This window comes from Perna viridis, chromosome 3, assembly GCF_037379345.1.
Source record: "Perna viridis isolate PV_CMFRI_1.1 ecotype Kerala chromosome 3, ASM3737934v1, whole genome shotgun sequence".
Classification (NCBI taxonomy): domain Eukaryota; kingdom Metazoa; phylum Mollusca; class Bivalvia; order Mytilida; family Mytilidae; genus Perna; species Perna viridis.
The window spans coordinates 43036682-43104415 of NC_142447.1; the positions used below are offsets into that span (position 1 = coordinate 43036682).

The following is a 67734-nucleotide window of genomic DNA, read 5'->3' on the forward strand; positions in this document are numbered from 1 at the left end:
ACTTCAACTTACCAAATATAGATTGGGCGAATCAATCAAAGACCAAGTAAAAGCCAGGACTTTATTGATTTCATAATGGACAGAGGTATGTATCGAACAAGTAAATCAACCAACCAAAGGAGAAAACATACTCTATCAATTAAAAAACAAAATACTGAACAGAATTATACCCTAGTTTCTCTGACCATGACTAGAAGCAACTACAACAACTGTCAAACTTATACAAGAGCCTTGAAAAGGGCTACTCTACAAAAAAGCTGACATCGAATAAAATGAAAGAAACAATACATAAAAGAACACAAAAAATACACCGACATAAACATTACGTGGAAAGACTTCAAAATATTTTATTTATAATCTCGTAGACCGATATGTACCACAGATATCTCTGTTTACGCCATCAAGGGTACCCGTTGATTACAACAAAATGAAGACAAGACACCTGATGAGGAAAAGAGATAGACTTTATAATAAGACCAAGATGAAGGGGTGAATAGTATGCGACAAAATTACAAGGAGCTCAAACACAAAGTGCAGAAAGCGGTATGAAATGCTTACTGGAAGTTCATGTCAGAAATAATTGCGCCTGGTGATAAACCAAATCCCAAGACGATTTTTTACATTTTTACACTAGAAAAGAAACCACCGCAATACCACCTCACAAACATCAAGGAAAACATCAATGCACTCGATAAAGAATTTATATCAGTTTTCACATCAGACTGATATTTCGGAAATGGGTAACAGTCCATACAATCAGATGTACGACATCAACATAACCCAAAATGGCGAGAAGAAACTGCTCAAGGATCTAAACCCAGATATAATCAGCGACCCAGATGACCTAACACCGAAAATACTAAAGGAATTATATGTTAAATTTCACCGAAGGTGCACTATGTATTCTGCAAGTCAACGGAATTAGGATAAATTCAGATGACTGGAAACATTCATTTGTATGCCTCATATGCAAGAAAGGCATACCCGACAAACTGTTGACCAGTGTCACTCAATTGTATACGATAATGAAACATATAGTCGTTTACCACCCAATGAAACATCTAGGAGAATAACATCCTATCTGAATTCCAACACAGATTCAGATTAGACTGATTCCCGATCGCAATATTCAGTACGTTACACATATACAAATATATCACTCGTGAGAGTGTATTGCTAGTAGCTAATACCTGAAAGATAGTCCCGTGAACCAGGATAGATTCAGATGCAATCGATCATGTGAAACACGACTACTGCTGGAACTAATACAAGATCTTGCATCTAATATTGACATAAAATAACGGACGGATATAATAGATTTAGGTTTTGCGAAAGCGTTGAAACATAAACTGAAACACTATGGAATAACTGGAAAAACAACAGATGGATTACAGCCTACCTATAAAGCATAACACAGCGATTAGACATACAATTCAAGTACTCAGAAAAAGTACATGTACAGTCATGGGTACCACAGGGAAATCGACTTTCCGGCTGGTGACTCTACTTTCTACCGTTCAATCAACGACATCAGACACCAACAATTACTCCAAGACGACTGCTTCTGTCAAGACTTACTGACTGGGGAAAGAAATGGAAAATGAATTTCAACGTGAGTAAATGCAATGATATGCACTTAACAAGAGCACGGAAACCAAAGATGCAGCCATATTACATGCTTTAAATAGTCCATCACGTTAAGTACTTAGGAATTACATTAACAGATGATCTAAAATGGAACCACCGCAATATAGTAGCTTTTTCCAACTCTATGCAAGGAAAGTGTAACAGAAAATCAAGAAAGCACCTCGCCAAGCAAAGATCATAGGAATTAACACGATTATAAGACCAAAGGTTTAAAATGCTTCTGTAATATGGGACCTTCTACACAAAGGAAAGCCTAATGAGGTTAGAGGGGGTGCAGAAAAGAGCAGTTACAGCTACGAGGCCAGCGAAACAACCATGATTGAAAATCTTATTTGGACAACATTAGAAGAATGAGGACAGAACAACTGACTGCTGGTTTTACTGAATATTTAACGGACTTGCAGCCACCCCAGTAAATCAAAACATAACATCACTTTCAAAACCATCAAGACATTACAACACCATTGTGTATACCATCTTCAGCCCAAGACATGAATTCTATAAATATTCCCTGTTTCCGAGAAAGACCATCATCTGGAACCATCTACCAGAACAGGCAGAGAAAGGTCATACGCGAGAAGCTTTCAAGACGTCGACCTCTGCTTAAACCACGCACAACTTGTAAAGGAGCACATCAAATTTTGGCAATTTTGTCTTTAGACATTTTATTTGTACATAGACTCTCCAGCGTATCTATGCATGAGCAAGGCAATGAGAACTCAGCATTTAGTTTAATTGCTGTACCAAAGAAGAAAAATGGCAAGATTGAAATTTTCATGAAATAAAAAAAATAGTACTGGTCGAAAGAAACAAGATAAAAAAACAGGATCTTTTGTTGTCCTAGATTTTTTTTTATATTTTTAAAAATAGCATGAAAGAAAATTTTAACCTAGCCCATCCCCCTAATAAAAATCAAATAATTGTTCCCTTAACAGTGTTCAGTACGCGATATGTTTCCCAAGTTTACTCGCAAGTTGAGATATACAATATAATTAAATAGAGGCGATTAAGGGGTCACTTTATGGGGTATGTTATTAAAAAACTCGTAAATAGATCTACATAAATATAGATTCTGTAATAAAATTCCAAGCTAGATATGTAAATGCATATATATTTCTTAGGTCCGATTGAAAAAAAAAGATTCGGAAAATTCAATTTATTTAAGAAAATCAACAGATAATTAAAGATGTAATCCAATATAATTAGTTCAAGAAATATTAACAGATATATTACAATTTTATATAAAATTTTCGGGATTATTCAAAGAAAAAAAACATACATTTAATACTGAATTTAGATTTGAGCAGTCCGATTAAAATTTTGTCAATATAATATAAACTGATTACAGAAGTTTAAAAGCACGCTAATAAATAAATTTAGAAATTTGAAATTAATCAACACTCATTAACATTAGCTTTCTGGTGAAAATTAACCCTTACAATGCAGGAACAGTATATATATATATATATATATATATATATATATATATATATGGACATGGATGTTTTCCGATTTCTGGGTTCTGGCAGTTTTATTTTTAGCTTTGGAAACCCCAATTTGATTTCATATACAAGCAGAGTGAACGTGTTTTAAAATTAGGGTATCCGATACAGAGTTTTATCAAAAATAGGGACCTGACAGCTGAACAAGAGGCCATGAGTTAAAAAGGCCACAAAAAATTGTGATTTTCTAGTGATAGGGCTCAATTCTCGGCCTCTGACAATAACAAAATTTATCCTTAGTACTTCATTTCACCTGGTTGTATTGAATGAAGATTTCACTCGCCACTTCAACGATGTCAATCCCATATACTAACCACTTCTGGTTTAAGGGTAATCTGAAACCAAAAATTACAAAAAATTCTATTTTTTCTCATAAGTGGCCCCTCTGAGGACCCTTAACCTTCCACCTACGACTTTAATGAGCAATTTTTGGCTTAAATGACCATCAGAGGGAACAAGATTAGAAAAATACTAATCAGTAGAATGTTTGCACTTTGGACCTTGTGTGATCCCTGAAAAGCACCATTTCCGGTGAAAAATGACAACAAATCGCCAAAAATGACTATTTTCAGGCAACAGACCCATTTTCCATGCATTAGTAATCGCAAAGTAGATAATGATCAAAGAATCAAATGTGGCTCAGCTTAGAAGAAGTCCTACCTATAACCACTATTTATAGAAAGAAACTCAACGAACTCAGAAATGATGAATGAGACGACGAAGCAGAGAAGTGGTCGACCGTCTACTGACATTTGATACAGCAAAATCTCCACTTTACCTGCTCTACCCAAACTTCATGCAGACATCATATTAGATGGTTAATGGACCAAGGTATTAACCGGAGACATTTTTCTACTATTAGACGTTTTTGCTTCAAGCATTTGCTTCAAGAACGATGTGCGAGAACTTGCTTCTGCTGAATCATTCTTCTGTGATGGAACCTTTTACACTTGTCCATAACTCTCTTCTATCAGATCTACAGCATACATAAAAAAATTCAACGAAATCGTGATACAATTATGGAAAAAAGCCAAAGATCTACAGATTTTTTACAGAAACAATGACTACAGACAGTTCAAGACCGAGTTGACTAACTATGCCCATCCAATTACTGATTACGTTACAGAACAATGGGTAGAAGTTGACTCTTCAGGTTGGAAGCACTACCACACAGACGGACCCAATATAGCGTCGAGAAATGGAACAGTAAAATAAAGAAAATGACCCGGCATGCTAGCTCGGACATTTTCACTGCAGTTCAACTCATCGTACAAACAGAACTCTAATAAACTACACAGGATACAACACAACGTAGGCGGAACCATAATGCAAAAGAAAAAAAGAAACAAGAAGTACTTGAACATCGAGAGACGCATAACTATTATAAAAACTGATTTCAAACCAGTGTCATCGACTCGATTTAACTCAATTATTTGGGTTTAAAAAATCTTCTGTTTAATTTTTAATTTAAGTGTTACAATAATTAAAGCATATTCTTTACCATTCATAATTTATACTCTTTAAGGCCCCTTAATCCTTCTTTCGTAATTACATGATTATTTCTAATCAGATGATGCGTATAATCATCGAAACTTGTACAGAAGGCATGTACGCTCAAATCTGATCTAGATATATACAGAAAGCTTGAATTACCTCTGAAGGTAATATAGCTTAATTAACTTTTATAACTTTTGATAATTAAACTACATTCTACGTATATTATTTTTTTTCTATATCGATCCTACTTTTAAAAAAATCACTTTTACCAACCAAGTGTATTTCTCTCTTTTTTATATTACTATACATTGTGGGGTTAGATACGCATTTTGAAGTATAATATTGACTCAACATTCAAGCTTATCTACTGTCAAAATAGAATGATTAAAGAATTTTCAAAAGTGCCTTTCTTAATCTTGACTCATGCATGGAGTCCATTATTAAAACATTAAAAACAGAAATTTGTTTACCCAGGTTGGTAAAAGACATTTTGACAGCAAAGTAAAGTTAATGTATAGTTCATAGTGATTGTTGATATTGGTTTAAATGATACTTTCTAATCAGTAGAATGTTTACACGTTTTGTCTGCACAAATCTGAATTACCCGAAAAACCTGTCTAAAAAGACGCTTTCGGAAATTCACATAAGTTAAGATGTATTTTATACCTTTAAAGGCAGAAAAACTTTTTAGCCGACCTAATTTTAAAGACAAAAAGGGAATCCATATATACGAGTTTCACTGTTTTATGCTGTTTTATTTGTTCGATAGCTTTAGGGGTTATTTCAGAATTGTAAGTCTGTGTTGAAATTTCATCGCTTTTTGTAATAAGGGAATCCATTATTAATTGATTTCGGGGCAAAAATTGACTAAAATTGGGGTTTAACGTCAACTTCCGCGATACACTGAAATATTTTAATTTGTGAGATAAATAAACATAACAAATAAGGACCACTTTTTGTTTTCGGAAATGAATAACTCAAGTACTCGATCTATAATCGCGATATTGTAGTTTTTTTCTACATTAAAACTACGAACATACATTTCTGTACTCTTTCAGGAAAAAATAGGGATTTATAAAATGCGTTCTAAACTTTTATATTTAGTCAAAAACAATTTCTAGGGAAAATATAACCTGTCAGTTTGGGAAATTGTACTAACGGTGGGCTACTGACTAATGACGAAGAGTAATCAAGGGAACCAAGGTTATAGCGGTAATCAAAAGAATACAATCCAGGGACAAAGACCAGACATGGAAAACAGACATTCACAACAAAGAACATAAAGCAACCAAAATCATACATACAACGTAACAAAAGCAAATGAGAATTTCGAACTCCACTAAAAACTAGGAGCAAGGACCAGGTGCACCGGTAGCGTAAGCGTCCTCTGCTTTTCTAGACACACCCGCCGAGTTGCTCATAAAAAGTCGTCCGGGGTAGACAAATGAGGAAAGGAAAACTATGACCCGTTGAATAAATCAGTTTTCATGGTGCAGATGGATACACCATAACGATTCAAAGAAAAACAATTAATCATTTAAAATATTTTTCTGCTTTAGTTGTTATTTACAGTGGAGTCCGTGATGCTCATTTACTTTTGTTTCTTTGCACGAGCAATTTTAGTTACATTATGTTCTTTGTTGGATGCGGCTTTTTTTCTCTGTTTTTTCTTTATCCTTGGATTGTATTATTTTGAATTCTGCTCGAATCTTGGTTCTCTTGATTACTGGCCCTCTATCTGAAAAGTTTTAGTGGCAGAAGGAACACCAATGTGCCAAATTAGGTGCTTGTAACAAAAAAAAAATGCACAAGGCAACTGTATTTATTAACAGGTGCTATTTCAAAATCCAAAAAGGTAGTTAGAAATATAAATTGTGATCATATATATTTTATTATTACGAATATTGGATAATGATAAATGCATCTATGCTCTGATTGAGATATAGACAAAAATGTTTAAATTCATCATTAATTACACGAGACTGTTTCAAACTTAACTGTGTACCACTTTACAATCATCGTTCTCGTCCTGATCACATTTAACGTCATCTCCTCCTCTAAAATAATTATACCCACACTGGTTCATCTACAATGATATTAGTGACAGACAACACAATAGACCTTTTTGTGGTAATTAAGTGGATGAGCATGCTCAATATACACTTCCGCGAGGTAGGGCTTGGGTACATGTAGAACAAGAGAAGTGTATTTGAGCATGCTCTAAGCATGCTAATCAACTATCCAAATATTTTAGCACAAATGGTTTTAAACATGAAAAACCTGAAAATTTATTATTTTTATCACAATAAATAGTTTGATTGAGTCAATCACATTAAAGGTAGCATCATTTTCATTTACTTCAGAAAAAAGTCACCTAGTATTTTTTTTCAATATAATTCGTAGCATCTTAAGAAGCACGTAACATTTTTTGAAAACTTTTTTCAAAAGAAACGTTAATTTTTTGTGAGGTATGCTAGTAAAATTCTTCGGTTGCAAATTCGTGGATTAATTTCTCTATTATATAAAGAGGAAAGCTATCGGATAAACTTACCGTACAACGACAGTCATAGCCTGTCCGTAATGATTCAACTTGAAATTGGGTCATCATTTCTTTTAGGGTCTCGCCAAATAAAACATCACACATTTGGAACATCTCAGGAGTTGATCCACGTAATCCACGTACTACAAAGTGTTAAATTATTTCGTAAAAATAGTATGTTGTTTTTGATATGTAATTGATATCCCACTTCATAATAAGTTCATGTATACTAGAGTACTTAATCTCCTCGTCGTATTAACTCTTAACTTCAAACTGATACTGCGCAACGTTGTTTTCGAGAACGAGAGTTGATTTTCAGAATTGGTTCATTGGTTATTTAGAAAAAAATGTTATCTCGTTATTACTTTTTTCCTACACATATCATACAAAAAGGAAATTCATACAAGTAAAACAGTAATAACGATACTTTTTTTAACAATCTGAATTTATTAAGTAAATTTTACACAATGAGAAAAAATATTTGATTAATACAAAATCACCATTCCTTTTCAATTACAAAATTGTTAAGTATACTGCCTCTCCATTAATGTAAAGATACAGTGCACAAGTCAGTATGGTTTGTTATTTGATTTTCATTGCATAAAATATCTACAAACCAAATAATTGGAAAATGGACAATTTATTTTAAGACTAGTTGCAGTGTAGAGGATCTCTAATGTGTTACTTGTTGAATGAGAAAGCCTTTTACTGTAATTGAAGAAACAGGCAACATTTCGTGCTTCCATTTGAATATATATTAGTGTAGTTCTGCTTAAGAGACCACGACATACCAAGTATATTTGTGACATTAAAATTAAAACGATATGGTATCATTTAGCCTTAACACAAAGTGTGTGACATACCATGCAATGACATTAGCTCCGTTGGAAGTGAAAACAACACAAAAAAAGAAAAAAAATAATAGATTTAATCAGTCATATCTGTACTATCCTGTTACAGAAGATAATTATTGAAGTGGAAGGGAGAGGTTAGAAATTTTGTAGATTACGACAAGCGTATTTGATTCCTTGCCGACAATTAACAAAATTATAAAAAAAGTAGACAGAATAAATGACTAAAGGGAAATAACACGGCGGCCACAAAAAAAATGTTTGCTTGAGAGAAATTAAAACACAAAACAGATATAACCATTTGTGATATTTATAACCCTCTTCTAGCATTGCAAAAATGGCAATTGTTACATCAAGCAAGAAAGATCAATTCTATACAACCCAGTGAATTAAAAACACTAATCTGTATGTGAAAATTGCGGTAGAGTTATTATTTGTTTCCAATTTGATTGAATGTGTCGACTATTGAAATTTAAAGCATTTTCAATCATCTTCATACTTAAAACATGATAAGAAATCTTTAATTATGAAATTGAAGTATCATAACATAAAGAAACTGTTTTCCTCTTATTCTCGTTTGTAACTCGACCATAAAAATACCAATTATCATGATTTTGCCATGAGTAGTTCATGGGGCGGTTGATGTGTGTCTAATGTTATTAAGAATATGGTGAATAGAACAAAATAACTTTATAATGTTTATAATGTTTAAAATATAGCAAATACAAGTTTGATATATACAGTTGCAGATTCCCCGTATGATATCGATTTAAAAATCAAAATATAAACCGTCTCACATTCAATACTCATACTAAACATCAAGCTTTTGTTGAAAACTTCTTAACGTCAACAAATCGAATAAAACCATCAATTATCTGACCAACAAAACCACAATGAATTAAATACAATTAAACAATCATCGTCGAATTTCGAAATTTTACAAAATTTATCTGATCTCTCTTTTAAATCTTTTCTTTGAGTTCAGTTCAGTTAGGTTTGCCATACCTGCAAGAAAAATCACATCTTCTTTTTCGAGTACATCAGCTCGACATGGACCTGTTGAATATGCTTTAAAAGTTTTCCCTTTCTCTGTTGAATTTTTATCAGGAGACTGAAATGATATAAGAACAATAACTGTTGGTATTTTAACATTGAATGAAACAAACTATATGTAATTGAAAGGTAGCTTTTACAAGTAAACTAGCATTTCATCCAAAGATTTAAAAAAAACCATTTGATTGCTTGATCACTTTGTAGATAGTACGTGGGCTGAGTTAACCCCAGTGCACCCTATTTCATCAACCAAAGTATGATTTTCAGGTAGCCTTATATCTCCAATTCACGAATGTTTTTGTCGCTAAAAAATAAACTGAAGCATTTTTGTATTTTTTGTTACTATTTATACCTCGTTTAGGCAAAAATCGATTTTTAAAGTTTTTTTTATTCTACGAACCTCTTCTTTCTACAGAACGAAGTCAACTGACATATGTATGTATCATCATATAGCCCAATGTCTCAGCTTTACAATGGTACCAAGAAATTTGCGGCAACACTTTGCAGTAAAATGAACAAAGTGTACCCCTATCCCGCCGAAAAATCGCTTAAATTGACATATTTTTCAATGTAAAAACCCCTAGAGTATTTATGCTTCAGTAAAAAATGGCTTATTTGATATTTTCTGTTTATTATTATCACAATATATACTTCTGGGGTTCTTTTGATGAACTTGGGCGATTTTTTGTAGTCAGAATGTATCAAAAAAGCAAAAATGGGATTTTCGATTTTTCGGTCAAAACTCACATAAATTCAAATCTAGTTTATTAAGTCGCCAAAACGAAGAACTTATTGTTTTTGTTCCGTTTCTTCTTATTATTATTATTATGCTTCTTCTGCACGTAAAGATGTTCTGGCGATTTCTCGGAGACCATTTATTCGATTAATACCAAACTTGGCTCAAAAATCAAGCATGCTCAGGGGGTGTGCATGCCACTTCCGGAATTTCAAAATGGCCAAAAAAACAAAACCCGGAAAAACGAAAAAAATTCTATAAAATTAGTGGAACTCATTAGATGTATGGAAATAACTCAGAACGCTGTTCTAGACTTGCTGATATCATAGGCGTAAAAAAAATTCTAGAATGCCGACATTTTTTTTCAAAATGGCCGCCAAAATCGGCAAAATTTCAACATTGTTCGATTTCAATGAAAATTGATATCTAGGGTAAATATGACATTCTAAATTCAATAAATTCAATGGTGGCTTCAGATTTAATCTTAAAGGTGCCATTTTTTTCAAAATGACCGCCGAAATCGGCAAAATGTCAACATTGTTGGATTTCAATGAAAATTCATACGTGTATCTAAGGCAAAGATTGCATTCTAAAGTCAATGGCGGCTACAGAATTTGACTAAATCAGACCATTTGCCGGTTTTGGCGACTTTTGTGTTTTGCTTACTCCCGTAGTGCTATTAATTCAATGTGGATCCTGAAAAATTCGAAAGATCTTTTGGAGACAATCAGTTCAAGACTATTATCTGAATATAATAGCATTAAAACCTATGATTTTTCAACACTGTATACTTCTATTCCCCGTACTCAATTAAAATCCCGACTTAAAAACATTATACATCGTTGTTTTCCCAAAAAAGATGGTACACCTAGATACAAATATATAGTTCTTGGTAGAGATTCCTCATACTTTGTAAGAAATTATTCCAAATCATCTTCGAAATATACAGAGGAAGATGTTTACAAAATGCTGGAATTTTTAATCGACAACATATTTGTCCAGTATGGTGGACGTGTCTTTCAACAAACGGTCGGCATTCCAATGGGAACAAATTGTGCTCCTTTACTTGCTGACCTATTCCTTCACTCTTATGAGGCTGACTTTATAGCTGATCTGATCAGAAAGAAAGAATATCGTTTGGCTAGATCCTTCAATCTCGGTTTTCGCTATATAGATGATGTATTATCTTTAAACAATCTTAATTTCGGGTATTTGATACATCGCATCTTCCCAAAAGAACTTGAGATAAAGGATGTTACAGACACTGTGAAGTCAGCCTCATATCTTGACCTCCACTGAGAAATCGATGGTAAAGGAAAACTATTGACCAAACTTTACGATAAACGCGATGACTTTTCATTCAGAATTGTCAACTTTCCTTTCATCTGTGGCAACATCCCTTCGGCTCCTGCGTATGGAGTGTTCATATCACAACTCATACGTTATGCCAGAGCTTGCCGAAACTACGCAGACTTTTTGTATCGCGCTAGAACTCTACCAAATAGGCTTCTGGAGCAGGGTTATGTTGCTACAAGATTGAAGTCATCACTACAGAAGTTTTATGCTCGTTATCATGAACTCGTGGATCGTTATGGTGTATCCATCAGCACCATGAGAACTGATTTATTCAACGGGTCATAGTTTTCCTTCTCTCGTTTGTCTATCCCGGACTTGACTTTTTATGAGCAACTCGGCGGGTGTTTCTAGAAAAGCAGAGGTCGCTTACCCTACCGGTGCACCTGGTCCATGCTCCCAGTTTTTAGTGGAGTCCGAGTTGCTCATTTACTTTTGTTACTTTGTATGTATGATTTTAGTTACTTTATGTTCTTTGTTGTGTATGTCTGTTTTCCATGTCCTGGATTACATTCTTTTGATTACCGCTATAACCTTGGTTCCCTTGATTACTCTTGCAAACACAGTATCACTTGTTATTATTTATTTAGTATTAAAATTATTACTCGAATAAAACGTCTCAAATTTGGTATCATTTGATAGATAATTTACTTTCTTATTCAATTAAATCACGAAAAACTAATTTTCATGAAAGAAATTTTTTAAAACAAATGTTAAAAATACTACCCTACCCCTAAAAAACTGGTCTCAGTATCAAACAGAATTCTCTTTCACAGCATACCGACACCGTAGAACTAATATTTTAGGCATTCATAACTAAGTTAATGATGTACCCAACATATCTGGTCAATTCAGATGCTTAGAGTTTCTTTTTGTTGTGACAATTACTATGAATTTGGAAAAAGGGGAATTTTCAGAATTTCAATATTTCTTCTATATCAACCATTATTTCCCTTTTCAGAATACCGTAGTTCAGTCAAGCTTTTGTGTGATACAGGACATTAATATATTGTCTTAGCTTCAAAATGAGCCCAAGTAATAAATATTTGAACCTTTATAAGTCAAGTTAGGTGAAAAATTGCCACCCCTACCCATGAAAAAAATACTGAAATAATTCGGCTGAACCTAACGATTTTGGATATAAATGCGAAAAACCATTGTCCGACGCCTATGTTCTATTTTTAGTAACGGTGGCCATGTTTTTCGACGAATCAAAAATCCAACAAATCAGTTCTATGCAGGATACCCCCAGGAACATTCATACCAAGTTTGGTTGTAATTGGTCAAGTAGTGTCAAAGGAGAAGAGTTTTGTATAATTGTTAACGGCGACGACGACGGACGCCCAGTGATAGCAACAGCTCACGTGGCCTTGGCCAGGTGATCTAAAATTGACGATACGGGTGATACAATAGAAATTCTGAATATTCCCATTTTTGTGGATTTTTTAGAAATGGCCACCCAAAAAGTAAAATCTAAGCCCCTGAATTGATCAGATATGTTGGGTACATCATTATCTCAATTACGAGTGCCTAAAATACAGTGTCAGTATGCTGTGAATGAGAATTCTGTTTGATACTGAGACCAATTTTCTAGGAGTAGGGGTGATATTTTTGACATTTTTTGATAATTCTTTCTAGAAAATTAGTTTTTCGTGGTTTATTTATATAGAAAATTAAATTATCTATCGAATGACACCAAATATGAGAACGTTTAATTGAGCAATAATTTGAAGAGTCGAATTAATGCGACTTTTTACGACAAAATTTAAAATATCATGTTCGCTTTTTGGGATAGTTCTGACCACGAAAATCGTCAAAATTCACCAAAAGAACCCCAGAAGTATTAAATGTGATAATACTAAACAGAAAATACCAAATAGATCATATTTTACCGAAGCATAAATACTCTGGAGTTTTTTAACATGAAAAAATATGTCAATTTAAGCGATTTCTTTAGGGTAGGGATACAGTTTTTTTCATTTTACCCAAAAACCCATAGTGTTACCATAACTTCATTGGTACCATTCTAAAGCTGAGATATTGGGCTACAAGATGATGCATAAATGTGTTTAGTTTGTTCACACATGCTATCCCAGGAAGACTTAGACACTCAAACAATTGAGTCACAAAAATCTCGACTTTTTGACCCAGTGCGGTACTAATATAGGCTTATACTGAAAAGGAATCCGAGAATATTATTTGGCGACAAATTGATTCGGTAATGGGAGGTATACAGGTACCTAAAATCACCGTGAAGTTGATGAGTGGAAAGGGGTGTACGGTGGATCCTCTCGGCCCATGGACTAAGATAATTTTTTATTGAGAAGTCGGCATGTATATCGAATTAACAACATTTTCTCTGTTCATCAATACCTTAAATACTTCTAAAACTTGGATTTCAAATTCGTCCTTCATTCTTGTGATACTGGTGATACTGTTTACTTGTCCAAGGATGACTAGAAACAGAAGAAAATAATTTGCTAGAATCCATACACAGTAAAAGAACCAAAGTATGTTTTAATTTTTTAAAACATATGCAAATGTTTATGATATTTGTTTGTGTGCAGATAACGCAGCACGTGAAAACGTATGTATTTTCCAAAATTAAACAACAAAATTAATATGTTTTCTTCATATATGAAGGCATATGCGAAACATATCGATTCCATATGATCTCTTTGCATATTTTCATAAATTAGTTCATTAATTTAAAACATATGATTTTGCTGTTGGTCCTATACATGTACATATACGAAACATGTTTTCCGGAAAATATCTATTATCTTAGTTCTCTAAGGGTGGAAAAAAAATAAGTAATCGCTATTGTTTATGAAATTCTACTTGACTGAAACACATGAAGGACATTTTCATTGTGTCGTTAAATGCAGAATTCTCTGATAGCATTCTTGGTCAAAAAGTTATCAAGAGAACCAAGAATCTTCGAAAGCTGCCGATAAACATACACGAGTGCTTGAATATTTAATCCGCACTTCGAATATTGAATCTTTCCTTTCGATTTTGTCTTAGTATATGTTTTAATTGCGGCTAGGAAAAAGAGGCAATCAGAATGAGATGTAATTTTTTTTGTGGCACATCTACTCACCGAAATCGCTTTTACAATATACATCTTGCAAATATGCCAATCCACATGAGCAACCATAACTGTTGCCAACCAAAATAAACAACACTAAAAACGCCAACATTTCTTAAAAAAAAGTCTTATACCTAAAAAGAACATAAATGTGTGTGTCATTGTTCGTCTGTTTTAGATAAAATGTATGCAAAGGCTGTAATTAACAAAGCAGACTTTTTGTCCCGCGCGAGACTTGTTACAATTAGAGTTCTTGAACAGGATTATGTTGCTTCAAAATGTAAGTCATCACTACAGATGTTTTATGGTCGTCATCATGAACTCTTGTATTGTAACGGTGTATCCAACTGCATCGTGAGAATTGATTAGTTCAACGTGTCATAAATTTCCCTTCCAATTTCGTCTACCCTGGACTTGACTTTTTATGAGCAACTCGGTGGGTGCTTCTAGAAAAGCAGAGGACGCTTACCCTACCAGAACACCTGTTCTATGCTTCCAGTTTTTAGTGGAGTCTGAATTGCTCACTTAGTTTTGTTTTTTGTTTTTTTGTTTTTTTGTTTTGTTCGTGTTAATTTGGTTATTCTTTGTTGTCTGTGGCTATTTTTTTCTGTCTAGTCTTTGTCCCTGGATTACATTCTTTTGATTTCGCTAGAATATTGGTTCCCTTGATTACTCATTCATTAACTATCCAAGGACGTTTTAGCACCTGACAAAAGGGATATTAAATGCATCACTAAAAAGTTTAAAAAAAAAAGAAAAGACATGCAAGCGATGAGTATTCGCATCTTAGATACCTACTTTGGGTTAAGCGACACTTTTAAATGTGTTTCATTGTACTAGGCTACATCATATGAATAAAATATCATACGCTTACAGAAAAAGATAAATGAATTAAGCTACTTAAAAATATACCGTGTAAATATTTTACATTTAAAACTAAAACGTACGAGTACTTACTGTGTATAATCTTTTTCGGAACTGCCTGTGCTCACCGCCAGTGCTCATTATATATATATCTAAAAATTGGCCGATATTGTCATCATTAAGGAAATTGCAAATACCGATGTTTATCATTCAACTCCAACAATTCGAGTGTACGTCGCATGTGTCATTTCACCTTCATGCCGCAATAATATTTATTTTTTTATAATGCTTTATAATGCTCTGATAATATACACTGTAATGGTAGCATAATGATGTATAACTGTGTTTATTCAAAGTCAAGTATTTATTATTTAAGTATAAACGCACAACGAAATAAAAAATTGAGTCAGGAGCGTGAAATGTTACGTGGTGAAATTAACCACTATGAGGAAAACAGAAGCACAGTGAAAAAGTCTTGGACTTTATAACTTCATATCGTTAGAAAGTTACTCGAATCATAGATATGAAATTTTTAAATTCTAATTGAACAGTGTACCTCTTGCTAAATATAACAGTTTATTCATAGAAAAAAAAATTGCTTGTACGATTTTTAAAATTCATTCGGGCAGTATTTTACGTCTGTAGACATTAGGTGGTCACGAAGGACATACAGGGTACAAAATGGGTGAAAACAGGGCATACACTTGGTACATATAGGGTATACATGTACATACAGGATATACACTGGGTACACACAGATTATACACTAGGTACACACAGATTATACACTAGGTACATATAGATTGATTGAATGTTGGGGTTTAATGCCCGAGCAGCCATATTTCAGCTATATTCAGGCAATGAACATGAAATGACTGATAAAATGAGCATGCAATTATGATGAAATGAAAAATGGGATGGAACACAAGGATAATGGGGTCGACAAATTTTGATTGCCACTGGAAATAGGAAGAGTAGGGTAGTGTCGGACAATTTAGCCCCCGCGGCGGAGCCCTATGGTTCCTACGTCAGTGGAATACCACAGAAGTGTTCTTTAACGTGCGAGGAACGTGACATCTTTCCCAATACATTGCACCACTATGGTTTGCAGTCAAGTTTTCCGTATTATGGCCTGACGGCCCGAGCATGTAAAATGCCAGGGGTACCCCATTCCACCACCTGGGGCACACTACCCATTTGCTCTGTGGGCAAAGTGCCCTAGCCCCCGGTCACGGTTCTTAGCACTATTTAGTCGCCTTTTACGACAATCTTAGGGCTGCTGCGGGATTATTCTTTTGATACCCGGTACTAAATACAAGTAATATATGAATAAAACGTAAAAATACTGAAAAATATGAGCCAAAATTTTCGGCTGTACGGCCTTCGTCAGGGGCAAAAAGTATTGAGGAGAAAACTGTCAATCCCAACCACAGAGACAGGGTGCCCTTCAAAATTGACCTTGATCATTATGATATATGCGTCAAGTTCAAGCTGAATTTTTTTAAAACGAAAAGCAGTTGAAAACCGGGTTATGGTGACTAAATAATACGAGTTTTGACATTCATTCAAAAGAGATAGGTAGTCCCAAGAAAGCAAATGATACGCTGTTCTAGGAATTTCCGTTGTTTTTCGCCTGAACATGTTTTCAAAAGGACAGTTACTTATATATAATTAACTTTGAAATAAGGTTTGCGATATAGGTCTAGGGATGTGATATAGGGTAAACGTTATAGGATTTCAAGTCACTTATAAATAAATGCACGTACAAAAGAAGTAAATTTTAATCTAAATATATGTCGTATATGATATAATTGTAGTGATACATTGCATAAACCTGATAATTACTTTTATCAGACATCGCTTGACAAAATTGTTTTCTATTAATTTGTTAATTTGGTAGAACTTACAAAATTTACAGTAGTTTGCGTTTTAGGAACATATACAAGTGCCTATTATGTACGTGTAATGTCATAGTATCTGTGTTCACTTGTGTTCCATGGACATTACGAGAATGATGTTATCAATGCATGCATGGACTGACTAAAACGTATTGCATAATATAAAGTTATATAAAGTGTTTGCACCAATCAATGACTAAATTTTATTCAAATTACAGGTCAGCCACAATGATAATGATTACAAATTTGAGAATGAGGCAATTTCTTATACAACCAGAATGTTAGCCAACCATTTTTTACATGATATTAGGAAAATATTGAGCAGGAATTTCGTAAGCAAGGACTCTTTATGCTCAAAAACTTTGTTTTGCTGTATACACTGGATACCCCCTAATTGATAATTCAAGGTGATGAATATACCACATGGCACCCTTTCATCCTTACCTCTGAAACAGATGAATAGTGCTCACAAATGAACGTCAATTGGCTTTTTTACATTCCCGAGTCATTATAAAAGTTGAGTTCCCACTAACGGTGTGCTAATGAGTCATCTATAATATAACCCTTTGTAAGTAAGTTCTGATTTCAATATAAAACTACATCATTTATTTAACAATTAACAGCAGCGTTTTACTACTTTTCTTTCAAACTTTACATTTTTCGTGTTTAAGGAATAACTGGTGTTATTATAAACAGTTTCCATCACACAACATAGTGCCTTAAGTTCTTTCCTCCTAATTTGTGTTTTTTGTTTTGTTTCTTGATTATTTTTTTTTGGGGGGGAAAGGGGGTCTTTGTCATATTCCGAGAAATGCTTTGTAAGCTAGTCGTGTGCACGGACCATGTGTAATAATTAGTGGTTTGGTGACAAACTACCTGTACTCGATCATCTAATCTAAGAAAATGTGACTGTAAGAGCAGTAATTTTAAGGAGGTCGACTTATGAGGCCAACATATCATTCTGCCTAAAACACTGAGATGTTCTCAAGGGGACACACACTAAGGAACAAGAAATACAAATTTATTTAATTTAGTAAGATTTTTAAACATAACGAGAATAGCTATTGCGCATATGTGAAAGAGACAACAACTGAAAATGTCAGCACAAGGCCACCCATTGGTCTTCAATGAACGACGAGGAAATCCTCATACCAAAGGACAGGCTGCAGCTGGCCCAAAACATCATCATACAAAGGTACAGCAAAAGAGTTGCCCCTATATACTCAAGTAACATAAAAAATAAACTAAAAGTGGAAACGAAAGAAGCCATATATAGGCCTGAAATTCCTGACTTGGGACAGGCACAAAAATTACGGCTATCTACTATAGAAATCCCCGGTAAAAGGGGGTATTTTGTTCATTGTTGGGTTGTTCTTTGCAAGAAAAAGTACCTACACCATATTAAGCAGGAATCGGCAGTGGTTGTTAAGAAAGAATGATAAAGTGACATTTTGAACAGATTTTTACTATTGCTAAATTAAAAAAATGTGACTTTTTTCAGCTTAAATACTAACACGACATCCTGCTTGCTTGCATCCTGCCAACTTGCTTTTGGGGGCGTCATGTTTTTTTGCCAATTTTTGAAATTTTCACTTTTTCATTTGCGCCACAAGGTTGTGTTTTATTTGCACCAAAGACTAATTATTTCATTTGCGCTTTTTTTATGGTAACCGTTAAGTAAAGGTATATAAACACAGTTTTATGTAGATAGTTTTAGCATCGGATGTAGAAACAAGGACTGTATTAATATACTAGTAATGTAATAAAATTCCTTTTTGGAATAAAATACATAAATACTTATATATATTGCCAATTTCGATATGCTCTACAAGTGGTTCTCTCATCAGCACCAAATAGTCAAATATGTATGAAGACCTTAAATCCACAAACTTGAATCAATTGTATACAAGAAGTACTCATAACCAAAAATATCGAAGTAGGAAGACAAATCCTGTACCGAGAGTGTCTACCATATGCCATACAAGGAATGAGCAGACTTGTTAAGTGATAGCTGGTTTACACTAAACAAATATGTACAGAGTTTTATAATGAAATGGACTTTTTTATGCTGTAAATAAAATTTTAATGATTAACCATTTTAAGATTTAATGACTTACCCTGCTCAAAATCCAATCTTTGCTCCCCAATGTGAGCAGGAGTAACAGATACTGCTGTCGAAAAGAAGATGTACACGTAAAATAATGATATAAAAAGTATTACCATATTATACTAAATTCAACTGTATTTGGTGCCAATGAAGATTTATTTTTGGCGTACATGAATTTCAAAGAATTTATTTGCGCAAATGAAATACTGATTTTCACAAAAGCAATGCATTGGATTTTGAAACTTGACGACTTAACAGTAAATGTATACTCTGAGGTTGTTTTGACTTTAAGTAGCTGTAAGAATCATGCTAATTTTGTAATATGTGATACACCTAAAAAAAAGGATACAAATTTTTTCGGTTTGGTTATTAAGTTGCTTTACAGGTCTATATGAAGAAATATATAATTATTCATTCCAATCTCTCGATCTGCTCTTAGGAGATAATTCACATGGCTTCTATTGTATTTTAGTGTCATTTATAGAGTTATCTTCCTTAATTTTGAATTTTACAGTACATTCTATATAATTTTTTTTATCTCCAATGAACAAGGGTTATGTGAAAAGCCACATGTTTACTGTGACAGTTAAAAGGAATATCAAAAATACAAATATGTAGGCCTTCCAACCATGAATCTCATTTTGCGTTATTCTTATGTGGAGTGCTACTTAAATACTGCTGTTTTGGCATCTCGGGACATTGCAATCCAATCAGGTTTTACTAAGAAAGGTTAATTAAATAATTACCACTGTACTTAGAGAAAATGACGCCTTAAAATATTATGTTCGACAAGGGGGTGGTCCGGTGAGCCATGGGACCACCCTCTGGATCCGCCACTGCATGTACACATTACCTGTAATTTATACTTTCAAACCTTCAGGACTCAGCAATTATAAGGGGCAAATCCAGACACTTTGAAAACGGGAAATGCCAGCTAGGGTTCTTCAGAAAAGGGGGTGCTAGGACATTATTGATTATTTGCCAATTTTTTTTTCATTTTTACACATGAAAATTACACAATTTTCAAATTAAAGATGGGTTACCAACCCCATGCACCCTCCCCTGGATCCACCACTTTAATTATAGATATTAACATTATACTTACAACACAGTGGCGGATCCAGGGGACCCCCTTAGAAAAAAAATGTTTAAAAAATTGTGTATGTCAAATCATGAAAAACACACACTTCGTGATCCTCACCGGTGATCCTGTCGAGAATTTTTTTTTAACCCCCTTACCTAAAAGTCTGGATCCGCCATTACAACACAAAAAGTGTACATTGCAGCTCAAAAAATCCGAAATTAGTAGCTCCCGAAATTCCCAATAAAAGGGTTAGTTCTGGAGGAACTGCTCGATTGAGTTTTCCTCTCTTCTTTACTCACGCGATTGCGGGTAACTCGAATAATCGAAAACCTCGGTGTTAACCGAAAACCAGACAGAAACCAGGTGCATATATTCGAGAAAATCAATAAAATACGTTTTTTGGTAAAATAATTGCTCACTATGATACTCAAACAAATTTGAAATAAGTTTTTCATAAATATTATAGTTTTTTTTTTATTATTAATATTCCAACATTTCATAGCTACCCAACATCAATATGTGTAAGTACTTTGAAATTAGTCACTCGTCTTTCCGACGCCGTATTGATAATTACAGACTTTCGTTGGGTAGTTAGAAAATGTTGTAATATGCATTAAATTAACTTTTTTATGGAAAAAAACTCATTTTATGTATATTTAAATAACGGAGGATGCAGTAATACCACAAAAAACGTATTTTATTGACAGAGGTTTTCGGGTTTTCTATTTGGTTTTCGGCTATGCGAACGTTCGGACCAATTTTACAAAATAGTCCAGCTCTCTGTGTCAAAATTTAAATATCTAATATCACATAATCAATGAAATATTACAGTTTAACACATATTAAATAGCATTAATACCATTATACGCCCATGTCGTACGTAAAGTAAAACACTACATACTTGACATGGAGTATGATCGCCGTGGAGCGATGTCTGCGAAAACTTAGCAAGGAGAATAACCCGCGGAATACTATATTTATAGATATATTTTGAAATGTCTATCCTAGTGACGTGGTTGCCGACGATCTCATAGTCAAGTTCCTTGACAAAAACAAAACAAAACAAAACGAAAAAAAAACCTCATTGATTCAAAATCTGCGTAGGCGTTCGAAGTTTTTATAAAATACGATAACAGTTCAGAAATTTCTTGTTGTAGCATCTGATCAGTGAAACAAACAAAATATATAAATATAAAAAGCTTCGATACTTGAATAAAGACTGACGAGTTCGAAACCTTACGCAATTCTACCTTCATTGACTAACTAGTCCAATACACTAGGCCAATACGGATTTTAACCTGTCTAATATGACGTATTGGACGGGTAAAAGCCGTATTTGACCGCTAAATCCCGAATTGGGCGGTTTTATCCCGTATTGGCAAACTTTTGTATTGTATTCGCAGGTTTGAACATATTTATGCCAATATTTGAACATTAGTCAATAATATTATGTATTTACATTAAAATATCGTTGTTTTTTTTCTATATGCATTATAAGTGACTATTCAAACCCTACATCACACACTATACCTTTATAACGCATCTTTACTCGGAGCACAATGGAATTATAGTTAAAATATATGATACAATGAACATGACTTGTCAAAATTATGAAATGAATCACGGAAGCTCCATTTTATCATTGTTTTACCACAAGCTGACCATTTATGCATATATTTTACCCCACGTCAATGAATGAAACATAAAATTAATTACATGTAAGTAATCGAAAACGCAGCAAGGATATATCCAGGACTCTAGGTTAGGGGCGTAAATAGAACGCAAGGTGAGAAAATCTTGTTGGTAAGAGTTTCTAAAAAGTGAAGATTTCAGAAAAAAAATCAGCTTCTGTGCAGTTACTGTTATCAACATGTACACGTTCATATTACTCATACAACTAGAACTAGACTGTTAAATTTAAAAAAAAAAAAACAAATATTAAATATCTTATTATAGTTTTGAGTATGATAAAAAAATATTTTGATGCAGGGAGCTATGATACTTTCGTTTATTGTCTCCCTTGAAGGTCATTTGGCGAATAGAAAAAACCCTGTCACTAATGATAAACTTCAAAATTTGTATAAAACTTCAAAGGAGAAATAATTACTTTTTCAATAATGAAGTATACTGCATGAAATTTTCCGGAATTTTAAGTTGTTTGGAAGATTTTAATATTTCATGCACTTCACAGTTCAAAATGATTGTATCAAAGACGTTTTCATTTCTACATGTAACTTTTCCGTATCTACTTACGCTTTAAATTCTCGAAAAGAGAAAGTATGATTTACAACAAGAAGACTTCTGGAAGTGACTCCTGTCCAACTTCAAAATAGTTCGTAATGAAAATGTAGATGTAATTTGAAGTGGATAACAAATCTTATTCTCTATGGTTGGATACTGGAGAAAGGATAAATATCACCACCGTTGTATGTACTTGTTACATATATGACAGATCTTTTACTTCAATAGTACAAGACGGTAACTATTCAAGATTCCTTCCAGCGCAGAAAGCATTTCAAAAAGTCCAATTTTCTTTCCGTTGTATTGGTAGCGGGGAAGAAATTTTGATGAAAGATACAGTCAAATTTGTTACCAAAATAAGTCCTTGTAACATCCGGTTGATATCTTGAGCTTGACGAGTTAAATATAACGTGTTGCTTTTTTCAATTCATTTTTCTATTACAAACCTGTATAAATTGTTTCTCAACAAAAATAACGAATTAGTTCGTTCTGATATTTTTTTTAATTCAAATTCGATTTATTCAGACAGCTTCATTAGGATTTGATCCCCTGGGTCCCTACTAGGGCTAAGCTTCCACATACTGGGGACCTATAATGCAACTAAAGAAACCTCGCCCCATTTTGTAAAAAAAGGAGTAAGATCTAGTCGCTTAGAACTGCAAAAAACGTCGAAAATAAAATAATGAACCAAATTCGAAGTCAATCTGCGGGACAAAGGTCTATAGGTCCATTAGTCCATCTTGTTACTGGGATGATATGCAGACTTAAGGACTCTCAATTCCCAAAATATTGGGAATTTCCATTTATTCTTCTGTCGTTTAGAAAATTTTAATTAAAAAGTTCCACCGAGCGCAGCATGATATGACTGAAGTGGTCGAACCCAGAACAATTGGGACACAATTTTAGTTTTTGATACACTTAAGCATAAGGGCTTACAATTTATATGGTTTGGACACTATATTGCACACAAGTTTAAAGTTAAATAATTAAAAAAATCAAAACGGATTAAATAAAAAAGTAGATTTTTGGGTTGTGGAAATTTGACCAATAATTACTCGGAAAGCATAAGAGATATCTGAAATTTCTAAGCTAAATGAAGGGAGAGATTTTTATGAGGAATCCAGTAAAATTTGTTTTTTCGGAATCGAACCAAAATAAAAAATGTCGATTTTTCGGGTGGGCTCCTTTTACACCTTACAACTCGAAAACCATAAGAGATGTCTAAAATCTGATTGAAGAATTCAGGTAGGGCTTTTTACGAGGGATCCAATAATAATTTTAATATCGGACCAAAAATTTAAAAAGTCGATTTTTTTTCGGGTTTGACCCATTTGATCCCTTTTAACCGGAAATCGTAAAAGATATCTGAAATCTGATTGTAAATGCAGGCAGGGATTTGTATGAGAATCCAATGAATTTTTTTAATCGGAAAAAATAATAATTATAATAAAAAAACGATTTTTTAGGATGTCACCTTTTTGAACATTTATAATTTGAAAAACATTAGAGATATCTGAAATTTGACTGATAAATGCAGGCAGGGATTTTTATGAGGAATCCAATAAAAAAAATTAAAATCGGATCAAAAATTAAAAAGTTGATTTTTTTGTCGTTGCCATACCTTAATCGCCTACAACTTGAAATCGGTCCAAAACACATAAAATTGCTGAAACATTTGTTTACTAGAATGAAATAAAGAACACAACAAAAAAAATAATTAAAATAGGAAAGGAACAAACATTCTACATGGGTTTTGATAAAACACCTATTTTTACCCTTTTTGACCCCTTTTTCTAAAACGACAGGGACCACAAAGTCCAGATTAAATAGTGATTAGTAAAATCATATGAAAATTTCAAAAGAATTGGTCAACCACAACTGGCGAAGAGAAAATTTCTCAACGACAGAGGAAGATATGGAAATTCACAATATTTTGGGAAATTGATAGTTCTCGAATAGGCCAAAAATCTTATCCCAGTCCCATGATGGACTAATAGACCTTGGTCCCAGCCACCGCTTCGAAGTTGGTACTTAAGTGGTAAGGGGAGCCCCCCTTTAAAATTTTCTCAACGAGAAGAGGAAGATACAATTTTGCCTATTTTTTTTTAAATTTTTTTCTATAATTCATTCTTCTGTTTAGTTTTCTGAAATATTTCTGATAAAGCCACATAACCAATTAGAAAAGGTCAAGTTCATTTGAACAGGTAGGTCATTTGTTTTTCTTCAGTGAAGTCACCTCCTCCTGTGTTAGTGTAAAGAAACTGTATAAAATGTTTTAAATGGTAAATATTTTACTATAATTCTGCTGGGAGCGTTCGTCTATCGTGCGTTTGGTGAGCGTTTAGCTTGCGGTCTCACTAACCACTTCCGGGTCAAATGGCCACCCTCCTATGTAGTTCCAAAACACACTGAACCTAGACCTTTGCATTGCAAGTGCATTATTTGTGTATATTCTGATTAAAAGTAGTCAAAATAAAGCTGACAATGTGTACTATGACAAATCATATTTGTAATTTACTACAAAAGTGTATGAATATTGTTTACATTTGTGAGTAATTTGCCTCCATGCTGTCAGTTAGCAGAAAAGGTAAAAATGTGGATTTTCTGTATTATTTATTCAAGTAATTTTTGTGAAGAATTTCTACAATCATCGTACCATTAGCATAATGATTTTGAAAACCTTATTTTCCAAGCTTTACAATGGTATGCAACTTTAAGATGTCTTTTGTCGTGGGAATTCACAGTGAAACTTTAAAAATTACTTTTTTAACATGTAAAGTAATGGAAACGTTAGAAGTGGTTAGTGAGACCTGCGTTTAGTTATCGTCCGTGTAGGAAATCTAAACGTCTCAGGTATATAAGTGCGATTACCAACAAAAAGTGTTTTTGGTCAAAGTGCCATACAGAATTTTGAAAGTATGTTTCTGATATGATAGATTTGAAAAAAAGTATTTTGAAAAATTACGTTCTTCAACAGTTTAAATATAGAGTACAATGAGACTTTTCACTACTGTATGTGTATTCTTCTTTCATGAAATATTCTCACGTAAGTGTACTCTCCTTATCCCATGTATACACTAGTCCTGTACTTCGATCATATTGACAGATGAACATTTTCCAATTTTCTTTTGTTTGTTTGTTTTATGGTTTTATGTCATAGTGATTCGAATGATATTTTTAAGTTATTTGTCGTATTATGATGTGATGAGTTTAACATTTGTTTTATAAATACATCGAGACTGAATGAAATATTAAAATGTGCATCTACAAAGTTAATTATCGTTCATGGTGGCCTTACGATTTACTTATATCATGTATCTATTTCTATAATGGTCAGTCAATTCTAATTCTTGAAAATCAATGCTTTCAACTATTTCCATGATTTATTTTGTGCTTTGAATTATCTTTCCTAAGCCAAATGTGTCAATTTGAATCATTTTATCAAGAAATAGGTCTCTATAGGTTACAGACCACCAATTCAACCAATGAGCATTTGGAACGTACGCAAAAATAGTCCTACGCAGAAATCACCCCTGTTTCTGATAGTGCTGTGAAAAAAGTACTCATCTTATTTAAAAAAATTAAACAGCTTCTCAAAGGAAAAACATTTCTATACATTTTATAGGTGCATTTTGCTTCTTTTGATGTGAAACCTAATCTCCATAATGATTTTTAAATATACCCCTGTCTTGTGAAAACACTGGAATTTCCCATGCTATTTATAGACCCATCACTTCCGGTGACCAGTACTACACTGCAAGTCTGCTAACCCCACATGCCATTCTGAGGATTGTGAGCTGACATGTAGAATCATGCTGATATATAGTCCTCTGCAGGTTAAAGTTAAGGTGAAGTCCAGAGAAGCCATTGAATATTGTGAAATTAGCATAGAAGCCTATGGGAAGTGGAATTAGTGGTTTCTAGCCTCTATACACCAGATGGCTAAATTAATTCGTCATTTTATTTCACCAAACAGAGCTAGTAATTCAAGTTGTTTATCCTATATAAGTTTGGATAAAGATAAAAAATTCTTCATTAATATTTTATAATAATGATTATTCAAAGTTAATGATACTTTCACAAAATGCAGAGAATGAAACTTAACATTGGAGTAATGTAGGTCGACAAATTCATGCTTGCTACTGATGTACTACCGAAGGATAAGAACCTCAATGAAAAGGAAAATCTAATGGTATTCGATGGAGAAAACACTTCATATAGATATTTTTTAGTTAAGGACGATATTTTTTGGCCTCAAAACTCTGTTCAAAACTATCAGATGTTCATAATGATTGTATATATAAAGAGTGATGATGTTGTTGCAATTTTATACATTGAGAATGTTGGATGTTGCATAAAATTGCCGTAGATATTTTAACTGAACTGCCACAAAAAGAATGATGAAACAAAAATAAACACAGAAACATTCAATATTAAGTAGTTTATTGACTACCCATTCGACATGTAGTGTTCTTACATGTAGTGTTCTTACATGTAACCCAAATGACATTTCAGTAGTATTGAGCCAGATCGTGGCATATTTTTTATTTTTTGGGGGCTTTTGGTTAAAACAATGTCATTTCTCGGCTTCAATAATCGATTAGACTCATTTTGTCATAGGACCGATAGTATTGTTCTAAATCTCATTTCATAACAATTATCCAAGTGCTTCCTCGATCAATCAAATATATAATCCATGCTAGACGTAATAAAATTCCAAATTTAAGCATTTATTTAACTCGTATTTTCCGATGAACAAAAAACCGAGAAAGTTGGTCCATCACAGCCTTGTTGCTCGGCATTACCAACAGTACAAAACCGCAGACTCATTCGCGTTAAATATTGATTATATGAAATTCTACACTTACTAGTGGTTTATACATATACAGTCCCTGCACAGATGCACGCAACTATTTGACGGAATGATGATCGATGAATGATTGGTCGCTGACCGATCGATAACCGATGACCAGTGACCGATCTGATCTTATCTTAAATTACAAATGATCGGTTCCTGCAAATCAGAACTAATCAAATTAAATGCCACATCAAATTTACTTTTACCTTAAAATAAAATATCAACATTTTGTATTTCATATATTAGTCAAAGTGAGATACAATTTTTTTTGTTGTTTTCATAAATACATTACAATTACATGTGTTCCAGGGTCTGTCCTTTGATTTCGCCCCTGCAGTATCGAATGGGTGTGCATCTTAACCGGATTTATGTGCGAGGTGGTATAATACAGTACTTAAGTTATGATAATATTAGATATGTTTCTTAAGTGTTTTGGCGATTTTTTTTGTAATACAATGAATAAAGAACGGATATGGTGAAATGCAACAAATGCTCCAGCGTGTAACCGAAATACAAAATAGTAAATACTTTCAAAGATCAACAAAATGTCTTCAACAATTGTAAACTAAACACACAATAAGTGTGCTTTGAGAGGCCCCGACAACAAAAGTAATAAAAATCAGCGGTAACAAAACATTACCCTTCTTCAACGACACATTAATGACGGACACTTCCTGACTGTGGACAGGTACAAGTCTGGGGTAAAACTAGTTTTATAAGGCCCTAACCATCCCAATTAATGTAAGGTCAAACATGAATTGAAACAAAAAAAAACAAACATAAAAACAAACAAATAAAAAAATCCAAACCAAACCAAACCAAACAAAAAATACAAAAAAATTCACTCAATAATACATCTAATAATGGATCTAAATCCCCTATCTGCTCGTACAAGTGGGTTTGTATAGACAAAGATACACTTGACATGAATCGAGCGTGCAGCACATAAATGTATTAAACTCTAGAAAGCCTTCGAGTTCCTTTTTAAAATGACCATTATCCTGCACATCCTACGGGTGTTGGAATGATGTCCACATTTTTACAGTTTTAAACAATAAACAAAATATTTAACACAAGAAATGTTCTTCGTAGAGAGACTCCGAAAACCTATTGATCAACAGAGGACAATCTGAATGTTAAGAGGCCTTATATCTAGTTCTATCGATTCACTATATCAAAGACTTATAAATGCACAATTGAATCAGGACCATACATTTATAACTGAGATTGCTACTATTCAACACTTAGTAATTGCTTGTAATTACCCCCAAACAAAGATTGTATTAATATTATCAGTATGGAACAAATCTATATTTGAAATCATTGCGAAAATATCATTGAAACAAAATCGGCAATCAATATACTCTTTTTAGAATGATTACTCTAAACCATAACGTACCACACAACAAATTTAAACTGTATGAACAACAGACAAAAATCCTTATCTCTGATCTTTAAAGTTATTTTATAACAGGCTAAATGCATCGAGGTTGGATATTGATCGGAAAGCGATTAAAGTTATGTTACAAAAACAGTAAGCCATTGCTTGGTGCGAGAAACAAAGAGACACCTTATGAATAATTCTTTTGACTTAATGATTTACAAGATTTGATTTAACATGACAAAGACATCTCACATCTACAACTAAAAAAAAAAACTAGACCAAACGATGATATTTTCATTATATCTATGTAAATTATAAATCTTGCCTTATTTATCTTTATGCAGAAAGTATCGATCATTGTTAAAAAAATAAATAGTAAAAATCATTTCCTGATTTAGAAAAAAAATATTTTAGAGCAACATTTCATGATTTATATCAAATAAGAAAGAAAGTTGCATAATAAATATAAATCTCGAACTGACCTCGATGATGCAATTTATATCAAACTATATGAAAACCCCTTTAGAATAAAATAAAAGTAACTCAGTACTTCTCCGTATTTGGATTCGATTCTCCTCTATTTTGAATAAAAGTAAATGCTATCATAAAAGAAAAATAAAATATTCTTTTTTTATGCTTTAAAATGCACACCATTCAATGCAAAGTTGTTGATATAAATTACTATTTCTATAACAGCTACGTAGACATTAAGTTGATGTAACGGACACCAATACATGAACAACATTTGGTGCAAGAACAATTATATAAGAAAAATTATGAAAATTTAAGAAACCAAAATACCACCAGTAAGGTATTTAACGGGGTTTCGATTTAGGGTTGTTACGGAAGATTCCCCATGGTGAAATTGTTAAAAAACGCATGGTAAATATTCAATGATTTAGGCTCATCGCGGTAACCAAAAAATGAGCATTATTTTTTTTCTGCCAATATAACTTTATACTTGATATAGTTGTGATGAGATGAAATGGATGTAAGAAATTTATGACTAGTCTTCACCATAGGACATATAAAACAAACAAACAATTAGCACTTGCCGAAAAGAACGCATTTATTTATCATAAATCTTCGAAAATCGGCGACAAAAGGAGCATACAGAGTTTGATTCATAAGGTATCATGCATATACTTTTGGACAATTATCCTTTTTGCATTGCACTTTTTTAGTAAACAAGGTGCGCTTATCAGTTGCTTTTGGATTTTGAACTAGGTTACAGAAAAAAAAATGACTACTCTTCGTTAAAGTGTTTGTATACTGTATCGATCTTAAGAGTTTAATTCGAATTCAACAGATTTTTACAGTTCGTTTTATTGAGTTTTCCAACCACTCTTCCAGGTTAGGGTAGGGTTGAGCGCTCACAAACATGTTTAATTCCGCCTCATACTTTATGTGCATGTCCCAAGCCAGAAACCTGTGGTCCAGTGGTTGTCGTTGATTTTAATGTTTATCGTTGTTCATTTTATATTTTTTTCTATAGATCAGGTCGATTGTCGTTTCTTATGAATGTTTCACTTCCTTTATTTTTGGTCCTTTTACATATATGGGTATTGTCCATCATTGAAGACCTTATGGTGATCTGTAGAAGTTTAGTTGTTCGTTGCTTGCCTTTTGGTGGATGGCTGTCTCATTTGCTATCATACCACATCTCTTATTTTTATATTGCTAGACATCCATTTAATATTATCACTGTGTCAACGTGAAGATGTCTGATTTAAGATTTCATTAAGTAAATTACATTAAATAAGACTTGAATAAAATAGATTGAACTATCAAATGGTGTGCCCGGACTTGATAATTTATGAGTAACTCGGCGGGTTTTCTAGAAAAGCAAAGACCGAGGCATCAGATCCATACTCCCAGTTTTTAGAGGAGTCCAAGCTGCTCATTTCCTTTGTTTCTTTGTACGTGCTACGTTTGTTATTTCATATATTTTATTGTGTGCGTCTTTTTCCTTGTCTGGTCTTTACCCTTGCATTATATTCCTTTAATTACCTTTGATTTCCGCTAGAATATTGGTTCCATACATTACTCTTTGGTACGGATCATTTCTACATTATTCAAAAGATTAACATATACAGCCATATAAAACTCAGGAAAAACCAGAGAACAGAAGCAAATTTGCATTTCGGACGCATTTCTGGAAAAACTCGCAGGGTTGCTTATGTCATGTCTTCAAGAAGGGGAAAAGAACTTACTAAGTAACCTTAGTCCCCTTTTCACATTCGTCACGGTATGGTACTTGTGTAAAAAGACCAAGTTATAATTACTTTCAAATCATTTTCTATCAATCATCTTTCTTCATAGTCATCTATATTTTATACCTAACCTTCATATAAAATGTTATTAAAATAAATTGAGCCGGTTAAGAGAATTGTGCTTTTTCCGCTATGTAAAAATGTAAAACCCGTCATTTTGATTATCTCCCTTAGCAGGGACCCAACACTACTTAATGTCGTACATATCTAAACTTTTCTTTATATTGTCTATAAATCCTTTGAGTGGTTGAAAAGAGGTTGTGTGTGCCGAATGTTAATTTGTAAAACCCTAAAATTTGACATGCAGTCATCCAGCACCTGATTGAAAAACAACGCACAAATTGAGAAATTACAGGCAAAGCGGTGTAAGTGATGTGTATTTGGTGTCGAAAACTCTAAAACAAATTACACCTTTTTTCCGAGAACAGGGTCATCTCAAAATGTTTTTAAAAAGTTTTTTTTTCAAATCTTAAATGTTCATTGGTAAATGAAGATATTGAAGCTACTGTGTTTCATATTCTTCTTTGAAGAGAAAAAACTATAGTTAATGCAGTAGGGAAATAAATACTAAATGACTGTAAGCTTCGATACATGTTATTAAGATGCAGTGCAATATTAAATCAAAATGACATTTTGAAATCAGAAACAATGAGTAATAATATAATTGACAAATTATTTGACCGAGGGTTGTTTTAAAAGTAAATTCCAAAGTATGACCCAGACAGCTCCATAACATTTCTGCGTATTTTTAGGTCCACATTGATTTATAAGATGTCAAAAATTTGAACAATAATAATACGTTTCATAAATTGCATTTTACGTATAATTAAAAAAGTATGCATTTAATTGTATCTTTTTTTTTAAATTCATGATCAATTGTGTAATCTGAAAATTTTAAATTTCATTGCTTACTCCTCGCAGTCACTATACGTGCTTAATTCAAAGCAGACTCAATGTAGATCTAACATTTATGAGAAAAAAAACTATGGTTATGTAACTTCCACATACACAGATTTCTCTGAAGAATCCTTAAATATGGCACAAGTCCTAAAAGTACACGGATCCTCACGATTAGACCACCAGTTTTTTTTTAATTTTAAAAAAAAAATAAAAAAAACAATGAGTAATGTATCATGTTGCCGTATGTGAAGACAGTTAGAAAAAAACATCGAGTATATTATCATACGTCTAAATAATACAACGCTTGTACACATGCACGTACAACATCAATTACCAATACAAAAATGCTCCAATTATGAGAAGAAAAGATTCCAACGGCTAGGAAAAACCAACCAACCACTGAAGCCAATTTGTGGAAAGAAAAACGTTGAAAATCTGCGTCCAAAAGCAAAATGCTCGGAAGACCGCCTTGAGAGAAATACAAAAAAAAAGTTATTTCGGTAGGATTTTTTTTTAAAATGTTTAATTCTACAAGTATGTATATCTATAAAAAAGAAACTTGACACGACGGTTCTCAGGGAGAACGTGATTGTTTTGATACAAGTATTTCCCGTTAGATCATTGAAAGAGGATAAATTTTCATTATGAGCGATTGAAGTGTTGTTACGAGTCATTGGGTTAATGTAAAAGTAAATGAAAAGTTGTTACCTTTCGTGAAACACTCAGAACTAAACCGCAAATATTGTTCGTAAATGCCTCGTTTTTATCCGTAATTAATCGTAAACTCTTATCGTGAATTCAATACATTTATTCTTCGTTTATTGTTTTGCGATCGTTCATACTCGTAACCGATCGTAAAGTACACACAAATTCATCGTAAAAGAGTGTTATTTTTTTCGCAGGCATCCGTGCTAGTTTAGCGAATCTTTTCAATTTTAAAGATTCGAAAGTATTCATAAGAAAAAATCGTGTTTGTGAAAGTGCATTTTTAAAAATGTACGGAGTCGGGCGAATTTAACGGAATGGTACTGATTGTTGTGGCAGTTTCTGGTACTTACAGATTGTTTAAAAGCTTTACGTGTTGTGTAATCTGTGAATTTTGACAAAAATACTTATGCAAGGTGTATTGAGTGTTTTTGATAAAAAACCTCTTCGTGCGGTTGAGTAAGTTCGGTACACACAGTGCGATTTGTTGTATGCGATTTTACTTGTACGACAAATCGTACCGTGTGAAGCGAGTTTTATGCAATCCGTTGTTGACACTAATCATTACAACAATTTACAATTTACAATTGGACAATTTACTTTTATGAACATACATATTCACTAAAATGCATGTGTATGGATCACCTGGAATTATTATCATTGTTTTGAAATTAGACTTGAATGAAAATTTAGCAAATGTTATCAATATATCAAGCTTAAAGAAAACTTGAATGTATCCATACTTTACTTGTAAGCATTGTTTTCTAACACCATCTTCATTTAAGTCGTCCCATTCTAAACAAATTTTGTTTCCCAGTGGTGGTAAATAAATTGTACGCACATAAAAACATCACTTAAGAATCGGAAATTCCTTGTATTTGCAGGAAATAACTCTAGCGTATTGAACATGTTATTCTACGATTTATTTCGCAATAACTGTTGATTCAATAAAACAAACAATGATTTAAACGAAATGGAAATGTACAGACCGAGTTGATACGACTAAGGTAATTCTATAAGGACAAATGAAATAGATCAATATTACATGCAATTCAACTTAAAAATCTACCACTACATCATGTTAGAACGGAATTAAAAATCGATAAAAGGGATCAGATCAAATCGCGGAGATGCTTTATGTGCCAAACAATAAAAACCGAAACATTATGGGATGTTATGGGACAACAAAAGCACTTCGATGAAGTCATTCTCCTGATTTTACGGAATTCTGATTATTCCAGGTAAACCTGTCTTACTGTTGATCTTCATCAATAATATATAAAACAGATTGAATATAGTTTGAATTTATTTATAAATGCAGCTTAATGTTCTGGTGTATCATCGTTGAGCTTAATAGTGTTCCAAGAGTCTTTCGGTCAACACTAATTCTAAACCAGCACCAGCTACTAACAGTAGAATTGAATTGTGAGCATTCATGAAATTATATTGCGTTTATCATCGATTGGAGAGTGATTTGTTTGAAAATTATATTTAAATTGCCGTAAATAATTAATAATGTGTATAAGATAATTGTTCCAGAATGATAGCATGATTTGGACCACTTATATTGAAAACAGATATCAAGTATCAACTCGGTTTATTTGAAATAATCTGTGCGTTAAAAGATGGCTGTTAAACTGTGTATGTGGTCAAGCAATGAAAGCAAGGAAAAACAATAAATAATGGAATATATAAAAAGAAAAGAAAAACAGAGAAGATCCGATGATAGACGTATTAAATTGAACATTGGAGGGGTTATATTTGAAACTTGGGCAAGTACACTTGAGAGCATCCAAGGTACAAGACTTGCGCTTCTGGCACATTTACAAGAAACAGACGAGTCGTGGGATAGGGAAAGACAAGAGTTTTTCTTTGATCGACACCCAGGAGCATTTACTACCATTCTCCATTACTACCGGTCAGAGGAGCTACATATAGATCAAAATATTTGTGGTAATATCATTCGTGGGGTATGTATATCCAAATGTCTTCTTGTCTTCTTATCTTCACATTTCCCCCTTAAATTCCGTACCTGGACGTTATTTGTTCCTAATACATTTTCTTAACATCTTGGTTAAAACCGATTAAGACAAGTTAATTAAAAAACAAAAAATGGGAACAAACATGCAATTTTTAAAATACATATATGTTTGTGAACTAGTCTTATGTCTTTTATCAAGATGAGCTGTATTTGTCTTTAAAAATGTAGAGTTTCTTAGAAGGTACATGTATGATATATATTCAAGGTACATTGTAAACAATAGACATAACTACCATAGTGATTTAAATTTTTTCGCAAAAGTATTTCTTCAAAAAAATTTAATCAGATAAAAGTACCAATAGCACTTTTCTTTCTCAGAATGTTACGTCTGTATAGTTATAATATTGATTATTATTTAAAATTATTTATTTGATCAAATGTAGAAAAAACATAGAACGAAAAATGTAAAATAGTTCAAAAAAATTGTACTACATTGTTTATGCAAGAGAAGTATGGATCGTATAGCTCGTGTCAGAAATATTTTATAATTTCTGAAGTAGTTAATGTTACCAATGTAACATCTAACAGTTCTTGTCACCCAGGAAAGATGAACACTTGATTATTTTATCTTTAATTTCGTTGAGATTAGAATGTGAAGCAGTTTTTGTTTTTATTTCACATCGTTTAATGCTAGTAACTGTTATTTTAAAATGTTTTGGACAGCAAAATAATTTACCGTGCTAGTGGGTTTTTCGTATCTGCATCCTGTAGCGAGTAAGCAGTTCCGTTTGCTTTTCAGTTGTCAAAATCATTGTCTATAAGGTCAGTTTGGCCTCTTAACCAATTAATTCTTGGAGTAAACATTTACAGATCACAACCACTATATACATTGGTTTTTGAACAATCGTTACTGAAACTGGATTCTTTATAGATTTCGGTTTGATCTGCTTTTTTTGTATTTGTAGTTTTTAGTTTAAATGAATTTTAGGTACATGTAGATTCACACAACGGCTATATCAACATATCTTTAGCTGTTAAAATAAAAACTATTTAATCGATTAAAGTAACTTGTTAGACCTTTTGTTTTATACTCAAATGAATGAGTAAAAACTTCTGACAATAACCATGATAACCAGTAAAGATCTAAGTAAAAAAAGCCAAGCACAAACAAAGCTAGTATTTTAAGTTTTGAATAGTTTTCCTTGAAGGTTACCATAGTCTCTATAAAAGTAAAATGAAATAAGCGAATGAGTTTCAGCACGATTAACTTATTTTCTATCCACTTGTTCTTACATTGTTGTTTCAAATAATATTTTTAAACTTAAGTCCTTTAATTCTTTCTAAATTATTTTCTTATTAACTTGACATTATTACTTTACCGTTGGAAAACCACCCGATTTTACTACGATCAAAATTTAGTCGAAACGGGCTAATATAATATCTGCACTTCAACTTCTAATAAGGTTTTTCAGTATGATCAATATTACAAACGATTCTACGATAAATCGTTTAATTGAATTATTTAATCTAGAATTCACTAACTAGAAAAGGCTACCGATATTCTAATTGAATTATTGCTTTTCACAGTCTTAAGATCATGCTAATCACAGTGCACTTCCGAAGAGAAAATGAAACCAAACCAGATGACATTTATTCAATACTTGTTACTGTATGAAATAAAGAGACCGAAGTTAAGAAATCTCATCTATATTCAACTTCTGACGTTAAAGGCTGTCCTATTGCCCGGGATAAGCAAAATTCACATTCGGAAAAGTACAAGTTAAAATTGCACTTGCTCGAAGGACAACCTTTTTTCATTTTGCATTAAGCCAAGGTTGTAACATAGTTTTGTTTTGTTTTGTTTTTTTTTCGTTTACAGACGTGTATGTGTACAGAAATCGTACCCAATATATTGTATTTTGAATAGTTCTTTCCAGCATAAATACAGTGAAAACAACCTTACTAGCTCTTCCTCTACAGTATTTTCATCAATATCTACATACAGCGATGAAATCATATTGTCATGGTACCTTTTTCGAAGATTTACGCTGCGTTTCACTTCAGAAAACCTCAGACCAAAGAAATCAAATTTCTGTTTTAAACCTACTCAAAAGTAGAAAAAAGTAAAGTAATAATCGTTATAATCATTATATCAATTTTAATAATATATAGCTATTGGATTTTACCTCTTTAAATCTTGTCACTACGGAAGGAATACCACTTTCATTTTTTCTCTGAGAAAAGATTTACTGATGTTAAGAAGTCATTTGAAGTTTACGTATCACGAAGGGTAGGTCAAAGTATATAACTCTTAAGGCAAATGTATTGCGCAATCCCATATTAGCAGTGCATGACCTTGGTATCTTGGCACCTTCCGTGTATATAATAGGACTTGCCGTAACTAAACGCTGAACTTCAGAGAAATTTTAGGCCTTTCTGTGTAACCATGATATTTTTCATTACATATTTCTCATTTTCCCACTTTTTGTGGGAAAATGATTTTGATTTTCTTTAGGTTGAAAAAGAAAAACGGGGACTTTCAAAATATTTGCTTTTTCGGTTATCTTGCAAATCAGTGTCTTTAACTTTTTCAAATATGATTGTACACAAAATAATTTTCTTATGTAGGAAAAAAACATCCTTTTGCGAAAAAAAGGAAGATCTTTAATATCGAGCAAACAAAAAAAAAAAAAAAAAAAAGCGGTACATTAGTGCTAACTTATTTACTGAAACATCTTCAAAATAAATGTACAAGTCACTGCAAGAAGTAGGTACATATTCTTTATTACATTCTTCCTAGATTCAAAAGCTGGCCATACTTATGGACTTGACTTATCAAACCGACTGTTATTCAACACTGCACTATTACTTATTGAAAAAAAAAAAAAATAGACGTCAACTGGTTAGTTGATTACTTAAATTTTTATTAGTTTTTTTTTATCTTCTGTATTATAAGACAGAACAATCCAATGTCATTCGTAGAACATTTGGAGAAAATAGAAATACGTTTTCTCTCAATTCATCTGTTTTTTTTTTAGTGTGTTTTTTTTTTTGTGTAATGTTTTGTCTGTTTTCTATGTCCAACTTGTAGATAGTTTTCATATACATAAGTAAAGAAAAAAAATCATAATTTGACAACTAAGTTACGTTTAATGATTACTCACCAACACAAAGGAAAACCCTTTGATATTTGTTAATGTCTGTCTCAGTTATATAACTGAATCTATGTCCCCGCTGTTTGGTTTTTACTTCTAACTTTGATAATGCTACTTTTCAATTCACATTTTGAGAATATTCAACTTTACGGTACTTAAAACTATCGATATTAATAATTTGCAAGTAAAAAGCAAGACTTAGATGAAAAATTAACTTAAAACAGGAATACACAAAGAATAATTAGTAGTAACTATTTTCTTTGATGTTACATCTTGGAATCAAGGAAGTAGATTTACAAAAGATCAACCAACAAAAATCTTTCAATGATTAGTTATGCTGATGTAGACATATTACCTGTCTTACATATTTACATATTGATACAATAGAAATATGATTGGATAGAATATTAAAACAGAAGAATCAAAAGAATGTGAAACAAGTACTGTCTTTAAAAAAAATAGCCGACGCAGTAAAATTTTGTTCTTTTTTACTTCTAAGTTTCTACATTTCTTTCAAGATATTAACACATGGCACGCAATTTATAAAATTTTCGGTACAGTTTTTTTCGAACGCAATTTCAAATTTTCGATACAGATTTTTCGAACGTCATTAAGTTATCAGTATTAAGTCAATCGGGTAAAAAGAATTGCTATCAGGTGACTTGCGTTTCCACAGAAGAGCGTCCTTAAGGTCAAAGGGTAAAAAGCGAAGCTATACCGACTGCGCCGAAAAAAAGACAGAATAGAATAGTAGCAAACACAACTTTATTCCTAGAGTCGGCGTAACTTCCAACTGACCTGATGAATTTTAACATATTATTTTTCAATGGAAATAGACTAATGTTATTGTCTAGTCTTTTAACTATAAAATATATAAAAAGAATAAGCATCCGCCATAGTTCATTTCAACTAGCACTGTTTTGGCGGGTGTAAAATTTTGCGATTTTCAGGCAAAGAAAGGTAACAAAAAATTTGTTGTTTCTCATTTTCTCGGATGTTTAGTCCTGTCTTTTTATTTCTTGAAAATTTCAATCATGCCTTTGTATTTCAAATACCATTTAATGACGCAAGACATTGTTTAAATACAAAGGGAGCTAATACACAAATAAATTTTTTTTTTGAAAAAAATCAACCCCCTTAAAACTGTCAGCACAAACAAAAATGTAGCGTACCCAATGTGCCAATCGGGCATGTAGCAGTAAATGTGGCGTACCAAATGTACCAAACAGGGCATGTAACAATAAAGGTGGCGTGCCTATTGTACTCAACAGGGCATGTAGCAATAAAGGTAGCGTACCCAATGTGCCAACGGGGCATGTAACAATAAATATGGTGTACCAAATGTACCAAACAGGGCATGTAACAATAAATGTGGCATACCTACTGTACCAAATAGGGCATGTAGCAATAAAGGTAGCGTACCCAATGTGCCAACGGGGCATGTAACAATGAAGGTGGCGTACCCAAATGTGCCAACGGGGCATGTAACAATAAAGGTGGCGTACCCAATGTTCCAACGGGGCATGTAAAATAAAGGTAGCGTACCCAATGTGCCAACGGGGCATGTAACAATAAAGGTGGCGTACCCAATGTGCCAAACAGGGCATGTGAAAATAAAACAAGATAAGAACATTTAGAAATATTAATTACATATAGCGTGGGATGAAGGTGTTGGTGGTGGGTTAAACGATTTTCATACAAATAAATCTAGAATTGTTTGACTTTAAAATTTTCCGCTTATGATGCTCATTAAGATTGTGAACAAAATACTTCTTTATAATTGGTAGTAATGGGACTAATCGAAAAAATTCATGTTTACATTAAACTTAAATGTACTACAAAAAAAATCCTACACCAAGTTAAAAATTATCATGCAAACAAAATACTATTAATAGCCGACATGAACTAATTTTGCCCCAAAAAAATCGAAGTTTTTCCTCCGATTATCATTTGGTGGTCAATGTTTGTTTTTCTTTCGCAACATTAACATTCAATATAGCGTGAACAGATGACAATAAAAAATCATGGTCGCGCAATTCGTTTCTAGAGCATGGAAACATGATTATGGTTCAGTATAATAGAACGTTTGTGGACTGTTCATTCGAGAAACAGTATTTTATTACTTCTCATACAACACACGTATAATGTTAATAAGAATGATGTTGTTGTATTTCCAAAAGGAAGATTGCATAATTATTAAAAATACAACTACAAATATATGATGGTAAAGAAACACATTGTAAATGATTTCACATACTAATTATGCGGACTGTTTTTCTAGATCTATTAGCTTTAATAAAGCCACAAAAATACTGAGCTACTCGTGCTATGTACTACACCCAGCGTAAATAAACACTACACAACTTATCACTGGAATAGTTGGATTTATTTAATAAGATTGTCCAACATAATTATATGTAATTTACTTTAATAGAGAACAGGGACTAATGCCGTTATAAAGGCAGTTGCTATTGATGATGACGGAATTGCACACCAGTTTCCATGGTTTCTGGTGTAAATAGAACAAGGAAGATACCCACTTGAAATAATAGATTTAGGGCTATTAAAAACTTGGCAAAATGGTAACGGAAAAGTGGGGAAATACCCTGTTATTTTATACACATAAAAATATGAAAATATATGAAAGTTTTATGTTAATGTTGTAAATTCTATGTGTGAAACTAGTATATCATTGTTATAAAGTTCGATTAAGCTAACACTTACTGACTTACATTGACTTAATTCCTTTTCTCCTGAGGAAATTAGGGCCGTGGACAAGTCCTCGCCAGATTTCTCTCTGTAGATTTTGCCGCTTCTTGTCCATGCCCTAAATCCCAAGTGTCCACCCTCTATCTTTCCATAGTTCTCCACTGACAAGTTTCTTTTTACCTTTGTGTTCATGTCAGGGCAATTCTTTGGTGTGTTATTGTATATTAAATTCTCAGAACTTGAAATGAGCATTTCCATCTTCGGATCTTTATTTGAAGGCTGGTAGTGAAATCCTACCGAACATTTCAAACAATAGTTTTTGAAGATTCATGTATATAATTTACCAAAAACTAGAAATTATAGACTTTTTAAAAAGAACTTTCAGTTTCAAAGCTTTTTCAGAGTGAGATGATGTAGTACTTTTTGCAGATTTAAAACTCTGAATCATATGTTGCCTATAGAATATTGTAGATGTAATAATACTCGCCGAGAAAGTTATACCGGATGGATATCACTATATACTCATAAACTGTCATTTCCCACCCACAGAAACCTATATCTGAAATCTAGATTTTATGACCAATCGAATACCTACGACTTCCAGATCTGAAATAGCTTATACAAACTTTACATTTCGTTTTCACAAAACAATGATTCTCAGGGTAGTCAATATGGTATTATATTTTCAAATAAGTTTTGTTTTGATTGGAAGACATGATGTGGATCTATGTGCGTTACATTTATTTTCATTAGCATTTTTTTAAGTGTATATTTCTGTGAACCTTATAAGGTTCATATATATATATTTTCAGACCCTTCTATAAGTTTACATTATCTTCCCTGTATCAATTGGTACAGATGATTCATCGTTTAGAAAAAAAACCACCAAACAATGTTTTTTTTCGATCTTCAAATGCTATATTTCTAGGAAACATTAGCTATTTATGTATTCAAATCTGCACTTTTAAGAAAATCATACATTAGTCTCACACTACAGTCAACCAAATCTGCATCAATCACTTCTTGTCTGGTTTTTCGAAAAGACTGCTACTTAATTATTGCCCGTCTTCGAAACCATTTTCTTTATGTAATTCAACGTTCCATTTACTGAGGAGTTTCATGTATTATCATATTTTGTAATGTCGCTGCTATGTATGTCAATAAAATGCCACGTATTTATAAATAGAGAAGATCTAGACCATAAATCCATTTACTTTACTAAAAAAAATCAGCTCTTAATGTAGAAAAACCGAACTTTGTACTTTAATAATTCAACAAATGATCTGGGAATAGAACCTTTCAACACGTAGGAAATTTCTTTATTCCCATTTGGATAGAAATTGTTTTTAAACATTGTCAAGTTTATGTTATTATGAATTATTCAGTTTAAATATGACTATCACTATCATATATCGTTTGAAGATAGGTCGGCTTGAGATAACCAATACATTCAGAGACTGAAATATCAAATTTAATTTTTCCTATTTTCATGCTGACAATTAAAGAAAAATTACTGAAGGACCTGGGTCATTTTTCCTAGAATTCTGAACACTAGTAAGGCAAATATCAAAACTTATTCAAATAGCCAAAATTTTCATTGGGATCTGTAGAAAAAAACACTGTGTTACTAAAATATATTAAACTCGTGAAAAATCAGACGTTTGAAAAATACAAAAATTAGTAACAAAAACGCTTCGGCGAGCGCAGTTGATACGACCGCAATGGTAGAATCCTAAACAGTTGGGGCAAGTGAGGACACAATATCAGTTTTAGATACACTTAAGCATAAGGACTTCCAATTTGTTATGGACACAACAAATGGTTTGGAAACTATATCGCATACAATTTTAAATTCAATTAAAAAAATTAAAAAGTCCAATTTTTACGGTATGGGCCCTTTGATCCTTTATAACTTGAAAACCGTAAAAAAATATCTGAAATTTGAATGAAATACGCAGAAAAGAATTTTTATGAGAAATTCAATAAAAAAAATTGAAATAGGACCAAAAATTAAAGAAAGTGGATGTTTTAGGGTGTGGTTCTTTATACCCCTTATAACTAAAACAACCGTAAGTCAGAGTTATCTGAAAAAAAAAAAAAACAAAAACAAAAAAAAACAAAACAAAACAAAAAAACAAAAAAACAAAAAACAAAAAACAAAAACCAAAAAAAAAAAAAAAAACAGACAGGGAATTTTTTTGAGGAATTCCATTTTTTGGTTCTAAATCGGACCAGAAATAAAAAGTAAAATATTTCAGGCGTTGCCCAACTTTGACCCCCCTATAACTTGACACCAGTCCAAAACACTTAAATTCTGTGGTAGCATTTGTTCACCAGAATTAGGTAAGGAACACACTAAAAGAATAAAAGAATAATTTAAATCGATAAAAAAAAAAACAAACAATCTACATGGGTTTTAATAAAACACCTATTTTAACACTTTTTGGCCCATTTTTTCTAAAACAGAAGGAGCCGTAAAGTCCAAATTAAGAAGGATGCTTCCTTTAGTAGTTGGTAAAATCATATCAAAATTTCAGAACAATTGGTCGACCACAACTTAATTTATCGCATGGAAACGAAGTGTCCCAGACGACGTCGACGCCGATGACAACCACTACGATGTAATATTATACGAGCGCATTTTTTTGCGATCTTTTAAACATTTGTTGAAAATGTTTTTCCGATATATTTGCACTAAATTGGACACTTTCAGTCGGAATTTCCTCTACTCTCAATTTTTATTTCTTAATTTATCAAAAGTAGCTGCAAAAATATTGCAACCGATTTTTTTATATGAAATTTTGTCATATTTCATGATCTTATCATAACGTCTGCATATTTTCAATATATAACACTAACTTCTTGCAAATCATTACATGGTGTTTGTGCACATTATAAATTTGTGAAGCGTCTATAATACTAATAGGATAATTAATTGGAAAGAAGAAATAACCAAAATTTGATCAAGAGTACCGAAGAACGCCTAGATTTAACGAGTGTGCGGAACTTGTTCCGTGCACGAGTTAAATCCTTAAGTGTTCTTGATACGAGTGAGCATATTTTGGTTATTCATGATAACCAACTGATTGTCCTGTATGTATATATCATATAGATTTACTTCATGATATATCGATATTTTCAACGTTTTGGCGAGAGAAAGTCCGAAAGTGAAATTACCGAATTTATTTCAGTGTTAATTATCCAAATTTATTTAACTTGGAACATCCGATAAAACACTGCTATCTATATAATAAACCATTTTCGTAGAGTGAGCACAATTAAAAACGAAACTTAAAATGACTCATTGAATGATTTCTTGCCAAATTATTTACTCACTGATTTAAAATTGCCACTTTTCAGCAAATTCAATAATAAAATCATTAACTCTTTTAAAACTCATCGTGGAACGATCATTTTGCGTGCTGTTTTTTCTAATCAACTCACTGTTCAGTCAATGAAACAAACCTACCAGTGACTTAACATGACAAATGTTCTTTCGTTGATAACTATAATTTCTTATTATCTATTCATATAAGATATGTTTTTATTTTCAAAGTCGAAGAAGTGGAAAAGAAATTTCGTAGATTAAAGATTGTTTTGTTCGAAAAATAATTAGATTTGATAAATTTCTGTCAACTTTCAAATCTATTACAATTATAACAGAATTGAAATGACGCGGGTAGTTCTATGCCTTTTTTTGAAAGAATAAAAGACAGAAAAATCATTTAGTTATTTGAAAATCCTCTGACTAAGTGTTTCCTATCTCAATGTACATGTACAATCTAACTTTCTTGCGTATTAACCGTAGTAAATATAATGTATTGAAAGATGCATCTAATCTTTAATCTTTTTGCAATAATAATTGGTAAGTAAAAACACTTGGTAAGTAAGGTGCTCTTACGCTTTAACAAACTGGTCAACGAACTGGGAACGAACTGCAATTTTATTTAACGCACAAGTTCGTGTCTGACTTCGTCTAGGATTCGTTTTGTTCTCGTTCTTTTTCGTTTGTGGATGTTACAATTCGTTGCAAACGTTTAGAATTTTTGTGCAAGCATGGAAGTTCTCAACGAACGCCAACGAATTCAGAGAACGTTTGGGCTTCGTTTTGACGTTACGTACACTATTGCTGCACATTCGGTAACGTCAGAATTCGACCTTTGTCGACACTTTTCGTTTCTTGCTTGCTTGCTTATTGAAACACGGGTACAGTAAAGCAAAATATACAATAATTTCTGATTGGTAGCAATTGAAACATCTTGAACATTTCTTAGAAAAAACGAACAGATTAATTAATTTGATTATCAGTACTACCGGTAAATTAAATTTACCCATGCATGTGCACCGCAGCGTGGAATGCAACCGCAACATATATGCACACTCTGTCTAGAGAGGAAACATTGCAACTTTCTCCTGCGATAAATTAAAATGTGCATTTTGATATACATGTATGATTTTATGTTACATGTACCAATAGCAGAATTTGGACCTATCACAACTTAGTATTTCGATTGAAAGAGCTTTCTATTCATCAGATAATCGGGCTTTCAACATCCATTAGAAAGCCGCTCATTGGTGAAGATTTTCATTTCATTTGCTCATTTGCATTTTCAGGAATAAAAAAAAATGTTTATGTTAATAACACAAAATAAAGATACTTTTACTCTTTTTTGAACCCCATTGACAGCAAAAAAATCCTGTTTGATATTCAGTTTGATATTCAAATCCGTTCTTTATTCAATACATATATATACCGGAAACGAATGTCAAGCGAATATCGAACAGAAAAAATCAACCATTTTATATTCATTTGATATTCATTTAGTGTTTACATTCTTAAAAGTTGCCAGAAATGAATATCGAATGAATATCAAACGGTAAAATTTTACCGTTTGATATTCAGTTTGATATTGAAATGTTTGAATGTCGAATATCGAACATCGAATATCCAACGTACTTGATCTCGGTCTTATTTTGACTTTAGTTTTCTGATCTCTCATGATATAATAAGATAATAAGTTTAAATATTTTGAACAATACGAAAATAGGAGAGGAAAGAGTAACCATAATAATCTTGTAAAAGACTACAGTCAAAGTATATCAATAAAAACTACCACAATCGAATCTAATAACAAGACTAAGATAGAAAAAATATTCGTAACTACAGGCTGTCGATTAAAAAAATATTTATGGTTTAAAGTGAAGTTTTACAATGAGGCCCTTTTAAGAAACCACATGGAGTACGACTCTTTTTATCAGACTGGTTCTTACAACTGAAAAGTAAAACAAAAGGGTGTATTCACTAACACTCGTTTCAGGCCTACTATTTTCCCGAAATTTCAACTTACTATTTAAAATTTGCCTATTTTAAAGCCAAAATAGTATCTGAATACTAATATACAGAAAATACAAGCTGTTGTGTCATAATTTAGTCAAAAGAAGGGCATAAAACTCAACTTCTACACAGTTTTCATAGAATTTTCATAAAAAATAGAGGATAAGGGGTAATTTTTTTAATCCAAAAACATAGAGCGCAAGCTATGAATGATAAAATCTTTTGTCAGGAGTTGTGATTGTACAAAAGGCTAAATTTGTATAAATATCAGAGTTCGACAAATGCGCTCTACATTTTCTACATAAAAATATCTCATGAAATAAGCTATTTAAAGACAATTCGGTTAAATATTCGAATTTTGCTTTGTTTTCACATACAATTTTAGTGCAACAAATGAATTTACATCAATTAAACTTTTTATTTTAACAAGGCTCAAATTCAAGTAATGAATTATGCCATTTTCAAATTTATTTGAAAAACTCTTGTTTTTTGGGCTGATATTTTCTGAATATATTCTTGTACAACAGTAAAGCAGTAATACAATCCTGTATAAAAAGATAGTCACTTGGTTTTTTTTTTCAAGAATTCCGGCGACATGAATTTGTTTACCGTATTCATATTTTCATAAGAAAAGTCTTGTTGTTTGCCTATAATGCATTCTTTTCAATTTGCATTCCCTATTAAATTCCTTACATTGTTTTCAATGCGCTCAGATCGTTGGTGATCCGTTTACATCTATAATGCTGGGATTTATTCTGTATTTGTTTTCATGTTCGTAACTCATTTGTTCAACGCTTATCCTGAATGCGCTTTATTTGATCCATATTCGTTTTTGACTTGTTCAAAACATCAACTCTTCATATGCTCAGTAATATTTCTATTTTTTCAATTCGTTAAAAGTTCGTTCGCTGAATTTGTTGTAGTGTAAGAGGGCCTTTAAAAGCGACATTTTTATTTCTTTTCTATAAAATTCAGACAGGAGGTGATTCATGCATGTCAAAAACCATCGAATTCAGTTTTATTTCTTGTTCAAAAACCGTTATACATCACATAACCTGTCTTACTTTTTCATTTGGGAGTTGCGCTTTTGATAAAATATTTATATAGATCGTACATGAAACTAGCATTTTGCAAGAGTTATCGTTCTTGATTTGGTTTGATTTGGTTGATTTTAGTCGGCGGTTAAAGTGAAGTTTTCTCAAAAGTACAGATCTAAATACAGTAAGGACTATTGTCACATGAAAATATAGCATTTATAGACCAAATAAGCATCGTCTGATCTATGGTTTTTAAACCATGAATCACCTTACTATAGGCAGTGTCTGAACTTTATTTGGACTGGTACTTAAAAGATCGGTAATTCTATTTCATCAGTACAAATTGATCTTGGTACAGAAAGTGACAGAAATGGTTATTAGGCAAAATAATATCTCATTCCATTAAATATTTACTTATTTTCCTAAAGCACGAAAATACGATCTCTGAGATTCTTTTACTTGACAAGATTGCAAAAGCATGTGTTTAGCTTAAGTGGTATATAGTATATATACCCTAGTTTTTACGGTATTTGGCAAAATTAATTCCTGATATGATTATAATAATTAATTCATCAAGTGATTATTATTACTAGTTATACCCGAGGTGTTATAAATATTGAAGACTAATGAAAATAGTTTCCATTTAAGTTCTATCACAACTATCCATTAGCGATATCAGAAGAAGTAGAAATTTCTATATGATAATTTGTTCCTAAAATCAATTTTATACATAAAACTATTGCTCACCGTTCGTGAAGAAAGAGCATGTTTACAGATTCAATACAACTTCCGGTACAAAGAAGCACGCAAAAAGGATATTAACATCAACAAAATACGGAAAAAGATTTTTACAACATGTAAAATGAAGTCCATTCATCCTTTTTTTATTCTTTGAGTGTTTTGTTAATGTGACTTTGCTATACCATGTCAAAAGTATTTAAATATGGCGATATCTGCTACTTCACACTTGATTGTTTTTTTTTTAATTACACGAATTACAAAAAAAACCAAACAAACAAATAACAAAAATAACAAACAATTTCATGCCTCTTTGGTGATGTTAATATTGCGTGTACTTTGCTATAAACTTCAGTAATTTTTGATTGACATTTACTTTTTTATTCTATATTTTCATAATACTGTATTATTTTATTCAAAGACCAAGACAAAGTAAATGAGTTTAATGAGTTGAAATAAAAAAAAAATTGAAGCTATTTCTAAAAGAGAGAAGGATATATAGACTGAATTTCTAAAATGTTCTAAATAAAACACGACACCACCAAACAAATACACTTGCGGTGAGCAGCATTTTTTTATTTAGAAAGTTTATACTTGTTACGATAGTAAGTTTCCAACATATCCAGACACGAAGGATCATGATCTTCATAGAACAGCTGAAGGCCTTTTTTGTTTTGCGATTACGTAATGCATCTTATTTCACGATCTTTGCTCTGAGTTCTGTATGATCAATATTATGAAATGCAAATGAAACTGAAGTCATTAACAAGATACTGTCACTTTAATATCACAGAATACGATATATTCTATTTGTACCTGCGAATGCCTCATAAATATATAAACTATCTCCATAGGTACAAATACTTGAGCAGTAGCGTTTAGTTTCATCCCACACAAGAGTGATCAGGAAAAAAAGTTGATATATTTTGCTAACTTGTTTATATCTGAAATACATTCAGTTGTTCGAAAGCCCATTTGGCTCATTTTCGTAGACTATAAATTTTTTTTTTTGCGTTATAACGCAAAACTTACACGTAATAACGCTAAACTTACGGGTTATAACGTAAGTTACGCGTTATTTCGCGAAAGTTTTGCGTTATACCACGAAATAATTTTTTTAAGTCCACGAAAATGAGCTCAATGGGCTTTCGTACAGTTGAAACACGAACCAAAAAACAAAACAAAACAAAACAAACAAAAAAAAAGCATCGATAATGGTTTGGTAAAGAAAATATTTACAAAACTTATCTCGCTCTAGAACAAAGTTAGATTATACTCTGCTTAAGATGTAAAAAAGTTTGGATATATTTCCTCCCATAATGCTAATCATATAACCAGTTTTAAAGTTAAAATATTTGAGGGAAAGTTACATTGTAGTAATAAGGGAAAGGGTTGATAAGTTAAGAGTTGTGAACCAAAAATGAAACTTTTCTTAATTTCTAAAAAAAAAAAGATACATGAACACCCGATTTGATTGTTGTGTACAGATTTGGTAAGCTATGTTTAATGCTTAATTTATTTCATGCTATAGGAGCTAGAATACTGGGGACTAACAGAGTTAGATATAGAACCATGTTGCTGGGGAACATACAGCAAATACAAGGATCACAAAGAAACATTGGCAGCACTAGACGATAACTTCACATCCTCATTTGAGCCAGAGCTCTACGACGAAAGCGCATCTAGTTTGACAAAGTTTAAAATTCAGGCATGGCAATTCCTAGAGGAGCCTTCCTCGTCAAGAGGTGCAAAGGTATAATTATATGTACAGAATTGAATTATAATTAAGTAGCACTCTAGCTAAGAATCATGCAAAATTTTATACATGGTTGGAAAGCTTACACATTTCATTTTTGATATTTAGTTTAAAATACTTCAGTAAACAGAAAATTACATGTTGCAATTAATAGAACTCTTGTTCATAAGAGATAAAACATGTTCTAGAATGTTGCTGTAGAATTCAAAATTAAGGGAGATAACTCTGTAAATGACACTGAAATACAATGATACTGAATAATATATACATTTCATCATGTAGACCTAAAAGGAACTTATTTACAAAAATAAAAAAAAAATATGAAGCCTTTTTGGGGATGTATCACATATTGCAGAATTTTGTATGATTCTTACTAAGACTGCTGCTTAAGCTAAAAGTTTCTAAAAATGTTAAATGAAATAATATCATTGCCTTACTAATGTGACACCCTAATTATAAAGTTTATGAAACTTTTAATCGTATCTATATTAAACGATTAATATTACTAAAGAATAACACAAAAGCAACAAGGAAGAGGGAGTTACTCATGCTCATCTCGTCGAGCGGCTGCGCTGCGAGACGAGATGAGCATGAGAAATTCCCGCGAGTTGAAAAAAATATTAAATAATCTGTTTATCGCTGTTTTGCTGAAGTGTAAGGTATTAGATTTCTTTTATTTTCATTTTCTCGACCTAAATATGTTATGTAATTTTTATTTATAAGCGCTGCAAAGTTTCCTTTCGAGACTATTTTTCGGCGACGTGCTACGTGACGTCACGTACATGTATGTTGTGCAGCAGTGATAAACATCATTTGAAAAAAAAAACGGTTAACTATGACGGTCGCGTTTTAAATTTGTGGAATAATTTTGGGATTTATTAATTTTAATCGGGTAAGATAGTGTATTTAATCATTTTCCATTGCAGACTAGAAAATATTGCTACAAATTAGCCATTATTTCATACCTGTAAACAAAGAGACTGTTATTTGGGTCGTCAAATATTCGTACGCTGTTGCTTGTATGTCACGCGAGAACAAAGAAATTGACGATAATTTTCATTCTCACTCGACTGGCATGAGATTAAAAATTATCGTATAGCAAGATCGAAGGGATTTTAAACAAAATAGCGATAAAACGAATTAACAACTAAAACACTGAACACTATAAAAAATACTAAAGCCAACTAATTACTAATCAATAAGGAAAATTTACAAGGCATTTTTTTTGTATCAGCATGTTATCCTCACTAACTCACTACCACAACACAGTGCAAAATATTAAAAAATTGTTATATGTCGTCTGCTCCTCATGATTAAGTATTAATGGTATTTTTGTTCTTTCCACAAGAAAAATAAGTATCGTGAAACTGATCAACAATTTTCTAAAAAATCTTACATGCAGTTTTATTGTAACAAATATTTAAGCACAGACCATGACTTGTAGTATAACTTTACTGTGAAAATAATAAACAATATATAATTAAACAATGTCGACAATTGACACAACAGTCGTTTTTTCTTTCTGCCTTGCTTTAACTACATGTTTCTAGTACTGTATAACACAGAAACAATTTAATTATACGCGTATGATCGATCTATATCCTACTAGAACTCTTACTTAACCCCACTAGTTATCATTGGGCAACCGTTCACCGGAACGCAACTTCTAGTTCAGTACATGTTAGATATTTTGTTTAGCGGAAGATACACGTTGAGAGAGTAATCAAGGGAAACAAGATTCCAGCCGAAATCAAAAGAATGTAATCCACGGATAAAGACCAGACACGGAAAACAGACACACACAACAAAGAACATAAAATAACTAAAAAATAACATACAAAGTAACAAAAGTAAATTAGTAACTCATACTCCACTAATAACCGAGGATATGCGATATCTGAACAGTTTCTTACAAAATACGTTCACATGTTCTCATTTTTTTTTCAGGTCTTTGCCGTACTATCTATGTTTTTCGTGGTTTTATCAATAGCTATATTCTGTTTAGAAACCTACCATAAATTTCGAGTTCCAATTGATGGCGCTACAACGATCAACAGAACCAAGTTTTATTTAATGCAAGCGCCAAACGAGGACTATTGCATTCAAGAAAGCGTCGCTAGTTCTGAATATAGCTTTACTGACACCAAACCTCACGTTGTAATGACCATACTTGACTATATCTGCGCAGCTTACTTCACAACAGAGTTTGCAATTCGGGTATTTTTTGCTCCAAGGAAGATGCAATTTTTTCGCCAACCTTTAAACATTATCGACCTTTTGTGTTTAATACCACATCTTATAGCTATCATTCTCGTGACAATTAATCCTAATGATAGTACTAGCCAGCTATTCAAGTCTATGCTTGCTCTTAGAACAGTCCGAATTTTACGAATATTTAAACTAATGAAGCACTATAGTGCTTTTAACATTTTAGTATATACGATCAAAGTTAGTACTAAAGAGCTACTATTGATGATCGTATTTTTGTTCACCGGTGTTCTGATTTTTGCTAGTGTAGTTTTTTATGTAGAATCTGAGACGTTCGAAAATATTCCTATAGGTTTTTGGTGGGCTCTTGTTACTATGACAACAGTTGGGTATGGTGACAAAGTACCAAAAACTGAAGGAGGTTACATTATAGGTTGTGCCGCTGTACTTTGTGGTGTTCTTACTGTAGCGTTTACCGTTCCGATAGTGGTCAACAATTTTACACTATATTATGCCCATGCACAATCTAGGATAAAATTACCACCACATGAAAGAAAGGAGTTAAAACGTAAGCTTTACATTAAGAGTAAAAAATCCTTACGTTTATTTGACAAGTTTAGAAACAGAAATAAAGAAAAAAAAGACCAGTCATTTTCATCATTGTCAGCTCTAACTTCCCCTAGGGCGCCACCTTACGGACAGGAATCTACGTCGCTAGCTTCAGAAGATCTAAATGGTAGTTGTTATACATTTGAAGGAGAACTAGTAAATGTGTCGTCAAATAATTCTACCAGAAGTAATTCTGCAACAACAGATCACCAGAAAAGGCTGCACACTATATCAGAGACTCTCTCGTCAACCGGTAGTCCTTCTGTAACACCGATAGATGTTGATGTCTCAGAACTGGAGGTTTGTACTGCAAATATATTTATTGTAATATTTAGGAAAAAAATTGGGTATGAGTAAATGAGTAATACGGATCAAGAAGTTCCTTGGTGAATTGTCTTTACTTTTACTTTAAAATGCGATGTTTAAGTGTGATTGAAGAGATAATGTGAATAAGATTAAACTTTCAAGAAATCAAATAAAAATGTGCGGAAAAAAAAGTTATCACTGTACTCGCCCATTCTTCTGTCCCCTCATTAATTTTGTTCTACGAGTAGGGGTGTAATCTATCATCATAACACTTCTACATGTATCAACTTTCAACATTTGTATCCAGGTTGTTATGGCTTATTGGCCTTTATCGAATTAATTTATGCGAGAAAATAGACCATCTGATGACGTGTGTCGCATTCCTTCGTAAGCTAATCGGTTTCATATTGACACTCAATTTGATAAAAAGGACGAATCATTACTTTAAAATTAGATATGTTTTTGTTCCATATTTGAAAGAGTAATCAAGGGAACCAAAGGTTATATCGGTAATCAAAAGAATGTAATCCAGGGACGAAGACCAGACATGGAAAACAGACATACACAACAAAGAACATAAAGTAACTAAAATCATACATACAAAGTAACAAAAGTAAATGAGCAACTCGGACTAAAAATGGGGACATCGACCAGGTGCACCCGTCCGGTAGGGTAAGCGTCCTCTGCTTTTCTAGAAACACATATACATGTATGTTATGAATAAACCATACCTTTCTTTATACGTTACTTTGATTTTACGTGGCTTTTTTGTATACAATCCTCTTCAAAAAATGGATAGCGGGATTGCATGGCTAATTGTTTTGCTCTTTGGCATCTATATTGCTTGTGTGTTATTTATTGAGTACGCAATTTCCTTCGTATAACTTTTATTTTTTTCTCTGTATTTTTTCTACAAATGTTGAAAAAAAACTGCAAATTCTAAATATCAATACCCATACGAACAGTCATTCTGTGCTTAAGCTAAGTGAGCCGAGTCATTTGATATTTGTGTTGCCAGATATTTTAGCTTTTTTATTTATTCTTACAAAATAGTGATTCCCTTACACGCTCATCAATCTTCTGTTCGTTATACTATGCTTCATAATTATCTGTGACATTTTTTTACTTGATTTTAATAATAACCAACAGATGTTGAGTTGATTAATGAGGTTCCTGTATCTAAACTGTATAAAATATGTTAAATAAAATACTATAGAAATGATAGTGTTTATGATGGTCCAAAGGCAGTCATGTTGAGCCATGTCTGCCTAGACTAATGGCTTAACCGTCTACCGGAGACCTTAACACGGGACAAATTCACACAAAAATCCTCTTATTCTAAGACATATAATCGTTTAATCAGCGAGGAAACATCAAATCATTTCAATAAATAGTAATAAAAACATAAAATGATAATAATAAGATAGAAGACAAAACTAAAACAAGGTATGATAATATAATATATGATCTAAAGACAAAAATTTGCACAATGATTTTTTGAGTTAAATGTTATACGAGTTATTATAATAAAACATTTTTGACATTATTTTTTATTTAAAAAGGGAAACACAACTTTTCAAAGAATCTGTTCCATTATGTTTGTTTCTAACTTTTACATTTTGTGTACACTGCATTACTTCTGTCTTTTACTTAATGATGAACAAAGCAGATAAGCCTTTCACTCACTGGTAATGTTTAATTAACACTTATAGTAGTAAATTTGACAAAACGGATAAATGGTATCCATTTCCGCGTAAATTAAGGTACACAATATTTAAAGACTAATTCTATCTGATTTAAGTAATATTATCTTCTTCTGGAAAAACCAGACGTTTTGTAGTCCATATAGCGTTTGACATTTGTTTGTTTTGTTCCAGTTCTCAGGACACCTTTAAAAATCGTTCCACAAAATAAATATAGACTTCAAAATGATATGTTTTATTATATAACCGTTGATTAAAAATCGATTTAAACTTCCGGCAATATAATATATTGTGCCAAGAATAACCAAAGTTACCACGCAATGGGCGAAAACATTATCTAACTGCTTTAAAACAGACCACCACAAGTAGTTTCCGCTTAAAAACCATTATAGTACCAATAATTGATCATGTATCATTACTTTTGTTCTGAGCAGTTGTCAAACACAGAATACAAAATTATAAAATCAATCTTGACTGATGATACTGATCGATAGTAATTATTCATTAAAAAAATAACAAAAACAAAAACAAAAAAGCAACATCCTGGTAACATAGATGACATGATAAGAGGATAATTACTATTTATAAGGATGTTTTTTTTTTGTTAATTGTCATTTCCTAAATAAATACGAGTTTTATGGCCTACATGAACATATAGATGACCCTGTTTTATGTCGTTAGTGTAATATGTGATATTGTTGACTATAGTTGGAAGGAAGCGGTACCGTAACATATTAATATTGTTCCAAAAATAGACCAGGTTGAGAGTTGTGTGTATCATATGCACGTGACCATCATGGCTATTGAGTTGGACAAAATAAGTATGATCAAATAAATTGACCAAAAACGATATTATGTTTACTGGTTTAAAATATATGTTGACACAAAGATGAAACAATAACTTTTGTCTCATTAGAAATTAATCTAAATGCAGTATCATCACATTAGAAAATCCAGGCAAACGTCATGTTTGAAGGAGATATTCTCGCTATCAATGAACGTGTTAATGACTTGCTTTAGGTCAGTTAGTATATTTTAATGTTGTATTCAAATTCAGATCAAACATTTTTTGAAGCTATTTCATAAGATATTATTTCTATAGGATGGATTAACCAAACAATCATGATACTTAATATCTTTCAAATTACTGATGATATTTCCAGTATGCTACAATTCTCTAGATTTTCCTTAAAGTCGATTCATCACAGGTGACAAAATTTTATCTTCCACGAAATTAACGCAGAACAATATATCAAACAGATAACCATTACTCGTGACGAAGGGAACTTTTATGACTCGAGAAAGTAGTGTTGTTGAAAGTATGATTTGGCTTAATACACATTCCTGTAAGTGAGACATTCAAAAGCCATGTTTTCAAATCAACAATATTCGCGTGACATTAAATTCATGTTTTCCTGACGATTAATCGATTTCACATTACAACCATTAATGAAAATTGTTTTTATTTCCATTCACAGCTTCGAAAACTACTAAATTGTTATTCTCGCTTTGAAATGTGCATTTTATAATCAACTTTCTCACCCGGAACCGTCTTTTGAGTAGCTATTTCAGGGGTGATCAGTTGTATTTCCGGTTTAATCGACGTACGTAATAAGTTGCTCGTTTTGTAATGAATAATAGATGATTTAATTACAGAACATTCAAATTAAGCAAACATGTTAGATTAATTTAATTTTTTTTTGTGGCAAATACTTAAATTATGCAACATTCATAATGAAATATAATAATAATTCAGCTTACACAACCAACGGGTTTTGATAGATCAGAAATACACAAAACAACCTACATAAAAACAAATCTCTAATTATCCTTTTACAACATTTTATCGATCAAAGAAGCACTCAAGGTAGCACCAATGGTGAAACATGTCTTCCATATTTATTTAAAGACCTGTATGAAGATAGAGGTGATTATTCAAATTTTTCCCAGTTATCTTTTCACTCTTTAATTTTCAAAATGAAGATTTTTTTATTTGGAGTTTCCTACTCTCGCTAAAGGTGAACTATACCTATGCATTACTAGCGTTTTGCATGGCCGAAATTGTGTTTGGAGAAATTTGCAAGTTGAAGATATACACAATATGTATGTAAAAGTTTTACCCAACTTAAAAAAAACCAACCTAATCCACTCAGATGTTTATGATAACCACACAGTCGACTAAAAAGCATTTTTACTATGAATAAATGTGTCGGCATAATGTCAAAAAGTAGATTTTTCAGTTTTAGGACAAGGCCCAAAAAAATCTTCACAATTGTGATTTTTAACTTAATACAATAAAAGCTGTCTATATAAGAAATGCTTTCTTTTTTTCATTGCTTCCACATACCCATTAATAAAATTAAGAAAAATGAGTTTAAGAACACTAGCAATAACAATGGGAGGTGAACTATCGTGTGTTTAAGTGGAGTAGCTTACATACATATATTATACTATTGTAGTAAATCATTGATGTCAATATTTTGTAATTGTAGCATCAGCATCGTGTGGAAACGGCTATGCTACTCAATAATATGGCTGAAAATACTGAGCGTCTCAAGAATGAACGTCGACGGCAGCTTGAGTTATTGAATGAGAGACGGGAACAGAAAAGACAGCTTCGAGAGGGTGGCAAAACCCCTAGATCCGTTCCTCCGGCAGCCGCGTCAAAGAGAAAGAAGTAAACGTGCTTTTTAAGCAAAAAAAAAAAGGTTGGTATACAGTAGTTTAACCAACTGAATATTAAACGGCTATGTTTCATACATACATGGTCTATTACATCAAAAAGAATTTTCGTAGGTCACATGTCAAATACAGATCAACTCGACAAAACCACATGACTACTATCAATAAAACGTAAGGAATTCATTTCCAGTATTAAGGTCGCACCTTTCTAGAATTTATATAGGGCCTATATAATTTATTCATGTTGATCCGCCGACCCGATATTGTTGAAAAGTGAAATAGAATTGTATGCTTATGTTTCAATCCTGTTGATTTTTTATTCGTTTCGCTGATCCGATTTCTGATTGCTATAATTACAAAAATAAGTGATGTTTCAAAAAATAGTTGAGTGAATGAAATGCCTGCCATGAACGACCGTAGTTCGGTAGGCTTTGGATAGACCCTATTATCGAATTTGTTTTTTTGGTTTTTTTTGTTCTGATTTTTATGATTAATTCCTAAGTTAGAGTAAATACGATATCGTTTCATTCGAATTTATGAATTATAATAATAAAACAAATCTCTCAGTCAATACAGCTAGCACCACAACTTACGGTTATTGTCTTTTAACTTTAAACACAGAACTAGTAAATGTATTAATAGACAGAACATGCAAAAATTGTACGATCTATGAACCATATTACTGTTTTTGGTACGAGGAATTAATATGATTTCCCATTTTGCTCTAGAGCTTTAAAATTACTGAACTCAAAACTGCTACTGTGTGTTACCAAGATCATTCGAATATGGCTTTAATTTATTTTTCAATTGTTTAAGACGTATTAGCTTACCAAGCTGTTTTTTTTTCCAGAATGCCGTCCTAATTAGATGAACTGCTGAAGTTAAGCAACATCCTTGTGTTGTGTACAGTCAATGAGTCGTGTACATACCTGTACCTATAAACTTAAAAAACTTAAGTATAGCATTTACAACATTTGTTTTTATGATCATAAAGTATATTTATTACAATAGGGAAGTTTATTCCTTACTTATATATTTACGATGAAAACTTAAAGTGTTTGGCAGACCATATGCCTATTTTTATAATTTTCCTTTAAAAACGCCTGAATATCTAGAATAAAATGTAGTCTTAACTTAACGGCGATACACACTAAGTAATTTTATGACCTAAATTCTCATGGTTTGAAGCTGCTTTGCCAGACTTTTCAAATGTTACGCTGTAAGTTTATGATTTTCACGATTATCATGTAACAGTAGTATCTTTTAAGTCAAACTAAACTGGTTTCTTTTGAACCATAGTATGTCTAATCCACATTATTATTTTCCATTATATGGATTTCTCCACCGTCTGGCTCCCTTCGATAGCGTATGAACCCTATTCATAGCAGTAAAGAGTTTAGCTAAGAATCTTCGTTTATAAAATTAAAAGTTTTGTTTCAAATTTAACTTATGCAACTAAGTTGCATCCAAGGAATTATTCGAAATAACCATCGAATCCATTTGATCATTTCAGCGTGTTAATAGCAGAAAGCTTCCAATTTGTTTCCAAACTGTACTCTTATTAATATGCTTGTAAGTTATAAGAACTTACATCTTAGTCTTATTTGCTCTTAGAAAATTAGTTTTGTTAGAAAATTTGAAAACTGAATTCAAACCATGCACACGTATTTATCTTGGCTATATTAGCTTCTGATGTTTCTCTAAAATTATAATACAAACCTCACAATGTTATAATAATTATCTTTGTAATGTAAGAGGCGCACATTTACTTTTATAAGTAAAGTATATAATAATATGTATTTAAAGGGATGACAGCGGATTCTTAATAATTATAGACACAATGTACAAATAATTCGTTCGCGCATGTGTATATACACCATTCAGTAATAGTCTTTTGCATTAACCAGACACCAAAAATATGCTTCCTGGCAACGCATGTATAGTAATGTATCTGTCACTGTAGATGATTAATGGTTTCAAACCGTAGAATAACTTGACCGAGATAGACTCTACAGGCTTTAAGTTCTAATTTATTTGCAAACTTTTACGCAAAACCGTTTTAGCTTAAAACCATGCCGTCTATCAAAATCACCCATACCCAACTACGCCAAGCAACATATTGCAAACACAGTCATTGAGACCTGTTATCTATTGACACCAATACTGTAGAAAAAATTGCGTGGCATAGTAAATTGCGACTTTCGTTCAATTGAAAACACTCGTACCAAAGAAATTGCCATATATTACTGTTATTATGGATAGATGTCTGGTAACACATATGTTATACATTTTATCAACACCAGTATTGTAATTGTTAATGTTCTGTTTCGCTCAATAAAGTTCTCTATCAATACATGTAGAGTTATCTCATTTCATGAATCATTTTGAACTATTATGGCCCCTTTGCTAAGTTGTAATTGAAAACATAATGTACATAATACATTGATTGCATTAGAAATAATTCCACATTCTATGTATTTACCTTTCCAGTAATTTCACGATTTATTTTCTGTAATAACATTAACGTTTGTTTATTTGTCGTCTGTTTTCAGTGGATATTGAAAACAAAGAAAAAAGCATTTTATACCCAAATAAAAGTCAAACACTATTGTGACCATATGAACTTTATTGAATAAAATGAAAAACTGTTATCAAAAATAAAAGGTTAACAAACTCTACCTGAAGGCATGAATAACTGACAGGAAATTACACTCTTAGATGAAAGAAATATAACTGGTCTAACTGAGGTTTGAAGGTATCAGTCCAGAAACCATAAAGTAACCAAATAGAAAAAAATATATTCAAGGCTTTAAGGCTCAACTTTTAAACATAACATATGCAACCTATCCCACAAATTAATTCATGATGATAATCTAGAATATTTCCTAATTAACCTCAGAAACAGAATAGAACTTCCTACAGACGTTCTTATTTCTTACCAAAGAAATAAGTTCAATTTGACGATGGTTAAGAGAACCTTTTTTGTGTTGTATTTTGTACATTTTTACATGTATAGTTTTTTTTAATCTTCATGAACCCATTTCATTATTACTGTTGTAACATTTGCACTGTAGGAAAGGTTATAACAAAAACGAATGATCAAAATTATCAAACACGGGCCCATTATTCCCGAGGACTGGTTATTTCCACGTACTATTGTAATATTTTTTTAAAAGGGAAACGAACTTCAAAACGGAAAAACTGGCAACAAGCAACAACAACTGTAAAAACTTTAGCGGATTTGTTATCGTACTATAAAGTTAATTCTTTAGAGATGAAGGTTAATGATTGATTGATTGTTGTTTTAATGCCGTTTCGGCGACTAGGGCCATATCACGCAAGAGCATTTAACAATCTGGAATCATTAAAATGAGACCGAAGTCTCTTCATAAAAGAATGTAATTAAAACAAAATGTTATTTACGTATAAAAAGGTACGTTAAAAAGATTAATTCAAGACATAGAATACACAGAAACATTACTTCGATAAATATTAGAATATTGAAATATAAAAAAAAGTATCAAAAATTAGATTTTATTAAAAATAAACCGATGTCATGCAAGAAATCGGCAATATTTTACATATCAAACATTGTCGCAGTCAAAATAATTTTACCTGTCTTGCCACACAATATAGTAGAACATGTTTAGTAGAGATAGGGCAATAGCATGGGATACACTCAGGTCGAGGATCACTAACAAGCAAAAGGCCATGTGTACATCTAGAATGTCCAATGCGACATCTAGTCATGACCATTCACTCTTCGCAATTGCCGGATGCAGATTTATAAATGCTAGATTGGGTTTTATAGAATGGAGCTTGTTATGTTCAAGATCTTCCCATCGGTCTTCCCACATCTTCAAAACATATTTTCTTATACATTGTTTACAATCAGTGTATGATAAATTCGTGTCCTTCATTCTTCCGTTTAATGCCTTCTTGGCAACCCTGTTAACATTTGAATTTCCCTAAATACCCACATGACTGGGTACCCAAATCTTTCCTTAAGTTGATGAATAAAGTAAAGTACTTGTAAAATAAGGATGTTTTTCAGTTTGTTACTTTTAATTGGCAAAAGACAGCGTAAAAAGTCGGAACAAATAATAAACTCTAAGAGATTACAATAGGTAATCAAATAAAGGACTTAAGAGCTTCAGCTGTAAAGATATAATCGTTTGATGGCAACCGTTCAGTTGCAATTATGTCACCATGGACAGCAGCACACGTAACGCTACCACCAACTTTTGAGCCCTACACCACCATCTTTTGAGCCCTACACCACCATCTTTTGAGCCATCGGCATACACTTTTGAAAAACCTGGATAATTAATTTTAAAGTTCAGAATTTTTTTGTTGTAAGAGTAAAGGATTGGTATCTGACTTTTATACTCACGCAAATCAAAAATGAAAAAAGAGTATGGAAGCTCCCACGGAGGGCATTTCGAAACCACAACAGATTTCACTGTATTGGTTTCAAGATGAATTCCTTCCAGGTTACCTTTTATACGAATTCCAAAAGGGGAGTTTTGCTTTCATCTTTTTGATAAATATCGACATAAACAGGATTAATGACACAGTCATAGGCATGTCAGGGTATGCCATAAATTTACTTACATATTGAAGACCTATAATTTCAAATGTTTGTCTCTAAGGGAGAGGTCATTTGCCTCGGCATAAAGGCTATCAAATGGAGAGGTTCTGAAGGCACCAAGACAGAAACGCAAACCCTGTTGATGAACAGCGTCCAAAATGTTTAGTTAAGACTTTTTGGCTGAACCATTCCCACAACCAAAGGGTTCATTGTATTTAAGTTAATTATTTCCCTATCCTTCTTTTGCCCTGAATATTTAGTAACAATCTGTCATTGGACTTGGTCCTTTCGAATTATTGAATCTTGTATTTTCGTTGCTGCACATTTTTGAGCTAATATATAAGACACTAATCCTGTGTTTTTATATTATGTAAGTTCTTTGTGCGAAAACAATACTTCTGTAATTCTGTTCCTGTGTTTTTTTTTTTTTTTTGGTTTGTTTTTCATTTCAAGTTCTGTATACTAGCCTTTCTAAATAAAATCATCTAAAGCTATGTGCTAAAGGATACCCCTCTTTCTACCCAAATAACCATATGGTCAAAACATTAAAGGAAATTTGGGTTGCTTCAGCTTAAAATTAAACCACACAATATGGCAAACCAATATAAAACACTGTCAAATTAATAATAATAAGTTAGTTAAGATGTTATAAGTATAAATGTAATATATAAAAATATAAGTAGAAAATGTAACGAAATATATGCGAATGGACGGACACCATAATTACTATATACACCAGCATAAAATTGGTATCAAATACTGTTTCTTTTCAAGCATTTATTTGTATTAAGACCATTCTTCATTTTGTTAAGCTTGTTAAGATCATTGTTATACATTAATGCTATAATTTAAAGCATAAAATATGAAAGAATTAGTAATGTTACAAGCAGATGTTAAGAGTTCGTACGAGTTTTGTGTTGGTAGCATAGTTTTGTCTTTCTATATAGTTTATTATGCGATTTCTTTTAATGTTGTTTTTTTATTGATTATTGAAATTTATTCTCATTCTTTTCATTTTGAAGTCTCTTGATTTCACCGAAATAAATGCTCTTATTCATGTTTGAAATGAGAAAAAAATCAAGGTTTTAATTGAGAAATTAACAAAGTTAAGTTACAAACATTAGATCACGTCTGTGCTGTAAAGGTATCTTTGACTTGCTTGTCTTTGGCTTCCATTTCTCATATTTGTTATCGTTTTGGTGACCAGTTCAAGTTCAATTTTAGTGGTTGTGTAGAAAGTTTTGAATTAAATCCAAATCTCTGTCCACTTATAAAAGAAAATGGCACAGGTTGAAACATTGGTAGATTATGGAAATGGTATAGGTAATAAAAATGTTTGTTTGTTTGTTTTTTTTTGAAAATGGATTTTGGCACCAATTCCACTCCTTCCATCTTATATTTGTGGACTGACATTTTCTCCATTCAATGTCTGAAAAGGCCTCGAATAATGTGAAACATTACCAAGTACTTTGTGCTGTAGACTTTCAAAGCACATAAATTCTTTATGAGTTAAAATCAATCACAATATTTGGTTGGGTTAGTGGCCCGCAATCTTTCTCTTATCTTTGAAATAAAGTATTTTTATTCCTCGTTAGGTAGATTTCAAAATGCTTTTTATCATCAGCCATTTTCTGAACTTTTTGTAGCTTATTCCTGATTATCCCTTCGTTTCCACGCCATATTTTGGATGTTTACCAGCTTGCCCACTATTTCCGATTGATTGGCACGGCCCTCTTCTACATGATTGATTGTTTATATTCCCATCAGGTTAATGTCCACTAGAATTAGTGTGGTGCTTACCCTTTTTTTGTTGCTTGGCGTTGCATGTATGCTATATTAGCCTTGTTATACCCCCACTTGCAAAGTAGGAGGTAAATTGTAATGAGGGTTTCCGTCTGTCCTTCTTTTACACAGCGGGGCCCATGTCTTATCCGTTACTCTTTCCACATGACCTAATGGAATTGAATGAAACTTTCACATAATCTTTTTGATTTGTTGCCATGGTGCACCTACTATTTTAGCATTTGAATAGAATTAATTAAGGTGTTTCACATAGCAAACACGGACTTTGTCATTTTTTATATGGGCAAATGAGGGATCCATCACTTATCCGTTACTCCTCCTATACCACTGAATGGAATTGAATGAAACGTTCACAGAATCATTGTAATATGTTCCTATTGTGCATTGTTTATGTGGGGACAAGGGGGGCTATCTCTTATCCGTTCTCCTCTTATACTACAGAATGGAATTGAATGAAACTTTCTTAGAATATTTATTGCATACTTCATTGTGCATCTCCTATCTTAGATTTTGAACAAACAATGAGGGGGTTTCACGTGGCAAAACAAGGACTTTGTCTTTTGTTGATATGTGGACAAGGAGACATGCGGTTGGGGGCATCTAATCTATTACTGTATAGAATGGAAAGCAGAGGACGCTTACCCTACCGGTGCACCTGGTCCTTGCTCCCAATTTTTAGTGGAGTCCGAGTTGCTCATTTACTTTTGTTACTTTGTATGTATAATTTTAGTTACTTTATGTTCTTTGTTGTGTATGTCTGTTTTCCATGTCTGGTCTTTGTCCCTGGATTACATTCTTTTGATTACCGCTATAACCTTGGTTCCCTTGATTACTCTTTCACAAAATGTTTATTACATGTTCCAATTGTGCACCTTTCATTTTAGATTTTGATCAAAGTCAAAGTGGAGGTTAAACAATGCATGTTATCAAACGGAAGAGTGAGGGGAGGCTGGTTACAGGAAAGTGGGCAATGCTGGCAGTTTTTTAGTTTGAATCTGATATCTTAAAACAGATGTACATTGTTACTCGGAAGTCACGTGTGTGGCTTCGATTATTGTAAGTATAAGAATGACAAAAGGGCTTCCGGGCTTCACGGACGGAAATGCTTTCTTCAAATTAATATGTGATTCTCTTTTAAACTAAATATTTCATCGATATCCAAAATGAATGATATTTCAAACATTTTCAGTGTTAATTTTCAGCTAAATATTGTCGAACTGGTAAATCGAGACGCCAAACTATTTTTCGCCGCTTGGCCGCGTAGTAATTTCATTGAAGATAGCTGGATTTTAACTACCCCCGTGAATGGTATTATAATCAAAATCATTTTATCAAGAAGCGTCACAATCAACATCAAGTTTAAGGTCCCAAGAACGTAAACGAAGGCAATAATCTTATTTGCACGATATATGTGTACATCTTTGTTTTGTTTTGCTGCAGGTTGCAAGGGAAATATGGGTTCAACACCAAACATTCTCAAACCTTAGTCCATGTCATGACCGGCACTCTAGCACATTGCTTAAAACAATAACCAACGGGAAACTATCTTGTAGATTGCACGCCAAGCGACTTCCGAGTTTCAGCTCTTTCGGTGCTTTGATATAGATATGCCACTGCAGAAAATTTTAGGACATTTTGTGGAAATAAAGCTTAACTGAGACACTCTAACAAACAAATGCAACTTTTTTTCTGTACAAAGTGTATATTTTTCAAATCCTTACATTATGGAGATCCATGAAAATGATTGATACTCTCTCTTATTTGTCTAAAATATCTGTCGCTATGGTAACATAATTGAAAAAAATCAGTTTTAATGACAAATTTTGGGTGCCTTCTCACAATTAACTGCCAAAAGCTTTTCTAAAATATCAGGCACTTTAAAACTGCAAGAATAAGTAAGCAGGCATGGTATTATTGTTTAAAAACATATGTGTACCTTTTCTGCTAAAGTGTTCATGATTGAAAAAAATAACAGAGGAGAGAACCCACTGCGGTAGGGACCTGAATATTTCCGGATAGCTTAAACATGCATTTTACACCTCTTTATCTTAACAAGTATTGCATCTGTTAATGTACGAATGATCTACTACCTTCAATTAATATTTCCAATAAGTTTTACCTTTTATTTTTAAGTTATACTAAATTAGACCGCATCTGAATAGTGCAACCTTATGCTTTTCGAAATACGATGTTGATCTGAAAAGATGTTTTCCTTCGTGCTTGTCTTTACCTATACCGCTACACGATATTGGTGCCGTTACCAGGATACAAATGCTGGAAAAGCTGAAAGCTGTAAGAACGGGTTGATTGATTGATTGTTGGGGTTTAACGCCCGAGCAGCATTATTTCAGCTATATTCAGGCGATGAACATGAAAAGGATAATAAAATGAACATGAAATGATGATGATGAAATGAAAAAGAAGGAATGGGACACATGGATAATTGGGTCGACAAATTTTCACGATATTCGACAGGCCAAGGCGGGTGCTTTTGAGATTTCAACCTATTCGAAGCTGTAAAACAGAAGAAAGGAATTCCTGCAGACCTCAACGGGAATATTTTTAACAGACAAACGAAGAAGAAATAGCAGAATACAAGACTCGGATAGGTTTATGTACAATTTAGACTTTAAACTTCGGCAAAATTTAAAGTCAACCCGCGTGTAGATATTTACCAACAAGCCCTATCCGCAAGTGAAGCTACTCCCATGAACTCAAATGCCCATATCTGTATGAATCAAAGTGCACAACCTGAATAGGTGACTAAATAGTGCCCAGAACCCTGGCCGGGTGCCAGCGAGCTCGGCCACAGAGCAACTGGGTTATGTGCAACAGGTAGTGGAAAGCTACATGCTGGGTTTTTAGGCCATAATACGGAAAACCTGACCGTAAACCATAGTGGTGCAACGTGTTGGGAAAGATTCCACGTTCTTCGCACGTTAAAGAATGTGGTATTCGATAGAAGTAGGAACCTTTCCACTCCTCAGGAGGCTAAATTGCCAGATCGCCCTATACTATTTCCAGTGGCAATCAAAATACGTTGATCCCGTTATCCTTGTGTCCCATCCAATTTTCATTTCATCATCATGTGCATTTTATCATCCATGTTCATCGCTTGGATATAGCTGAAATATTGTTGCTTGGGCGTTAAACACAAACAAACAATCAATCAATCAGTTTACGTCAACATACAGTGCTAGCAGTGACTATCACAAACTTCCAAAATTGAATTAACCCATATTTGAAGGAGACGTATAAGATTGGCAGTCTTTCTTATCCACACAAATCCCACATTGAGCGACGTTAATAAATTTAACTACTATGAAAGTACTTTAATTCACGGATACCAATTTTCGTGGATCAGGGAAGAAACACAAGTTCGTGGATTCCTGAATTCGTGGTTTGAATGTTTTCAGTGTACACAGCAATGGGAATCAATTATTCGTTGGGAACCAAATTTCGTGGTTTGGTCTACCCACGAAAACAACGAAAATTAGTACCCCACGAACAATAGTACTTTCACAGTAATTCAAGCTCTTACTAAATAAAGAGGCATTGCAAACCATTGACCAATACAAATTACGCTAAAGCAATTTCATTGTTACAAGCGAGATACGGACAGGTTCATATGACCATACAAACCTACAAAGGCCTTACTCGATATTTCAGCCCTGATATAGTCCTTAGTTGATCGCCGTAATCGAAACGTGTACGTGGCCTAGCATCTCTTGGACAGACTGATGAAACTTACGGCTCGTTACTAGTTCCAGCTATTTTGAACAAATTACCCAAATTATCCATCAGTCAGCATTTAGAGAGAACGAATATATAAACTGGGCTGGATTTCTCGAAGCTATGTCTTAGGATCATCTTATCGCCATCCTAACTTTAGGATCAATTTATCTCCTTTTTAACTTTAGGACACGTCTCAGGTCCCGTGGATTGCCCGTTTCTCTTCAGATAATGACAGCCCAGCGGTTCTATTCAATGGGGAGTTTTTAGCTTGTATATGGTGATGTGCATAACATTTCTCGTTCGAGCGTTTCAAAATGTGTACGAGACGTAACACAGTGTTTGGTCAGAGTTTGCAACCAGCATATCATCATGCCTACAGACGTAGCAAATATAAACATGATAAAACGTGGATTCTATGAAATTTCAGACTTCCCTAATGTAGTAGGAGCCGTCGATGGAACTCATGTGCGAATCAAATCTCCACCAGAGGACGAACATATATATGTTAATTGTAATAATTTTCATTCCATTAATGTGCAAGGGATTTGTGAAACTAATTTGAAATTTGTAAGCATTGTCTCTCAGTCCCCAGGAGTAATCCATGATGCATTTATTTGGTCTAACTCTAGTGTTTGCGAACTCTTGGAGAATAGAACAATATCTGACGGATAATTACTTGGAATAGTAGGTATCCTGTGACGGATTGGTTGATAACACTCAATCCAACAACCACAAATCAACAACGTTACAGTGAGAACAAGAAATGTTGTTGAGGGACAAAGACCAGACATGGAAAACAGACA

General features: G+C 32.8%; 2 protein-coding genes across 2 annotated transcripts; one reads left to right on the plus strand and one right to left on the minus strand.

Annotated features, from left to right (window-relative positions):
* Positions 1–6493: 6493 nt before the first annotated feature.
* On the minus strand, positions 6494–15362 carry LOC148622358 (uncharacterized). Its single transcript, XM_088574040.1, has 6 exons — positions 15227–15362; positions 14282–14403; positions 13552–13634; positions 9042–9147; positions 7198–7328; positions 6494–6732 (listed from the first exon to the last, which is right to left on the minus strand). Exons 2-6 carry the CDS (start codon positions 14379–14381, stop codon positions 6640–6642), a joined length of 513 nt encoding a protein of 170 aa, XP_088430166.1. The 5' UTR covers positions 14382–14403; positions 15227–15362; the 3' UTR covers positions 6494–6639.
* An 18203-nt stretch (positions 15363–33565) lies between these two features.
* Positions 33566–59214, plus strand: LOC148622359 (potassium voltage-gated channel protein Shaw-like). The gene is made up of 5 exons (XM_088572214.1): positions 33566–34553; positions 49070–49291; positions 51242–52411; positions 56613–56828; positions 57653–59214. The coding sequence occupies exons 1-4, from the start codon at positions 34266–34268 to the stop codon at positions 56799–56801; spliced, it is 1869 nt and encodes a 622-aa protein (XP_088428340.1). The 5' UTR covers positions 33566–34265; the 3' UTR covers positions 56802–56828; positions 57653–59214.
* The last annotated feature ends 8520 nt before the right edge of the window (positions 59215–67734 follow it).

Bases quoted from the DNA above. Each gene is read 5' to 3' on its own strand.
- LOC148622358 (XM_088574040.1), bottom strand. From the start codon at position 14,381: ATGTTGGCGTTTTTAGTGTTGTTTATTTTGGTTGGCAACAGTTATGGT. The intron at 13,635-14,281 runs GTGAGTAGATGT...TTCTGTTTCTAG, and splicing joins ATATTGTAAAAGCGATTTCG to TCATCCTTGGACAAGTAAAC. The intron at 6,733-7,197 runs GTAAGTTTATCC...ATATCATTGTAG, and splicing joins GCTATGACTGTCGTTGTACG to ATGAACCAGTGTGGGTATAA.
- LOC148622359 (XM_088572214.1), top strand. From the start codon at position 34,266: ATGGAATATATAAAAAGAAAAGAAAAACAGAGAAGATCCGATGATAGA. The intron at 49,292-51,241 runs GTATAATTATAT...TTTTTTTTTCAG, and splicing joins CCTCGTCAAGAGGTGCAAAG to GTCTTTGCCGTACTATCTAT. The intron at 52,412-56,612 runs GTTTGTACTGCA...TTGTAATTGTAG, and splicing joins TTGATGTCTCAGAACTGGAG to CATCAGCATCGTGTGGAAAC.